This window comes from Amblyomma maculatum, chromosome 2, assembly GCF_055883805.1.
Source record: "Amblyomma maculatum isolate TAMU_Amacu chromosome 2, ASM5588380v1, whole genome shotgun sequence".
NCBI classification, from domain to species: Eukaryota; Metazoa; Arthropoda; class Arachnida; order Ixodida; family Ixodidae; genus Amblyomma; species Amblyomma maculatum.
Window position 1 is genome coordinate 192,085,680 of NC_139345.1, and position 72,089 is coordinate 192,157,768.

The window sequence follows — 72,089 nt, forward strand, 5'->3', positions numbered from 1 at the left end:
CGTCTCTGGGACGATGACCTGCTCCTATCTCTGCTCCCACTGCGTCCACGTAGAGGGGGAAAAGAGTCATCTCTTGGTTCCTGCAGCTGAAGTGGTGGACTTGTGGCGAGGTCAGTTGGGGGACTGCTGCTTTGCAGTGGCGGGAAGGATTCATCCCTTGGAGGTGGTTGTTGGTGGCCGCGTTCTCGGGGACGGGACTGGCGGCCGCTTGGCGAACTGTCTGGGTCAGTGGCAGTGTCCGTGGGGGACTGTGAAGATTTGCGCCTGTGGCTAGACACGAAGCGGTATTTGCAGCTTCTGCTGCCTGTTGGATGTGAGCCTTTGCATACGATGCACATGGCTTGGCAGGTAGGTGGTTGGCCGGCTGGTGGGGAGTCGTGAGCGACGCCGCAGCGGCGGCATGTAGGTATTCGTGGTTGGGGGCACACGTCCGCTCGGTGACCCAGCTTGCGACAGTTGAAGCACGCCTCCGGACGAGGCTTCAAAGGGAAGACTTCGAAAGTAAACCCCAAGTACCGCACGTATCGGGGCAGCTCGGTGTTGGCGAACGTAACGACGAAGTGCTGCGTCTTGCCCATACGACGCGCAGCAACGATGGGGAGATCGGGATTTCGAGCGCGGAGCTCAGCCAGGATCTCGGCATCGTTTTCGTAACTGTAGGCTCGGTACAAAATCCCCCGTACGGAATTGTCCGGGGCTGGGGCGTAGGCGGCAACCGGGACTACTGTCTTGTCGATGGTGATGGTGCCGATCTTGGCGTAAGACACTGCACGGGCATTGTCAGGCGTGCTCACTGTGATGGTGTTGTTAGTGGGGTGTATGCGGACTTGGCCGGCAGTAACCGCTAGGCGGTGGTCGACGTTGGCGGCTGCGTAGATAGCAAGTGCAAGTCGTGCGGGGCCTACGGTGTGAAGGTTCAGCGTGCCCTGTGGACGGAGGACGATCTTGAGGTGTTCCGAGGGCAGGCGGGGCAGAGGACGCTTTTTGGTCAAAGGTGGAGGGCGTCCCCGTGTCCGCGGATTCGGTACAGTCGATGTCGTGGCTGGCGTCTGGGCCTCGGCAGGTTGTTTCTTGGGCGGAGATGGTCTTCGGTACCGGCGTTGCATCTCGAATGCCGTCCATGAGCCATCGGATAACTCCGCGGCGGTAATGTCGGTGCCTTCCACAGTGTAAGGCATAGTCAAGGCTAACGATATCATGGTAAGAACCACTAAAGGGGCCACCGGAGAGAACGAACAAAACTTGCAGGAGGCGGCAGAGTGCATCGTGGATTTCTCAAGAAACAGCGGTATGGAATGACTCACAGGAGAAGTCGGAATTTATCAGTATACACTCAAGAAGATTTAAGCCTGAAAAGATAACGCTATTATTAAACGTACAACCAATAAAGGGAACGGATTAACTCCGGGTCCTAGGTATGTGGCTCCAAAACTACGGGAAAAGAGACCACAAAATCAAAACATTAACGAAAACAACGAACCAAATATGCAGAATGATCCGCACGATAACGAATAAAAGAAACGGGCTAAAGGGGGCCGACGCAATCAGGATAGTCACGGCCTTGGTGATACCACGACTGACGTACAGCTTGCCGTACCACAAACTACACCAAGAGGAAATCAATCAAATTGGCGCCCAAATTAGTAAAGAATATAATACTCTCTCCTCCCTCCAGAGCATCGACGCAAAAGTTCATGGAACTAGGAGTCCTCTATATAAACGCAGCTGCCAGTGGTAAGGATAGAATCCGGGTACTTCGGGACAGTAGTCTGGCATCTTTACCTTTGTATCAGCACGGCAGGGCTTTTAATTTCAGTTTCCGACATTCTTTTATAGCTTCATGAGCCTCGTTCCTTGTGCCCGACTCTGGTGTCCACCAATCATTGAGTTGATTCTTTTTAAGGTGAAAGCCTTTAATGGCTGTCGTCGACAAAGTGTGTCCCGTTTTTGCAGCGGCTGTCACGTGGCATTCCTTAGCGCGCGTTCAAGTGTGGGATTGCAGATGGCAGGAACGCTAGACAAGATGAGACATTTGGAGGAAATGTGCAGTATCTGTCACATTTTCTCGGAGTGAGCGAGTGAACTTTAAACTGCTCGGGGATTTTCGCCTCTTTAACCGAGGCTGACGAGCGGTTGGCGACCCCAGTCCAGGGCACCACTGGCTTTCGCCAGTTTGCTAGCTCTTGTGACCAGGTAGAGCTGAGCCTCCTGGTCAGAGCTGGCCAGCAAAGCCTCCCACTGTCTTTCATTTGGGTTTACAATTTTTGCCGCATCAAATCTATGGCCTCCTCGTTGCTGAGCTTTTTATGCGGCTCCGGATATACTTTCCGCAAGCCTCTGCAGTGTTGTAGCATTGTGGTGTAGCCAGGGTCAAGCGGAATCAGGCCCTCTGTCGCGAGACTGTTGGGCGCACGGTAGGTTGCATGTCCTCGGGCTACCCTGTCAGCGTACAAATTCCCCGTGATCCCTGCATGCCCCGGAATCCACACTAGTGTTTGAGTGTATTGTTTTGTTGGCTCGCTTGTGGAAGTAAAGATTTGGTGCGCTACCTTAGATAATTTACCCCGTTGAAAATTTCTGCACTCTGATTGAGAGTCTGACGTATCGTCAGACTCTCTCCCGTTTCTCTTCCTTGTCTAATGGCCAGTACGATAGCCACTTCCTCTGCCTCCGTGACTGTACAGTTTTGGATCGAGGCGCTAACTACCTCCCGGCCTTCGCAGTCTGTGACCGTGGCTATCGCTGTCTTTGCGTTGGTTTCGTATAAGGCTGTGTCGGTGAACCTTGACGTGTCTTGTTGGCCGAATGTTTTTTCATAATACTCTGCCCTTGCCTGCCTCCTTCCCGGGTGTAGGCGGGGGTCCATGTTTCTTGGTATGGGCCGAACTCGATACCAATTTCTGAATTCCCGCGATACGTCTCTTGTCTTATTATAAACCTATAGGTGTGTGCTATATCCCAGTCTTTCCAACACCCGTCCTCGTTTGTAGAAGTCTGTTTAGCTGTGACTTGATTTGGGCTTCTGCTAATTCTTGTATTGTATTGTGCAGCCCCAGAGCTGCTAGCTTGTGGCTCGGTGTGTTCTTGGGGAGCTTGAGTGCAGTCTTGATAGCCATTTTGATGATGGCGTCCGCTCTGTCTTCCTCTCCTTTGGTCATATTGAAGTAGGGTAGAGCATACGCTACTCTGCTAATAACGAGGCTCCGGGCAAGTTTGAGTGTGTCGGGCTCCTTCATCCCCAACTTTTTGCTGGTCACCCGTGCCACCATTCGGGCGACCTGCTGGGTCGAGGTCTTGAGCAGATTAAGTGTGTGTTGACACCCTTGATTCGATTGGAGCCACATCCCCAGGATCCTCACGGTTGTCTTTTCGGGTACTGTCTCCCCTTGCAGCCGGATCTCGATCTTGTGGCCTTGGTCTGTGGGAGCAGAGCGGTTGCCCTTCCCTCGCCAGAATCTGATCAGTTCTGATTTTCTTGATGAACAAGTGTGCATTTGGATGGTACGCTATCGCTCATGTCACGTGGCATTCCTTGGCGCGAATTCAAGCGGGGGATCGCAGATGGCAGGAATGCTACACAAGATGAGACGTCTCAGGCTTTCACCTTTCATTACTTTAGTCGCTAAAGTGCCTCGTAATTGTTCATTTGCTGAAGCCCCTGTTATAAATACGCCGACCCCTTGTGATGCGTTAGTGGCACTGACACATGCTCAGGGCAATAGCAGCCGCATTGGCAATGCATCTGCATACTGAAAAGCTCTCTGTGGGAAGTACTTCTCCATTTGAGTAGATGAAGCCTAACAGTTGTTTTCATTTAGCAAAAAAATAAAATTACCTTCCTAATCCTTTCCCATGGGTCCAGATATATGCACATTTTTAACCACTACATGGATCTAAAAGTAGATCTATCAAGCGTGTTTCATAGCGTGCCAAAAGAAAGCCGCTGCGCTGTGCTTCGCGTCCTATAACAGTACCTGTTTTCTCGCCGAGGTCTGTTAGTCGAATATTAACCTTATGGTGCGGGAGGCGTTGCCTGGGGTCGCCGTAGGATGATGATGGTCGCAGGTTGATGTCTGTACCCTCACAGGAGGATCGCACCTAGTGCATCCTTCCTTCCATTTAACAAGGCAATCTTGGAGAATATTCATTGCGCGTCACTCATCGCACGAGCGTAGAGTCTGTCGCTCGAAGGTAGTGCCGATCTCGGGCACGCGAGAGCACTAATTCAACGCAGCCACCATCGCTCTCGTATAGAATCTGTCGCTCGTGAGAACGGCTCCACTTCCTCCGATCCTGCCGAGATCATAAGCACTTTCAGCACGTATATTGCACGCCTTTTTACATCCCAAGGTCTTGACCAATGCGAAGACTACGATGAAGCTGTGGGGTCTTTCTGTCGGCCCCTTCTTCAGTTCCCTGCTGACTCTGATAGGGCACTTTGCGCCCCAGCAACTTTGGAGGAGATTCGGAGTGCATTAGGCGAAATGAACAGTTCCAGTTCGCTAGGCCCAGATGGCTAGCTGACGGGTTTCACAAATCGTTTTACAACATCCTACGTCGTCTCTTGCTCCCAGCAGTGAATACCTTTCTGAAAAGCGGGCTAAACCAACCTCATTTAACTCGGGACGCATTGTGTTGTTCCCAAAGGAGGATATGACCGCAGCGAGTCCATCATCGTGGCGACCATTAACCCTCCTTAACACTGACTACAATTTGCTGAACACGATTCTAGTTCGAAGGCTACGGGTCCACTTGCAAGACTTGATAAGCTCGCATCAGTGCTGTTCTGCTCCTGGACGGTCCGTTTTTGCTGCACTAACTCTAACGACAGAAGTATTATTTTACGCTTGCGCTAAAGACTGTGGGCGATTCCTCTGCCCGAGGGAAGCGTACGACAAACACACAGTGGGCCGTATGATAAACATCCTTTATCTCACAGGGATCTTGTCGTCCGGGTGGCTGCGGGTCGTTTCCGTGGAGAGCCGGAAGCGAAGCGGGAGCGACGAGCCAGGGACCAGGAAGCGCCAGGGACCAAGAAGAGCCGCGACGGCGGCGCGTGCCTTCTTTTATAGCCCCCTCGCGCGGGACCGGTTATCCCCGCGCGAGCGGGGATAGGGAAACAGGCACGCGCGCAGGGAGCATTGGGAAGTGGCGCGGCCTTCAAATGCGCGGCGCGCCACGAGCCCTACATCTTCCCCCCCCCTCAGCGTCCGACCCGGGCTCCGCCAACAGCCGGGCCATGTCCATGTCATCTCAGCTGGTCCCTCTCCGGCAGCGGCCACATCCTCGGGGTCACAGCGCAGCTGGGCTCGGCCACGGATACGCCTGGCAACGGCCCTGAGCTGCTGCTCTACATTGGAGACCCCTTTCCACATGGCGCCGTGCTGGATGCACATTGCAGCAGGCGTTTCCGCCCCAGGCACACCTGGCTTCCTGAGGACCGTACTCCAGGCCTGGGCAGCGGGCTCCAACCCAGACTTGTTGAAGACGGCCAGCATGGCCGCGCTGGTCACAATGATGGGCCACAAACCACTACAAACTAGGGGGGTACCCCCTGTTTAAGTGGCCCCTCCTTGAACCATGCGCTGGGTGCGGTTTCCCGCCCCAGCGACGGTGGTTCATCTGGCTGCTGCAAAATCTTATCAGAATGCATTCTGAAAGAAGCAAAGACGTTAGACAAAGTAGTGCACTACCTTGGCCTTAGGTTATAGCGTCGGTTGCGAACCGGGTTGCTACCTGCATCGTTTTGAGCTTCCCCCGCTTCGCAGTTATCGTCCTTGCGAAGGTGGTAAGCTTTCAAGTCTGCGACGTGCACCGGACCAGCGGTTTCACCGCTCGCCAACAACCGCAGTTGGTAGGTGAGTGGCGTAGTCCGTGCCGTAACTTCGAACGGTCCAACCCACTTGTGCGCTAGCGACGCGGCGAAACCACGCGCTGCGTTACTAAGCGGGTGCGTTCTTTTCAGTACCAAGTCGCCCGTGTTGAAAACGACGTGACGACGACCTTTGTTGTACTGATCCGCTTGCTCCATGCGCGCGACATCGAGGTTTTCACGAGCCGCGCGCTGCGCTGCCTCAAGGCGCTCGCGGAGCTTTGCCGCGTACTGTGTAAGCGGAGGGGGCGCGGGCCCCGCCGCGTCAAGTAGGGCGTTCTCTAGCGGAAAAGCGATCTCTTTCCCAAAATTCAAGTAAGCAGGCGTCATACCTACCGACCTGTTCACGGTTGTTCTAGTGGCGAAAGCCAGTTCGGACAGCCGTGCGTCCCAATCTCTGTGCTGCTCGGTCGTCGCGACCAGCATACTCTTAACATTCCGATTCACTCTCTCGGTTATGTTGCTCTGAGCGTGGTAGGGACTCGTTTTCCTGTGGCGGATTTGAAGCGCCCGACAGGAATCAACAAAGACTTTGCTTGTGAAATACGAGGCATTGTCTGTAATCAGGTCGGAAGGGAAACCGAAACGAGTGAATGTCTCCAACAGTTTCTCCCAAATCCGTTCTGACACAAGCTTCCTAAGGGGGAAAACCTCAACCCACTTGGAATAGTGGTCCGTTATTACCAGGATGTATTGGTGTCCGCGCGCGGAGCGAGGGAGGGGTCCCATGATATCGCACGCGACCACTTGCCACGGATAGTTGCTAACTACCGGCTTCATCATGCCAGCGGGTTTCCCCGCCCGAGGCTTGGCTACCTGGCAAACAGGACATGTACGGGCGTAACCCAGCACATCCTTTCTCATACCTGGCCAGGTCGCGACACGGCATAACTTGTCGTAAGTCTTACTGCCGCTGCCATGGCCTGCCAGCGCTGAGTCATGGAAGTACTGGAGGAATCGTTTCCGCAACTTCCTCGGGACCACGACTCGGAAGGGGGATGCAATCGCCTCTTCCTCGTCAAGTTGGGGAATGTAGCGGAGCAGTAAGCCATCCTCGCCCAGCAGATACGCGTCGTACTTGCCCTCAGCGTTCCCGGTGCAAGCTGCACTACTCGCAAGCTCTGTCAGCACCCGCTGGCATAGACCATCTGCTTTCTGGGCCTCAATTAGCTCTTCCCTACTGACCGCTACTCCCCAAGACAGATTTCTCTCTGCCTCACTTCTTGGCAGGCGAGTAGTCGCCGCCACCAGCTGCTGCGTCTTCTCTCTCTCGCAGCACCGCGCGGCAACTCTGTCCGCCTCCTTTCTCTTTTTACCTACGCAGGGCGCGACACTCGCGTCCGCCCTCTCCTCCTCTCCACTAGCGGCGACGCCGCTATCAGCAAAGCTGGTCTGCGCCTCTTCTGCGCTTCTGCCAGCCTTCAACGGTGCGCGCGATAACGCATCGGCCACCTTATTCATGCTGCCCCGGCGGTACTCAATGGTGTACGCGTAACGTTGCAACGTCAGCGCCCATCTCGCGAGTCTGCCTGCGGGGTTTTTCAGCCTCTTTAACCACGAAAGTGCCTGGTGATCTGTCTGCACGGTGAAAACCGCTCCGTCTAGGTACATGTCGAACTTTGACAATGCGAACATTATCGCCAGGCATTCCTTTTCGGTCACGGAGTAATTCCGCTCCGCCGATGTGAGCGTGCGGCTGGCGAACGCGACAGGGCGCAGCTTGCCCTCGTGTTCCTGCAACAAAACAGCTCCTACACCGGCATCACTAGCATCTGTCTGCAAGACAAACGGCTTGTTCAGGTCGGGGAGGCGCAAACTAGCGGTGTTCGCTATCGCGCGAGCCAAGGCAACAAAAGCGTCGTTCTGTTCCTTGCCCCAGACCCACTTCGAGCCTTTCCGCAACAGCTGGTTCAACGGTCTAGCGAGCTCTGAACAACTAGGGATGAATTGTCTGTAGAAGGCAACCATTCCCAAAAACCTCTGCAAGCTTTTCACGTCCGTCGGGCAGGGGTAGTTCAGAATTGCCTGCAGTTTGTCATCGTTCGGTCTCAAAGTGCCATCATCAACCACAAATCCCAAGAGGTTCACTCTCTTTGATGCCAACTGCACTTTCTTTGGGTTGATCGTTATACCCGCACGTCTCATTCTATCAAGAACGGAATTCAGGTGAATGAGATGCTCTTCGAACGACTGTGAGAATATCACGACGTCGTCGAGGTACGCCATCGCGTAGTTGAACCTTGCATCGCCCAGCACGATGTCCATCAATCGCATGAACGTGCTTGGTGCATTAGACAAACCAAACGGGAGTCGAGTAAATTCGAAGAGCCCGCGGTGACAGGTGAATGCGGTTTTCTGAATGTCACCTTCCGCCACCTCAATCTGCAGGTACCCTCTGCTTGCATCCAGGACTGTGAAGAACCTTGCGTTCCCTAACGCGTACATCACAGCCTCGATCGACTGGAAAGGGTACGCAACCGTAGGCGTCAGTGAGTTGAGCTTTCGATAATCAACACACAGCCTGACCGAACCATCTTTCTTTGGCGCTAGAACCACTGGGGACGCCCAGGGACTTTGTGAGGGTCTCACCGCGCCGGTATCTATCATCTCGTCAAGGGCGCTGTCGAGAAGCTGTCTCTTATGCGCGCTTAACGGTCGCGGGTTACATCTGAAAGGGCGCGCATCACCCGTTTCGATCTCGTGCTGAAGCAAGTCGGTCCTGCCTGGTTTCTCTGTGAAACAATCCGAAAACGGGAGTAAAGTTTCTACGAGCCTTCGGCGCTGACTACCGGTTCCCGAGAAGGACGCGATAATTGCTTCTAATGGGCTACCATTCAGTGTCGCGGGGGAGCCCTCTGCGACAAAAGCGTGAACGCTCGCTCGCTCAGCGACGCATTCCTGCTTGGGTGCGCTAACAAAGGGAATGAGGGGGGTGAAGGGGCTGTAGCGATAGCCGTTCTCCCCCATGTCAAGCACAATGCCTTCGCTCGAAAGAAAATCTCTTCCCAGAATAACTGGTATGGTTAAGCCGGGCAGATAGACGAAGCGATGCCTCCGCTTCCTGCCGTCAAAACGCAGGACCAGACGCACCGCTCCTTCCGCTTTTGTCGTCCCTGCTGCTAAGCTCAAAGGGGTTTCTGCTGGCCTGACACGGATGTTACATCTACGGCAGGCCTCGAACACATCATCACCGACCAGTGACAGAGTTGAGCCCGTGTCAATGAGTGCCGAGTAGCTTTGACCAGCTAACCGCACTAGCATAAAAGGGCTCGAGCGCGACAACATTCCTTGCGCTCTACAGGCGAGGGGGACAAAAGCCTCAGCGCCCGGTGACGCGGCGTGGGAGTACATTTCCCATTTTCCGCCGTGGCTACCACGAAATTCTCCCGCCGACGGCGACAGGCTGGTGTTACCAATTATGGCCGCCGGCGGTCCGCGTTTCCCTGCATACGCCTTGCTTGACACTCTCGTGCCACGTGGCCCGGCTGGTTGCAATTCCAGCAAAGCCGATCGTTCACCTGCCGCGCGGTGGGGGATGCCGCGTTCCACGAAGCGGTTGGGGACGTCTTTCCCCTCTCTCCGCGCCTGTGCGTACGTCGCTTGCGAGCCCAGCTCGACGCCGCTGCTCGAACGCGTACGGGTCAAGAGCGCGAGGAATATCGGAGCCTTCCGCTGGCCTTTCCTGCCCTACCGTCATTACGTCTGCGCCTCTGGCGCGCGGCGCGGAGTCTTGGCCTCCGGCCCAGGCGCATCGCGGCTCTAGCGATTCGGCTGGCCTGGGGGGTGGCTGGTAGCGCAATTCAGCGAGTAAATCCGCCTGTACTACCTTCGCTTCCTGTGCTAGGGCCTCGAGGTTTGCAAAACCACGTCCCCGCAAATACGGCTTGAAGCGCGGATGGCATTGCCTCATCACGCGCGTGACCTGTTCTAGATCGGTTGCCGTGGGATCTGCCCTCTTGTAGAGCTCCTGCATTGCGCGTACATACTCGAGGAGGCTCTCCTCTGGGTGCTGTGTGCGCAACGCTAGCTCCTCAAGCATCCGGCGTTCGTAATCGGGCGGCAAGAACTCGGCGCGGAAGCGATCTGTGAAGTCTGCCATCGACTGGAAGGCCGGCTGGCAGCGTCTCCACCGCGCCGCGCTCTCAACAAGTGCCACGGGGATTACCTGCGCTAGCACCACGTCGTCTGGGGAGCCCAGTGCCGTCTGATAATCCTCGAGTTCTTGCAAGAACTCGTGGACTGACTTCACGTCCGTGTAGCCGGAAAAGGAGGGAACCTCTACATTTATCCGCGGACGCGAGACTGCCGCCGCAGCTGTGGCTTGGTTGGCGCTAGCCACCGAACCGAGCTGAAGGGCGAACACCGACAACACCTCGTTCATCTGCCTCATCAAGGCGGCCGCATCGGTAACCTGCACAGACTCTACCGCGTCCTTTACCTCACTTCCGGACGCACTGGCGTCCGAAGCGGCGGCCCTATCTGGCACGTCTTTTCTCGGAGGCATTTCACTCAACAACTAAGGCCGGTCGGGAGCCTAAACGCGCACGACTACCACCTAGCCCGCATCAAGAGGCTAGTCACAAAGGCTAAACACTTCATAAAACGAACATATGCACAAAAAAATTAAAACACAAACCGCCCGACACTAACAAACACGCACATAACCCAAAACAAAATAAAACACTGTACAAACACTACTATACTACACTCCGTGTCATCTGTACACACGATAGCCCTAAACTCAAAATGGCGTCGCGCCTAACATACAAAGGACCGGCCCGTCGTGTTGCCGTGCGCTGCCACGTTGGCAGAAAAATCGTCCACATGGGTGCTAATTCAGCCCCACGTTGGGTGCCAGTTGTGGGCGATTCCTCTGCCCGAGGGAAGCGTACGACAAACACACAGTGGGCCGTATGATAAACATCCTTTATCTCACAGGGATCTTGTCGTCCGGGTGGCTGCGGGTCGTTTCCGTGGAGAGCCGGAAGCGAAGCGGGAGCGACGAGCCAGGGACCAGGAAGCGCCAGGGACCAAGAAGAGCCGCGACGGCGGCGCGTGCCTTCTTTTATAGCCCCCTCGCGCGGGACCGGTTATCCCCGCGCGAGCGGGGAGAGGGAAACAGGCACGCGCGCAGGGAGCATTGGGAAGTGGCGCGGCCTTCAAATGCGCGGCGCGCCACGAGCCCTACAAGACCTAGCGGGAGCCTTTGTCGCGCTAGATCAGGCCAAAGCCTTTGATAGCATGAGCACAGCTATTCGTTCGCTGTGCGGTGCTCTTTTGGCACATGAGAGAATAATTTATTCGCAGTGTCCGTTCGCTCTATGCTGATTTTACAAGCGAGCTCCTTCTAAATGGTTGCATTGCAGGTAGATTTCCTGATTCATGGGGAGTTCGCCAGGGGTGTCCTCTATCGCCGGCCCTGTTCATTCTTGCACTCGATCCGCTTCTACGTTGAGTTGCAGCTGACAGGCGCATTCGCGGTTTTCCAATTGTTAGACATATGTGACAGTGGCCATCTCTGCGTGCGCGAATGACATTTCCCTTTTCTTGCGGGATGCTCATAGCTTCCGCAATTTCTAGGTTATGTTTCCCGAGTACGCGGCCGTGTCCGGGGTTCAGCTCAACACAAGGAAAGGTCACGCGCTTTGATTTAGATCATTTCAAGGTTCATTGCCAGTCGAGGTCCCCTTTGTGGACGCGGTCCGCGTACTTGGAGTAATATTTGAACCAAGCGGAGTATCGGCTCGCACATGGGACAAACCAGTTTCACGTACGACCCGCATGCTCGCTGACGCCGCGCGCTTCGAGCTGTCGCTCAACTCCAGGTTCACGTTAGTAAAATCTCGGGCATGTGCATTCACATTTTATGTGGGCGCGAGTGACCGTTTTGTCGCGCCGCACGGCTGGCCGTTTGATAGGCGCGTTGGTGTAGGATGGTGGGACGGCTCGCATTGCGCGCCACGTCCTGCACCTACCGACTGGCAGAGGAGGACTAGGGCTGCCTTGCATAAACACAGTGGCTCGAGAGGCTAAGTTAGTTACGACACTGCTAGATAGTGATCGCTCTTACTGTACCGGAGGACCAAAGCTCGCCGAGCTCATTTGTACTGTAGATCGACATAGCGGCCCACAGACCGAAAGGCTACACCCGTTCTATCGCGTCGCAGCAGGTTTCAGACAGACCCTAAACGCCGACCTACCCGAAGTGGACATAGATGCGGTTCCACCGGCGGTTGTTAGTGAGATAGTCGTCAGTCTCGAGGATCACTCATTGACTCAGCCTGGAGGACCAGCGGCGCACCTCAAATAATAGATGGAGGCCTTGGGCAGTAAGCCGCCTGCCCCCCGAGGTCAGAGACTTTGAGTGGCGGCGGCGCTGGGGTGTTCTGCCCACGCGTCAGCGCCTAGCTGCATGGGGCGTCGTGTCTAACGGCAACTGTCCCAACTGCGGCGCGACGGAAATAATCTACCATGTAGTATTTGACTGTTCAGTGCCGCGAGTCATGTGGCGCCTCGTGAGACGTAACTTTTCCATACACTACGGGCCAGGTTTTCGTCGCCTGCGCGAAGTGTTTGCGCGGCTGGTTGTGTGTTGTGTCATGTTTCTTTTGTGTCGTCGCCGCTGCCTGGCGGAAGCACCCATGCAATCTGCACGCGCAATGTATCCAGCGGTGCGAAGTCTCCGTCTCCTCCTCTGGAAGTACCTGTTCGAGCGTCTGGAAACAGATGGGGAGGCGCGGTTACTGCAGCGTTGGCATATACGTTTCTTTGTTGGTCGTCCGGATGGTTTCGCTATGCACGCTCCCTGCTCCTGGAAGCGTAATGAGACACTGCCCTGATGGGGCTCGGACCGGTAGGTCACCGCCGCTTGCGGCAGCGGCTCGCCTGCCACCGAATATTTTTCTGTTGTAGGCCGTCATTGCACCCGCCACCGCTTGGATTCGCCGCTAGAGGGTCATCGTGAGCGGATGCCCGCAACGACTGCTCCTGCTAACGGTGCGTACTGTTCCTACCTTTTATCCCCTACGGCCACTTATCTGCTCGGAAAGAGACATCAGCGCCCAAGGAAAACAAGGAAGCCGCCCACTCTGGGCGACATTCGGCCCTCTAAGTGATTATGGGACTGAAACGCTCAGCCGCCGAGCTAAGCCTGACCCAGCTTCCCAGCTTCGATACCTCGCCGACATCGACGGCGACATCGGCCCGTTACCATGGGAGTAACGGTTGAAGGTCGCACCATAATCGCAGAAGAGCTCGAGTCTGGCGACTGGACGCCAGTTATATACAAAGTATACGCCTCAAGACCAGCCATGTCAACGAGCCTACCTCACCACTCCGGCAACGCTACCAGCGAGGCACATACACTGAACGCTCGGCAAGCGTTCCATGGAGGTGCGACCACAACCGGCAGCAGCAAGACGGGGGCCCGCCTTCCGCCTGCGACCAAGGAGGCCCGTATCACTGTGCAGCGCAGAAAACAGCTGCCACCCCTCCCGCCCAATGCTGTTTGCGTAGTTGTTCGACCGCGCGGTGAACTGTTACTTCGTGAAATTCCAGCACCTCGACTCTGGAAAGCAGTCCAGACCGAGCTCAAAATCATACTACTAGAGGACTTCTGCCTGCGCATTCACCCGACCAACAATACGTTCACCGTGGCAACGACACACATCCCAACAGTCGAGACACTCAAGACACTGACCTCCCTCAACATTGCGGAGCGAGCCTACCCATGCGTGGCCTCCGTGGCACCACCACCGGGTACTACCAGAGATGTCATCACAAACGCCTACGACGACGAGAGCCCAACTGAGCTATATGAAGATCTGGTCAGACGAAATCCAGAGCACACCATACTAGCCGCCCGGCGCATGGGCAAGACGCATCCAATTCTAATCACCTTTGACGCAACCACAGTGCCACGTTCCTTCAAATACATGGGAGCCATCCACCGCTGCACCCCATACCGCGGCAACCCGGACGCCTTCACTAACTGCAGACAGCCGGGTCACCGTCATGTTGTATGCCCAAGCCCCAAGAACAATCTATGTCCCCGCTGTGGAACGCAGCATCCGCAAGACCATCCTTGTACACCCAAGTCCATTCTGTGCGACGGTCCTCACCTTACCGGCACGGGATCGTGTAAAGGACGCAGCCTTCACCAGCCACGCAAGCAATCAAGCCAGCAACGAACGCAGCTACAAGGATCGGACGCACCCAAGGACCAGTTTACCCAGTTGTCCGAATTCAACCAGCCCAACCGGCATAAGCAGATCTGGGCAGTGCCGCTAAAACAAACCTTGAACTCCTCTGCCTCTTCACCCAGTCAAACATCCTCGACGCCGACTACCAGTCTACAACACGCTCTTGCGAAATCTCAGGAAGCGGCAGCGGCGGCGAAAGCGGAAGCTGCAGCAGCGCGAGCAGAAGCCGCCGGCCTTCATCAACACATCGCCAGACTTGAAGCCCAGATAAGAGCCATCGCCACTGCATCTCCAGTTCCTCCTTCCCCCACTACTACTGTATCAAAGGCTTCCTCACCTAACTTATTCCCTCTCGATACCTTGTCCAAAATCTCAAGCGCTAATTCCCCTCCTGATTCAATACCAATGGAAGCTGACACGGAACACCATACAAACACTACTCCGTGTATAACGACCCTCCCTCCACCCCCATCTCACTAGATGGCTTGCCAGCCATATTTGAGTCATTGGCTGCTCGATTTGAGGCAAAGTTGCAGGAAGCTGTAACACACATCAATCAGGAATGTGCTGCACTCAAAGATGCGGTAATCCGCATAACGCAAGACGACGCTATTCTTAATCACAGATCAGATTCCCTAATGCAAGAACTCTCTAACCAATATATAGATATTGAAACTCGGCTCAATACTAGCGCAACGCGTCTTCCAAAGTGCAAGAAACCCAAAGCAGCAGGAGGACAGGAAACTCCTCTCCCTGCTATAGCTCAGGAACCCCTCCACACCGTTTCGATGACTCCTGGGATATGTTCTCATGATGGCATATCGAAATCGTAATCTTACTGTTTGGCAGTGGAACTGTCGGGGCGCTGGCCAGAAGCGTCATGTAGTCCAACAACTGCCGTCCTGCGCTACGGGACCCGACATCCTTGCTCTGCAGGACCCTCCAACCCATTCACCCTCCCCGGCTATACACCCATTCTGCCTAACCCCTACCACGAAATATGGACCCCGAACACCACAATGGCCGTCGCGCAGCCTGCGCCTCATGTTTTTCCAGGCAGTACTCTACACGCCAGGACATCATCTACACGGAGTTCACACAATCCGGACATTCCTCACATCTGCACTGGTGTGTTCACGGACATTCGCCGCTCAACATTCAATTCCGCTTCCATTCAATGCACTAGCATCACCGAGGCCGAATGCTTGGCCATTACACTCGCTACTGCACACATCAGTCAGCTGCAGACACAGCCCACCGCGATATGCACAGACTCCCATACAGCATACAGATATCTCCTGCGAGGAACCCTCCCACGCTCATCTGCTAAAATATTATCTACTCTACCTACCCCTCCCGATCTCATCACCATCACATGGGTACGTCGGCACAAGTACACGCTCGGAAATGAGCGCACTTATGCGCTTGCCCGAGAACTAAACCTCCGGGTGCCGGTGGATGGCCTCCGCAAACCTTCATTATACACCCCCATCGATCCTCTTAACTACACTACAATTGTTCACTACTATCGTCGTTGCCGTGCCACGTACCCACCACCACATCACACGCTTTCTCACATAGACAGCACGTACTGGCGACAACTCCAGACACATTCGTTCCCATCTCCTCAATTTGCCCCCATCTCCACCCCCCTGACTTCCCACCATACTGCACCACATGCAACGTCACCCTACTCACCCTCTACCATTACCTATGGGAATGCCCGCATACCATCCGCGTTCCGCCCGTCAAACATCCCACCCCCTTCCCCTGGTAGGCTGTCCTTCTAGCCATGCAACCTGCAGATCAGTTGCAGCTGGTCGAGTGGGCTAAGCTAGAAGGAACAACCAGAGTACTCCTGGACTAAGAGGCCCTCCTGGGAGTGTTTACATTTTTTTTATTTAAATAAAGTTTTTTCCTCGTCCTCCTCCATAGATATGCATCACTAGGCTTATTATAAAATAAGACATGGTGTACCTCAAATAAGTATTCTAGGCTTCTTATTAAGCGATAGCTTATACAGCTCGTTCACGAAAAGCCTATAATCCGGAATTAATAGTATAGGAATCTGCGGTGAAACACTATTGCTTTACGCAGCGTACCCCTATTTTTTGTTCATTGTATATATTATTAATGCAGTACAGATTCATTCATAAGCAGAATATCTAACGAAAGATATAGTCGAAAAGGCTAACATTGTGTTGCGTAAACTTAACTGCTTGTCTGAAAACAATTACTAACAAGTAAACTAAGCGCTAACGAAGGCGATATTTTTAAATCCAGTAATGTGATACTGGCTTGAGACACAGATTGGTTTTGGCTGGTTATACAACAGTAGTAACTATTGTTACAAAATCATTTGGCATTCACTTTAAATAATTTATTTTATAGGATGGCCCACACAGACCAGGCCAACTGGAGAGCAGATTGGCTCGTGTTGGCAGACTTAGAACTTTAAAGTTCATGTTACCTACTGTGACATAGCTTGTAATTTACAATGCTCTGTTGGAATCTCGTGCTAAATATTCTAATTTAGTCTAGAGTACGACGACGCAAACTAGTATTCAGAACGTTTAATGTTGTAAAAAATACAATGAGTGCTTATACAGATTTAGCACATAGAAGTTCTTTATTTTTAAAATACCACCTTATGAACTTGAGGGTCAGCCATCAGTACCCTTCGATTAAGCTTTGTTAATCTCAATCACAGAGTGAAACATCATTTTTAATGGACATTGCTAATCTACGGGAGAATACCATTCTACACAATAAAAAGAAAAGGTACTGAATAGTGGTATGTATTTTGCCTATGCACAAATCACGGACTTCAAGCTTAATACACATATTACCATCATACCGTAAGTGACACACTTTCACTAATATATACATTCTCTTCGTTTCATATAAGAGTATCAGAAACATGTTTCTATACACAGAGCAATGAATAGAACTCAACCATACATAAATATAAAATATCCATGCGGCACGATCAATCTGTTTTTCTTCACCTGTGTGTAACACTAAGTAGGAATATATTGCCTATAATCGTTATCCCATGCATTCCTTTTTGTTTTTACCGTTATCTTCTGTTAATGCGTTCAGCCGCTACGGGGGATGGGACCTTTGTCAGACCGCATGCGCGGATTTTTTCATCTCTAATCAGAAATTGTCTAAAACGGGGCCGAACCCAACTGAAGAAAAGTTAGCCCAATTGGAGGCATTGGTAACAGTAATAAGATCACATGGGACCCCATATGTTTCGAGGTCAACGCAATATACGCATGCGAAGCAGTGTGAAAACTGCGCCTGATGAGAGAAAACGATGGACTGCAGTTCTTTGTCGCAGGCCTTGATTGAGAAATATTTTTGATTATGTTTTGGTGATTTTGTTGCTGCGTGTGCCGAATCACTTGTTTCTCCTCGATGTGGGCGCTTTTCATCGCAGTGTTCTGGCGCTGTCGTAAAAACCGTGCGCTCAATGTCACGTTCAGTATCAACAAATGTAACAACGCTGGGTTGCCTTCTAATACCATCTTCCTGCCACGTGCTGCCGCGAGTTTGTGTCATGGAGGCCACTTTTGTGGCAAGGGCAGCTGCAGTTGTGTATCAACAGGGTTGCACCGGTAGCACTTGCTTCAGCAGGAAGTGGTGCTATCGCGTTTCACGAGCCCTCGTCTAAAAACAATGACACAAAAGTTTCAGCATGTGGTAGCAATGCTTGTCCTACAGAACATGCAAGGAAAGCAGAAAGCCGTACTGGTTTGTTACGCGCAGTAGATGAGAAATTCTAGGCGTTTATCGAAATACCTTCCATCTAAGGCCGGGAGCCTACAGCGCATTTGAATAAGACAAAATATCAACCAAAACTCATTTTGCAGCTGAGCTCGGCACGTGTCTAACAGTACACTATGCAGCCTGCTTCCAAAAATGTGGGGCCTGGAGTAGCGCAGAAAGATCATGTACATAAAACAGTGGCACCACGTATCCCTTAAAAAGGAAAACCTGCTGTCTTTTTTTCTTGGTAATTGGCTGCACCATTACCCACATCTGCGTACGCAGCGGGCACTCTGATTGGATGGATGTTTATTTATACGCATGCTACAGTCGCTTTATAAAGCACGGCAACAAAGCAGCTAGTATTGGGGAGAAACTGCCCTCCTGTTCAAAACTCAGAGGTGGCAGAATGGTCGCTAACTTTATTTTCGCGTGTTTACTTTCCCTTGTCTTCGTATCTAATGCCAAAGGCCAAGTATGCGGCACTGCGGAGAACCAGCGTTGCAACGCCACACAGGTAAGATGAATCAGGCTTAGGCGTACGATGGGCGAGCGTTAGCCAAGATACTGCTCAAGCTATATATCTTTTTTCCTTTAGAAAGCTGACTGAAGGGTATGCCCGAAATCGTTTCACTCGGACTGGACACATCAACATCAATGCTGTAATCATTTTTATGTGCACTTGAAATCAATATTTTTTCGCGCACAGCTTATCAACTAGAATGCCACAGATCTGATGAAGATGAAGGAGTAAAAGCTGGACTAATCGGATTTTCGTTGCTAGCACTGCTCACTAAAAAAAGTGCCCGGAGAGGTTTTAAATATGCAGTAGTAATGAGCACTCTCTTGAGAAGTTTCACTGAACAGAGGGTTATTTCCGGATCACATTCTCTAAACGACCCACAGTAATCACAAAGTGCGCGTTTTCCGTCTTCCTAGTTTCGATTGGTCGGTTACTTCGTATATTTGAGTGGCTGCGATAGGAAAAGGTGTGCATTGTGTGGAAAACTTTATGTACATTCTATATACTATGTACTCTTCAATGCTTAGCTGGAAAAGCTATTTTACAATGCGCAGAAACGTGCAGGAAGGCGTGGGCATTGATATCAGATCGCCGAGACACATCTTAAAGCCTCAGCATTGAACTCGCGATCTGCTAGCTGATGCATTATGCGGGCGTTGTCGCTAATATTATTTTGTTTTTCCCACTTCGTTTATGGTAACATCACGCACATATCAGAGTGCCCGAAACTCACTATTTATAATTTTTTCACGATCTGGCGAGTGTTAAGATGACTTTGTTTTTCAGCGATAATTTCGAGAGAGAAAGCGAGGCACAGTTTTGCAGTCCATCAAACGATCAAAATTACTTCAAGGTAGACGTTTAAACACAAACGTGTCCGCGCAAGATCGTGATTTCTTTCATAATTTTCTAAGCTTAATTGCTGTACTACGTGTGAGTGCAAAAAGGTGGCCCTAAAGCAAATGACGTGACGCCAATGCAGCGAAGAAAATCCAACGTTAGTTCACTGAAAACTATCTTTGACGACACTCACACCTTATTTCACGGCAGCATAACCTCGCCGTTGTGGCTCAGGGGTTAAGGTGCCCGATTAATGTACCGCTGTACCTGTGTCCGAACCCGACCGGCGGCAGCGGCGCTTCGATGGAGGTGTTGTGCGATGTCAGTGCACGATAAAGATCCGCAGGTAGTCGAAGTCATTCCGTAGGCCTCCACTGCGACACCTCTTTCTCCCTTTCCGCTGTCACTACCACCTTCCTCCTTTTCCCTGTGACGCGTGTCAGGTGTCCACGTGTGGTACTCGTTATTGCTATGTTATGTATTCCCCAAGGTCAAATGCAGAATAACGCGGTCTTTGATGAGTGCTAGGAATAGCCCTCACGCACTAAAGCAGCGTTCTTTATGGACGTCTTAATGAATGGCTGTCCGGACATTTTTCTCTTTTTAATGCGGCATTACCACCACCCCTATTTTTTGTAAAAAAAAAAAAAAAAAAAAACGTCTTGCAGCCTCGGAAGCCCTAAGAATCACGGATCCGCCTCGCACTTAGTAAGTGACATGGCCGGAGTTAGATAGATATAGATATGTTCATTTGAGTGTGCCTGAACAGCCAAGTAGCCTAAAAGAGCCCACACTAGGTCAGATGCATCAGACTTACCACTTAAAATATTTAAAACCAGGCATAAAAGCAAGAATTAGGCAAATATATCTTTGTCAATCAATGTTTTGTTATATTGGTGGATGGGTACTTCGACGAAGCTACCAACTCGTGCAACTTCATTCACACGGAACGCTGAGATGAATCTAACGGTCCTGGACCTTTGGATCCCGAGTCACACGCTATATCCTGTACATGCTGTCATGTTCATATCGCTTGGGCTTTAGTTGGATAACTGGTTAATGTGGCTGGAGGCGCAGGGTGCTGTGGCCATGTTGGTCACACACGGAGCGATTGTATTAAAGCGCAATAAATGACTTCACTTAGCTTCACTTCAGAGCTTAATGGGAAAAGCATTTCCTCATTTTCGTCTCTTCCTACATTGTGTGTACTTGTTATAATTTCATTTCTTTCTTTTCTTTGGTTTAGTGGTCGGCGATACCGTCATCTCAGGAGTACTGTACACGACATACGAGAGTGAAGTGACTTACCCGTGGTCTGATATGATAGAAAAACAGCGCAACAGACGTGTCATATACCAACTCGCTCAGATGTCTCTTCTATTACCCGTGGTCCTACGGAGCTTTGTATAGGGACTAGGCCTAACTAGCCGAACGCGGCATTTATGTCGACATCAGAAGCTTTTGCGACGTCCTGGTTGGAGAAATACGTCGTAAGAACATATTGCGACGTCTGCGACAAATCTCGTCTGCGATGTCTGCGACAGAACATATTGCGACAAAACCCAACTCAGTCCGGGAGATTCCGCGAGACAGTGGGAGGCGAGATTTTCACAATAAGCCTAAATGATCTTTCACCTTATCAATTGTTTAGAAACAAGCACAGTAATAAATAACTTTTAGCACATAGAATAATATAATCACAGAGCCTGCTGCAGAAAACTAATTATCCCGTGTACCGGACGAATCTCATTGAGCATCTTTAGCTTTTAATTGCGGGAATATAAACATCGCATCTCGTCGAATGAAAAGCACAAAATGTGAGAGTTATTCGAGTGATGATCAGCTGTTCAATGACCTCATTTTAGATCTGCTGAACAGGTATTAGTTTCCTTTCTAATCAGCTCATTAAAACACCAGTTGCTAAGTATGTTTCTTCAGGTTTCAGTACTGCTCAGTCATTCAGTCGTCTTTGGTCGTCTTCGACTCTTCGTGACCCTATAGACCATATCATGCCAAGCTGCTCGGTAGCCCACTACCTTTCGATTATCACACAGATTCAGGTGCAATGCCTCGAGGATGCCATCTGATCATCGCTTTCGCTGCCTGCCCCTTCTCCTGAGTCCTTAAATCACTCACAGCATCATGATTTTCTCCAATGACTCCTTTCTTCTCATGTGATGACCAAAATAGCTGAGTTTTAACTTTACAATTCTGCCTTTCAAATAAAAAATCAGGGTCTATGTTTGCCAGTATCGGGTTTCATCTTCTGGTAATTCATTAATTCTAAAAGGTCTCCGCCAGCACCACAATTCAAAAGCGTCAAGTCTTCGTCGATCAGCCTTCTTTACAGTCCAAGTCTGGCATCCATACGTCACAACCAGAAAAACAATAGCACGAATTATCCGCATTTTGGTTGGCAGTGTGATTGATGTCTCTGCTCTTTACTAGGCGGTCGATGCCAGCCATGACTCTCTTTTCAAGAGCAGGCGTCATCTAATTTCATGACTGCAGACACCTTCCGAGGTAATGTTCGAGCCCAAAAAAAGAAAATCCGTTACTATTTCCACTTCTTGTTCTTGTATGCACGCTTACAAAACTGCAAAGTGCCCCTTAGAAATAGGTTGATGGTTATTGCCAGTTCAATTTGGCGCATCTATCTAGCTCTTTCGTCGTTCGACTGCCTTCCACTATGCGTCCACTTAAACAGCAACTTATTTTTTCAGTCCCACATCTGCCGGAAGATGCACTTGCCCTGTTGACAGACGCTGTCGCGCAGGCTGCAATGTTTGTGACAGCTTTTTTATTACACGATGCTTCTTTTGTATACTTGTGTATTAACGAAGTTATGGGGAGGGGGGCACAACAGAGCTTCCGACATCACTAACAGCTTACAGCCACAACAGAAGCAAAGGTCTGTTGAAAAATGTTTATTTTGCTCTGTGCGTCTAGATTTTTTCAAGCTTCGAGATGAGCTATATGGCGGAGTCTACATCAGAGACGAGCCAGGGCGTCTGCTCCTACCTGGTCCGCCTGAGTGAAGAGATTGTCGACGGCCAGGCTAATTTATCCCTCATCACACGACCCGAGAACGGAACAGAAGAGTAAGCAGAGCACCGCATTTACTATTTGCTGATGTTTCCTGGGCGGCACAAACTACAAGAACGGGCAGTAGAGTAAAATTACAGAGCTTACTGTACATGAACACGTGTGAAATCTGGGACCTCAAAGTACTTTGGCACCATATCAACGTATGTGTTGTGTGCAACGATGTACAAAAAAGGCGCATTCGGCGCCATAATATTGCTGTTACTTTGTAGAAAAAGTCCCAGATTATCATTTTCCCTAGATTTTAATTCAGTCCGTGAAGCAGTGCATGCCGCAGAGTGAGGATGTCTGTAGAATCTATCTTGGTGAGACCATGCATGTATGCGGATCGTATTCCGTCTGAGGCACAGTTGGGATGACAGCTGAACAATAAGATGGCAGCGCTTGCTCCTTTACAGATTACATGTGGATCTGGAGACTAACTCTGCAAGGTGACGTGCAGTACGCGTTATTGCGCTGAGGTTCGAGTAGAGTTCACCGTTTATAATAACAATTGAAATGTCGGAGTGCTGTTGTGGCGTTGTGCAGCGATATCTCAATTTGATAGGTAATAAAAGAGAAAACTACATTCTGAGATCTCTTCGCTGAGAATCTGCTATTTCCAAAGTTAAGGAAGGCGGTGAATTGCGGAAAGGCTTTATTATTTCATGTCTAGACATTGCGAGTCACAAAGTTACAGGTTGGTTCATTTTTATAGATGTTTAATTATTCGCGGCATTCAGCTTTCCCGGTCGGTTCACTGCAATGCTGGTTAAAGAAGGATTGCTGATTATCGCTTGCGAAAGGAAATGACAAAGTACGTTTTGTTGCTCCCAGAACTCGACATCCGATCGATATCTCACGGTGTGCGCGTAGCTTCAAAACAGTTTTGGATATTCTTAAAGAGCATAAGTTCTCTTCATATATATGTCTTCACCAGAACTATGAGGCAAATGTTGAAATGCTCCTTCACGTAACAATTTTAACATCAATATAAAATGACTGAGCTACAGAGTGGCTGCAAACGATGTTGGGACTGAGAAATGCATTTTAGTACTATTGTAATCTTGACTGCAAAACCTTTACCAGGAGCCGAGAAATCCTCTCTTAGCTGCAAAAGCGTTCATCAGAACGTGAGCGCGCACCACATCATGCTAAGGGACACGATACCTCGTGATTACTCGCTTGAAGAGTGAACGAATGATACAAGCAGAGACTTTCTATTATTGAACATTTCGCCGCAGGCATCCCTATGAATGAACTGTGACAAATTAGTTTGCAGCCGTTTGGATCCCTCCAGCCTATCTCTTTCTGTGTGTACAGAACCGGGAGAGTTAAATGTGTGTGATAGTAGATCATACCCGAGCGGCATTCACATTATAGAGTTTCCCTAATTTTTCTTTACTATGTTTTTTTGTTCTCTGGGCTGAATTGAAGCATCGCGTTTATGCAGTACAGCCTACTGAAGTTAATGCTAAGAAGAGCGAATATCCACAAGCTCTTGGATTACCAGGCGACACGTACACTGTAATGTTGTAAACAGAATTTGCAAAATCCCTTTTTTACTCCTGCTGTAACATGAAAGACCTTCAGACATTTTCAAATTATTGGTCTCTTGACACACTTTACATGTGAATCTAAAGGAGTCGCTTCTGGGCTCCTCAATGAGAATATAGTGTAACTGTATCATTTCTTGCGTGCCTCGTTTAAGTCCTGCGCGCGCGTTTACATAGGTTAGAAACAGATTGCTATTAACAACATTAGCACATTCTTTCATGCTTTGCTGGCGATGAGTATGCTTGGTGTTCAGGTCTTCACTCCGCAAATGCATTGCTCACCGCAGAAATTCTTGGTTTCAGAAAGATCTAACATGGCATTTCCCGTAGATGTTTCACGCTGCGCGGTTCCATGCTCGTCTACAATTGTAAGGCGCTGAACAAGCCCACAATGCATGAGAACAAAAGGCACGAAACGGTGAATTAAGTAGCGCCCGATTACATACTGGAAAAAAAACTCTGCTTACTCCAAAGACATTTTTTTTTGTCCTCATAGTGAAGAACAGGTAAGACCCAGCTGCCTCACATCTGCCGGTAACTTGGTAAAGTGTGAAATTACCGGTGCAGGAAGTCGAATTAGCCACCAGAACTGCATTGAGTACTGATGATGAGCTTACATGGTTACCTTTTCGCCGGTAATCTAGGCGGTTAAATTAAGGTTACCTCATTCCAGGACTACGGACATTGAGACTGCAACATTAACGGAGAACCCGGATATCGTCAACCTCGTGTTCGCTAGTGGTAAGTATAACGGTATTTAATTCAGCCTCTCTAACAACAAAACTGTGAGTCGATAATATTTTCAAGGACGTTCTATGACTGTACGAAACCAGGGGCTATCATCTTGAGGTTATGCTTTTGCCCACAGATCCGAACACCACTTACGAGGTGGAGCTGCCCTACGCCAACTACTCGGCATGCTTCGTAACTCGATTTGACGCCCCTATCGGTAAGATGCGTTTGTAATTTTTGTGCTTCACATAGGGAACAGCTTTCTTTTGGGTTTTGGTGGCAATATGTGCTTTGATAGACGCTAGCAGAGGTGAATTGAAGTATTAGGGTACCCTAACTCGAATGCAATATAGATTACGGCATGCTCCCGCATCGCGTAATTCTGTCTCCTTAACTTCTTTTTCTTTAGTGCCCAATTTATTATCTTATTTTACATCATAAAGAACATTACTTCACACACACACACACACACACACACACACACACACACACACACACACACACACACACACACACACACACACACACACACACACACACACACACACACACACACACACACACACACACACACACACACACACACACACACACACACACACACACACACACACACACACACACACACACACACACACACACACACGCGCGCGCGCGCGCGCGCGCACACACACGCACACACACGCGCACACACACACACACACACACACACAACATATCACGCGACAAATACACAACATGGGTTGAAACCACACGTTTTGGGCTGCGTGATCCATTACAAATCAGTCATTTTCAGCAACACTTCCATTCTCGGAAGCCACTTAGGCACTTCGTCTTCTGTCTTGAGAATTTCAGTAACACTCGCAACGGCTTCGCGAAAATACTGCCGTATTTTCCTTGCATCAACGTCTGCTTAACGGTAGGGTGCCGCGACTTCTTTCTCCTCACTGGTTGCCTCTGAGCGGGTTAAATGGCGATTGTTACCAAGAGGTCTCTCTGAACGCAACCTAAAGGTAACATGCACTCACGGAAGGCAGAAACTCATTACGGTGAAGATAATTAAAGAGTGTTACCGTTGTCGTGTCATTATTGCACGGCTTTGTTCACGGCTAGATTTGCGGCTATTAAGAATTAAAAACATCACATAATGTAACCTAAACGGGAACACACCCCTGGCGAGATCTTCGTAGCTTAATTTAACGTTGCGATTTATGGAAAAAAATTCCACTTACATGATTCGAACAGATGTTTTATTTGCTCAGTGCTACGGTAAGTAGTGTCAATCCATTGCACCACTGAAGCAGCGAGTACGGCAGATTTTAAATGCGCTATTACTTTTTTTTTCCAATATTTCCGCTCTCTGTCGCCAGGTGACGCTGCTCAGAGTACCCTATACCGTTGATACAACGGAATCACGCTTCTGCATTATAACATCAGGGTAACCGAGTTTGCACGCATGTTCTGCACCTGATTGCGCAACGCCATGGTTTGAAACCAGGTTTCGAAATAGACCTCGCGCCGTGGCCATTAGCTGCCGTCAAATATGGCGCATGAAATAGAACTTGTGAAGACCTTTTTAAAACATTTGTTGTGTTCCGGATTATGGTAGAAAAGCCGCAAAAAGTCGGGATTTATTTCGCACTATGCTAGCGAATACCTTTCGTTACGAGATGGGTCGGTGCGGCGCCGTATATCGCGTGGTTCTAATTACTTGTTCATCTATAGCGATGGCCTAAGCATTTCATGCTTAAAGCTCTGGCGTGCCCTCCCAATCTGGTTCGTGACGGCTGACGTCCTGTTGTGTATACATCTACTTTACTTTCTTTTCCCATTATTAGGGAGTAATAATGGTAGATCATAAAATTGGAGAAAGTACAATGCACAGTTATAACTCCTTTTATCTCCTTCGAAAACTACCAGCCATTTGAAAGCTTAGGAATTTACATTTAACTGTCTTTAAAATCGAATTTTCGTAGTCCTGATGTTGATTGCTATAGAGCGTTGTAGTATAGCGGCACAAAAGTGCGTCGCAAATATCTCGCCACGTGGACATTCCGGGAAGCTAAAACGCAATTAACTTATCTGTTCTGCTGAAAGCAATGTGCTGTCTATAAAGATATCTAAGTAGCTCTAGAAATGTGAGGAGGGGATAAATGACAGCTTGTCGTTCGCAGGCTGCCGCCTCTGGGTGTACGAAGGCACTGCGGCGGACACGGTCGAGGCCTGCAAGCAAGGCCACGTCCAGGTGTGTGGCGAAACTGTCTACAGCACCTACAATGAAACTCTGTGTGGCACTGGACCAGCGGGTTCCGCGTAGGGATCGCCGAGGGCCGTTTGCTGTAGCGCATGCACACCGCTTGTGATTTACGTCGCTGAACCTGCGCAAATAAATTGCTTTGATATCTCAATGGGAAAGATGTCTTATTTAACAGTGGATGCAGGCACGCTTGCGCTGCACCCTCCCCCCTCCCGCTCCTCTCAAAGTAAACCTTTGTAAACCGCACTGAAGAAGTCGCTGTTCTACTAGGAACACCCAGTAACGCTACTTATGGCAATAAAGGTTTCTCTCTCTCTCCCCCACCCTCCTAAAACGCACGCTCACCTAGCCCTTATATTTGAGGTGTCGCCAAAAAGATAACTGGAATTGTAATCTATTTGCTGGTAACCCCTTAGGTGGTACCGGGGAATTCTTACAGCTGAGGTTTGGAAAGTGACCACCTGTCTGCTCACCAGCGTACCCACAGCAGGCATCAATACCACAGGCTTCCCAAAAATAATGGTGTGGAGCACTGAAAGAAAAGGGACATACCGAAAGCAATTATTGAAGGGAACGGACAACGTGCTAAGACGATGTGAGAAACACCCACACTATTTCAGCTAGGGAAAATTCTAAGAAATTTCTCCTTATTTCGATGGCTCACTTTGGATATTTGTTTTCAAAATCTCTAGCTCTCAGTAAGAAGCCCTCTGAGGTCTTACTAATGATCTCTCAGGTGATCATTGGTCATCTGAGATCGATCGCCGATGATGACGATGATCTGTGGCCCCCAAATATACATTATAACTGGTGATCATCTTTTTTAGTACGTCATCATAGCGGAAATGTCGTGTGTTCGCTGCATTGCGTCTCTCGCAGTCTGAGTCGCCTTCGAACGTTAAATCCTCCGAACCAACCTTTGCAGTTGCTCCTGATATTGCTAGATCACAAAATGCTTGCACTCTATCCCCTTTATTAAATTACAATGATTCGAAGTATTTTGGTCAACAACACTACACCTAAGTTGATCAAGGTCATTGCTCATAAAGTGAAGTGAGGCTGCTTGGGTGGCACTACCCTTTCTGATGTTGGAAGCAGCAGGTCACTAAGACGCAAAACCACGCAAAGAAGCGTCATCCGACATTCGACAAAGTAGTATGTACATGGCAAGTAGATGCAAGGCGCATCGTGTGACTTCTTCCGTTGTGCCGCTGCCTATGTGTTAGCGCGTTCTTATTCTTAATTGATGTTTTTATTATAGCGTCTCTGCTCGAGGACAGGTCTCCAGGATTTCAGGTTGTGGGCAGGTTATTTACTTCGTTTGTGACGTTCTTGGTATAGGCTTTTTGTCGTGGTCGTGCATGACAGCCAGTCTCGTGCATGTGGAGCGCATAGCGGGATGCAATGCGACTGATGTGGGCCGCTCTGCATCAAAAACATCAACAAGGACCCTACCGCGAGATATCGCAAGCTTCATCTCTTGCGATCGCGTCGCTGAAGAATACCTCTTGCCAATGACTATCAGGAAAAATAAGCATGTGGGAGCCAGAAGAGGGACCACTTTCATGTTCTTCATTTTTGCATCGTAGAGAAAAAAGGCTGCGCTAAAAAGTTTTTGAAATGTGTTTTATTTATTTTAGAATAATTTTGTATTGTTTTGTCCCTATAGTTAAAATGCATAAAATATGTTATAAATATGCAAGGAGTAAAAAACTGATTATGTTAAGAAATATGTTAAAGTACAACTTTTGCCAGCTTAATGCATTTCTTACATATTAAAAACACACTTCATTCAGTTAGGCATTTTATGCACGCATCAAAAATGTTCCATCAATAGACTGACAGTGTACCTTCAAAGCATTACTAGTGTGAATATTTTTACGCGGCGTTCCCGAGCGGTAAGAGTCTTAGTTCAACGTGAGAAGCATCTCTGGAGCACCAAAGCACAGCAGCAAAATAGCTTCTGCTTCAGCGTCAGTGTCGTCGTCGTTCGTCCCAGCGCCCCCCAAAGCATCCGCGTCGTCACCTGACTTCTCGGATACCGACCGTACCCTCACGCGGGGCAAGCATAGTGCCAGTGCTTGCTAAACCGAGGAGTGGGAATAGTAGGGTTTAATACGAGCAACGTGAACAGTTTTCGTAGGTGGTGAAGTGGAGTCTGGCGTGAGGGACAGGGGCGTGACCTTGTAGTTCACGTCACTAAGGTGCTGAAAGGCGCGGTAGGCACCCGCGTAACTGGGCATGAGTTTCTCGCACTGGCCCACACGGTGGACCGGGAGCGAAAGGAGGACAAGGGAGCCAGACGGATAGCGTACATCTCGATGGGGATTATCGTAGCGTTGTTTTTGGTCCGTCTGAGAAGCTCTGAGGCGATCCAGAGTAATGTTTCTGGCGGCGCCGGCGCGTGCTATAGCAACAGAAACAAAACTGCATGCATGGCCTTCAGCAGGCAGCAAACTGTCGAAAGGGAGCAGAGGGTCGTGGCCAAAAAGGAGATAAAAATATTAGTAGTCGATTGTACCTTGAAGGGACGAATTGGATGCAAATGTGACGGATGGCAAATTGACGTCCCAGTCTTGATGGTTGTCAGAAACGTACATGCACAGCATGTCCATAATCGTCCGGGTAAGGCACTTTGTTTCTTAAGCCATTTGTTAAGGCCATTTCTTTTGGGGATAATAGATCATCGATAAATTTTTGCGAATAGAGCATGACCGGTGCAAATCGTCAACAACTTTAGAAATGAAGCGCAGGCCTCAATCCGTTAGAAGTTGACGGGAAGCACCATGGAGCAGGACGATGTCATGAAGAAGGGAATCAGCGAATTTGGAGGTATAGCTCGCCGGGATAGCTCACGTGATAACGTACCGCGCTGTGTAATCTGTGGCGACCGATGTCGGGAAAAGTTCAGGGAGGTCAAGACCGACGCGCGAAAATAGGTCAGGAGAAATTTCTATTGGTTGAAGGTGACAACTAGGCTGAAGCTGTGGCTTCTTCCTACGCTGGCGCAGGTCACAAGCTGCAACGTAGCGGTGACCAGAACGATAAAGGCCTGGTCAGAAAACCCCCCGGCGTACGCTGTCATACACGCAAGACACTATCAGGTGCCCTGCTATGGGTGTCATGAATTTGGGCTAAAACAGTAGAGCGGAGATGAGTAAGGAAAACAAGGAAAAGTTCCGCACCACGAGAGAGCATGTTGCGTCGGAACAATGTATCGTCACGCAGGACGAACGTTCTGACGTAATGATCGGAGTCGTCGGTGCGCAGCTGGTCTATAGGGACCGAGCGCCCGTTGTATGGCGCCACCGTCGCCTCGGTGGAACAGCGCCGCCCGCGGCGGAGTGCCGAAACAGCGGAATGGCGAGGTAGCTGAGCGGCGCAGTCGTTTCCGTTCTGCGAGGCGTTTTTGAGCCTGTCCCAACCCGTCATTTTGCGGTGTGGCTTTGAGAGCTTTGAGCTGTTTTGAGTAATCGCAAGGAGTATTTTTTGACGGGGAAATCTTTAAAAAGAAAAGGGCCGTTCCCGGCAGGGCGTGCGTGTTTTTTTTTTGTTTTTGTTTTTTTAACCGCCCGGCGCATGGTATTTCTGTTATATACTCGAAAATGCCGCGCGCGTGATTTCACCATGCGCTAGGAACACCTTCGTTAGGCACTTGTTAAGGCGACTTCGAAGACGGGAATTGCGCCTGCACTGCGCGTCTATCTTATATTAGGTCTAGTCGGAATCTGCCTGAAGATCAAATACCGCCGATCCGTGTAGCCGTGTTGTAGGGGTAGTTGTAATGGTCAGCGTTCATGCAAAATGAAAAAGATGCTGCACCTGTCTTTTTTAGTAATAGCTAGGCTCAAACGATTCAGAGCAGAATAATAGCAAATGACATTCCAGTTTCAACCTTGCTACGAGAGCTGTAAAAGGAGAAAAATAAACAAGCAAGACAAAAGCAGGATCCTATTTATGGTTGGAATAGCAAACACACATATACTTCCAGGACTTCCTGCACAATTACGCTACAACAGCTCGCTGAACCCGGCCTTGAGACCATCAAACTTAATCATAATATAAGCCAAATGACTAATACCACCTCAGCATCATTTTTACATATACGGCAATGCTCTTGTTGAACACGTCGGAGCTGCTACATATAATTGACTTAGAAAATATTATACTATGCACGCGGAGGTTGTGAAAAGAAAAAAAAATAAATTTCCTGCTAGCGTTCTCTCAGCGCAGGAAGTTCAATGCGATTGATCGCACCTGCCTTGAACATCTGAAGGCAATATTCCAATAATGTCAAACTGTTAAATACAATAAAAAAAACACAGTGCGACGTGTTGTAAGATAAGCCACCGACAACCAAGGGAGCGTTCTATTGGTTAATGAATCCCTCTGATGGCTCGTTCGCTAAGGTGGTCTACTTTCTCAGCGTACCACGAACTTGCGGGGCCGATACCTAGCTGACCTCGATACCTGATGAGTGTGAGGGGACACGACCATGTATGTAGTTTTCTATTTGCACGTAAAGGAATCCGGATAACTGAAAGCCATTCCTTTTACAACTTTCTCACTGCAGCTTGCCGGACTGCTGCTAAATCTGTTTACATTGGCCATACCTAGAAGCAATTTCTGAGAGAGGTAGAACGGTCTTATACTACGCCACAATCAGGAAATCTCACGTTCACTAAAACGCCGATGAGAAACACATGTATTTAGGCGGGCCATGAAATGGACACTGCTGAGAAAATGCGTAAAGCCATGTCAGGTGCAACGTGAATGCGAAAAAAAAAACTGCTACACGGCCTTCGAAATTCAAAAAAAATGCTACGTTTATGCTCGTTTCCACAAATTAAATTGTATTTTTTTTTTCTTGTTCGACTTTTATATGAAGCCGATAGCAGATTTTGTGACCATGCGGTATTGACTGAGCTGTGAAATGAGTGATTTTATTAGGCGAAATGGACATGCCACAAACAAATGTTAACAAATTCTAAGAGTATCAACGCAGAGCTCTCAGCGCATTTTCATTGGTTGACAAACGAAAAGAGGAAAAATGACAAGATCATGGCAATAGGAATTGTTCATGTCTCCTATCTGCTCTTTCTGTTAAGAGAAAAAAGTAAATTATATTTGACTATGTCAGCGAAAGTATCCGCACAAACATTGTCTCTGCCCATCACTGAAGATCGTAACGCAGCCCGAACGACGATGGTGGAGCTGCCTTTTCTTTTTCCGTGCTGGGGTTTTCTTGTACACAGGCGGGGAAATGCTAGCGTTGTAACTTACGCTGTTGGGTTACTTCGATTTCCAATTGTCAATAAAGTGACTACAGATGAAGGAGTGCGGCTTCGGCTCCGAAACTCCCGTGCCGTCACTCCTGGGGAACAGAAGGCACAGAGCATCCGGTAGCAAACGGAATTTTAAAAATTCGGCGCTTTCCATGACCTCACAGTAACCAAATACGTAGATTCGTGCCTTTGCCTTTCAAAGAACCATGCTTAGGTCACCCGCCACTCATGCTTCTGTGGAAATCCGTAGAAATGAATCTACTTAAAAACTTCCGACGAGTTTGCGTCGCTGCCAGTGCAGCCAACAACGCACCACGTTTCGCCAGCCTTGTTCGACCAGACTTCATTTCACTGGACATATTCACACAATTAGCTAGCCCAACTTTCTGTTCTCTTGAGGATATATCCAGGCACAACGTCATCTAAACCTTAGGATTTCCAATTTCCACACAAACCAACGACAAACAGTACCCTCCAATGCGCTGGCAATGCGCCGGCCTGGGCCGGCGCATTCCGGCGATTGAGCGATGCGCCGAGAGGCGGCGCCACCCGTTCAGCTGTCCGGTCCCTATATTCGGTCGTAGGGAAGGGTCAAGACACTGTTCGGCACCGATGTACAGAAAGTCTGTGATGGACAAAACATGGTCGTCAGCAGTACAGTCAAGTAATTCAAGAGGATCGACGGGATGGCGGGACAAACAGTCAGCGTCTTGATGCAATCGGCCTGACTCGGAGACAATATGAAATGTATATTCCTGCGAGCACAAGGCCCAACAACCTGAGCGCCTTAAGTGACAACAACCAACGCAAGGAATGGTGGTCTATCACTACGCAAAAATGCCTCCCAAACAAATAAAGGCCGGATTTAGTCAATGCCCTAACAAGTGCGAGGCATTCCCGTTCGGTAATTGAATACCTGTGATCGAATCTAGATAGCAGGTGGGAGACGCCATAGAATAGCGCAAATGCCAGTGTCGCTGCGTCGGTTCAAAGTTTCGTAGGTGCCGAAGGGTTGAAATGGGCCAGGACAGGTGGAGCGGTGAGGGCCAAAATCACGGCTTGAAAGGCGCTTTCTTCTTGAGGAGGGCGATGAGCGGACAGGCAACGTTGGCGAAGTTCTGGATAACCCGCCGGAAATAGGAACACAAGCCAAGGGAACTGCGCACATCAGTTGTGGAACGCAGAGTTGGGATGTCAAGGACGGCAACGACTTTACAAGGGTCCGGCTTGACTTATATGGCGTGATCCAAATGTTCAAGAACCTTTATCTGGGTTTGGCTGAAGCTGCACGTCTTTGAATTCAAATAGATACCAGCATTGCGGAAGACAGAAAGGATCGTAGAAAGAGGACCAAAATAGGGTTCGAATGCCGGAGAGAATACCACAACGTCATTGAGGTAGCACAAGCATGTGGTCCATTTAAAGCCACGCAGGGGAGAGTCCATCATCGCTCGCAGGCCGTGGGAGCGTTGAACAGCCCAAAAGGCATAACTTAAGTTGAGGATAGCCCAGAGGGCTGTGGAGCGAAAAATGGTAGGGGTAACATTAAGAGATAGGAAGCGTGCAGAGTGGGTCAGAGAAATAACTCGTTACCGACATTCTAGTGGAAATTAAGAAGAAATGGACATGGGCAGGACATGTAGTGCGAAGAGAGGATAACCGATGGTCGCTTAGGGTAACAAACTGGATTCCAAGGGAAGGAAAGCGTAGCAGGGGGCGGCAGAAAGTTAGTGGGCGGGAGGTTAAGAAGTTCACAGGGGTCAAGTGGATGCAGCTAGCACAGAACCGGGTTAAGTGGAGAAATATGGAAGAGGCGTTCGCCCTGCAGTGGGTATAGTCAGGCTGATGTTGATGATGATGATTATCAGGGGTAACAAAGGTGTTTTTTTTTTCAGATCATGTTCGTCTACCGCTGTTTACCAGTATCCTGGACGCAAATCAATTGATGAGAAATAGCTGGCTCCATGCAGGCAGTCCAGTGCGTCCTCTACTCGGGGCAGAGGGTAAACGTCTTTCTTGATGATCGCATCCACGTGGCTGTAATCAACACAGAATATCTAACTGCCGCCTTTTGTTTTCACTAAGATGACAGGTGATGCCCACGGACTGCTGGAGGGCTCTAAATTGTTGTTCGCTAGCATCTTGTCGACTTCTGTCTGGATGGTTTGACGCTCAGAAAGAGATACACGGTACGGCTGGCGGTGGACAGTGCTAGCATTTCCGGCGTTATTGCGGTGTATCACAACGGAAGTTTGGCAAAGAGGACAGTTGCCGAAATCGAAGATGTCCTTAAATGGGTGTTTTGCTGCTACTTCTAATCAGCAAAATTATAATAACTATAATTATAAATTATAATAGCTTTTGTGCCGACGTTGCCTAGCGCAATTGCTAATTCTTTAACGATGACCGCATTTCTTGTTTTATTGCGTTAGCAATACTGCGCCAGGTTTCAGCCCTTTACGTAGTCCCGGGAAGGGCCACATTTGACCTTGAGCTGTAGTCGAGCTGAATAAGGCTTGACCCAAGCCCTATGAAGGTGCCTTAGGGGCCTATAGGGGTAAAGTGAATACCAGGGTCCTAGCAGGCTGATTCTGACATAACCGTCCCATGTGAAACGAGAGGCCCAAGTTGGCAGCTCCTGCCAGCCCACATATAAAGCCTCGCTTTACCCTAGCCCTATGAACGTGCCTTAGTGGCCTATAGGGGTAACTCGATTGCCAGGCTCCTGGCAGGCTGATTCTGCCATAACCGTCCCATGTTACACAAGAGGGAAAAGAAGACTAGTCGATCTTTTGTGTGCCATGTCTTTACTCAGAGCTAAACATCTCATGTTACAACATGAGGTACAATTCAGTGCAGACTATCAAGGGAGGTGAAGTGCATTTGTCACTTCGAAGGCCTAGATGGTTACTTCGATGTAAATTATGATGGAATTTTTGTGGCAAGCGGGCGTCTCGTTCCATAATTTGGCCGCGAATTGACGACGCCTATTCCTGTGTTCTCGGTTGTCGCAAATCCGTTAGCTTTTTATGATTTAGCTGTACAAAATGCCTAGGAGGAAGAACTGGCAGTGGCGGCAGTGGAATTAAATGCGAAGAAGCATATGCCCTAATAGCGTGCGTGGCGTGGGAGAGGTTGGTATTAAGCATACGAGTTTCATGCCATTGCTGCACCAGTTCATCTGTTGTGTTCAGCTGCGCGTTTTCTTCGAGAGCCACGATTGGGGTCGTGCGAGGAAGGCAGGTGATGACCCTCATTTTGTCTCGATTTATAGTGTTAAGGTGATCGTACTGTGTCTTTGTCAAATATTGAAATTTGGTTTGATAAACAAGGCGCAGTTTCACAACTGCCTGCCCAAACTGTCGTGCAACATTTAAGCGGATGCCACCCGTATTTAGAGCAATGCGTCTGATCAGACCCAGAGTCTGGATCGCCTGTTCTATTAGCGCGAGGCAGCCATGCAGTTCTAGTTCCTAACTCACGACTCGTTATTATTTTACTTTTGTACTTTACTGAAGTGGGGTTCCAGACAGATGTAGACGAATTCGTGTTGCAGCTGGTTTAGCGCGTCCTTAGCAGTTGGCGACTGAGATGGACGTAGTTTTACTGGCAGAAAGTTCAAGCCTAATGTAACAAGCATATGTGAACGCAATATCTAAAGCTGATTGCAGGGCAGCGGATTGAGTTAGTAGGTAGTTATCTGTGCTCCACACCATGATATCATCAGCACATAATAAGAATTTAACATCAGGAACATCCTGTACCTGCCATGAAGGTAAGGTAAATGCAATATTAAATAATGTTGGTCAGAACACTGATCCCTGAGGTACACCGCGATGAGGGACGATTGATCCGATGTCATCGCCACTGAGGTGTATTGCAAATTGACTGCTTTCAAGGAAAGATTTTACAAAATTGCGTACTCTAAGTGGTAAATGGAGCATGGCAATTTGTCCAGAATGGCAGCATGACTCATATTATACTCCTTTTCGACGTCGATGACGATGACGGTGCCCAATTCTGACTTGTTATATTGTTACGGGAAAATATTCACAGTACGGCAGTTGTCCACACTACTGAGGATGCTGGCGTTGTCAGAGCGTCGTTTGTATGCGCGGCGTTCGAGAGACCACAGGTGATGCGGTGGCGTGAAAAATGTGTGCGTGCTTGGCGTGCTCTGAATCTCCCGTAACCACGCGGCTACAACAAAGGAGCCGTGGGCACCCGATTGGGCATCATTTCATCAGATAATCCACACTTTACTGAACACATTCCTTATTCTCTTGATCAGAGAACCTCAACAACGCATTTACTCCAAGGCAGAGCGCGGTCTCCAATAATCAGGCCGATCGAGCCGTAGCGGCGTGGCCGAGTGGGTGTGTCAGCGCTAAGTAAAAGGCGCCGCAGAGCCGCCACGCAAAGACCCGATATTTCGGCGCCCTATGCTTCATGCGCTCTGCCGACACGGACCTACCTTCTAATCTACTTCACTATAACTACTACTACGGAACCGACACTTTTTCGATCAAATGAGCTGCATAAGCTATCGTTCAAGAATCTAGACGAACACTTTAGCTGCGCCGCTAACTGTAGGACGAATACCGAATCATACTGCTATGCGTGTTGTTTGATTGATAAACTTTATTGGGAAAAATTGGGGTTAGGGGTATGGGGTTAGGAAAGAGCAGTAGCCGGCAGTCCTCTGCCCAGGAGTTCGTTGGCGTCAGCAGCGGCTCTGGCCCGCTGCAACAGCATAAGCTGATGCTGTGCTTCCGAGTCGGCTAGAAGGTCCTCCCACTGCTCAGGACTAGGACTATCTATTTTAGGCATTATGGGGCTTGCCCTACATCCCCATGTTGTGTGGTATAGTGTAGCAGTGTCACCGCAGCAGACACGTTCGCTTTTGTATTGGGCTGGCCATATCTTATGGTGCAGGGCTCTGTTTGGATATGTGTTTGTTTGCAGGCGCCCAAGTTTAGTGGCTTGTTCTCAGCGTAGCGTGTCATGTGGAAGTGCGTACTTTCTACGCCTCTTCATACACGCTCGTATTGTTTCCCCGTACGTTCCTGGTGTTGTGAAAGGCTCTACCGTTCTCTCTGCCGCCCGGCTAGTGAAACCTCGGACAACGGCATCTACACTAATATTACCCTCCACCCCAGCGTCGGGGACCTAAACAATCGTGTGTTGCAACTTGCGTCTGTTCCTCCTGGCTGGCCGGCTAGGAACCTGTTTGCTATGCGATGAATGCTGTTGTTTTGGAAGACTCGACTGGCGGCTTGCGATTCCGAGACTATTCAGTTACTGTGTTGTCCTCGATTTACTTCTGAGATTGCAATGGCTACTGCCACCTCTTCCACTGTGCGGATACATTTGGTTCGTATACTTGTTCCGTATATGAGCTTGCCTCGTGAGTCAGTGACGGCGGCTGCAGTCGCCTCTTTGCCTTTGTACCTGGCTGCGTGGACGTACATCAGAAAATGTTTTGTGTTCAGGTGTTTGTCAATGGTTTTGGCTCTGGCGTTCCTTCTGCAGTTGTGATTGACAGGGTCTACATTTCTGGGCAGTGGTCTGGAAGGTGTCCCTGATGTCTGGTGCGATATTTGTGGTTTCTGCGCTATTGTCGTCTTAAGGGTATATCCGAGTTTCGTAAGGAGAGCGCGGCCCGTCTTTGTTTGTCTTCTGATCTGGGAGTCGAGCATAGCTTCTATGTTCTTCGAAGGTACATGCGCATGCCCAGATCGTCAAACTTGCTGTTAGAGGCATATGGTGGCAATCTCAGATCCAGTTTGTATTCCTTTCTAATTAGCACGTTCATTTTGTTCCTTTCCGTCTTGGTTGTTTTAAGATATGGGAGACTGTAGGGGTGGCGTGGGATGACGAGGGTTGTCACTATCCGTATTGCGTCTTATGCCTTGATCCCCCTTATTTTGTTTGTTATCCTGCTTATCATTCTAGAGATTTAATTGGTCGCAGTGGTAACATATTTTTATCGTGTGATCACGCTTGTCTCCTTCTTGTAACGACTGCCCTACTACTCTCACTTTATCCCTCTAACGAATTGGGTGCCCGTTCATGATTATGTCTATGTCCGGTGGTTTGTACCTGCTAGAGTGTAATATTATGTATTGTGATTTCTCCGGTGAGCACTGCATTTCGCTAGAACGAGCGAAATCCTCAAGTTCTTTCGCAGCGAGTTGTAATAGTTCTTTATTCCCCGGTGGACTCCTTCTGGGTCCATACTGTTACATCGTCTGCGTAGTTTGCACGTTCTTTGTGTTGTATGTTCCTGAGTCTTCTGGCTGTTCCTATCATGGCAATGTGAAACAGTAGTGGAGATATAACTGATTCTTGTGGTGTGCCCTTGTTGGGAATTTCTCGTTTATGACTGTATGTTATTAATCCCAATGATGGCTTTCCTGACCGTTAGGAACGCCTTGACATACTCGAAGGTCTTTCGTCCACAATTTGTTGTCGAGAGTTCCCTGAGTATCGCTTCGTCGCTAATGTTGTCAAATGCGCCCTTCAGACCTATAGACAGTATGATGGTCTCATTTCTTGCCGTTATTCTGTTATGACAGTCTCCTTTAGCTGCAGTAGGACGTCCTGTGTAGAGAGCCTGAGCCTGAAGACGAACATCGTGTCCGGAAGCAGGTCATTGTCTTCCAGATAGTTACTCAGTCTTGTCTTAATAACTTTTGCATAAAGCTTCCCCACACAACAGGTCAGCGAAATCGGTCGGAGATTATACAGACTAGGTGGTTTGCCTGGTTTGGGGATCATTAGGATCTCCGCGTGTCTCAATTCCTCTGGAACTGTACCTTGGTCCCAGTGTTGGTTAATAAAATCCGTTAGTATCTGGATTTGCTTGTCATTTAGGTTTCTAATAATCGCTTTGGTAATCGGATCTTTGCCTGGGGCTTTATTCTTGCTAGTGGCCCAGTGCACACAGCAGGGGCCAGCCATAAAAGCGCAAACAATGTCAGAGAGCACTTGATGGAAGCGCACAAAAACAAAGGCGTTTAAGCAGGCCAGCTTTACACGTAAACGGCTTGTCTCTTAATAGCTCAAAATGGTGTATTGAGGAAACATTTATTTGCGTATGTATTAGGGATCAGTTACATAATGCATGAAAGTTTGCACTTGGTATGTGAAGCGAGGCAGGGCGCACATGAGCACATCGGGCAGATAAGTTCAAAATTCTGTCAGTTCAAAAGATGCCGCCTCACACAAATAGAAGTTTATTGAACACAACGCATATATTAAATATATGTATACATATGATGAATATATATACACACGCACTCACATATATACAATAATATTCATGCAGCATGGCGTCACCGGCATATCCATGTTCAGTTTAGTCGTTCAGTCGTGTCCGACTCTTCGTGACCCTATAGACCACGTCACGCCACGCTTTCCGGTCTCTCACTATCTTCCTAACATCACATAACTTCATTCATCTGCAGCGCCTCGAGGATGCCATCTAACCATCGCGTTCGCTGCCTACCCCTTCTCCGGCGACCCTCAACCTTTCCCAACATCAAATCTTTCTCCAGCGACGCCTCTCTTCTCATCAGATGAGCAATGTAGCTGAGCTTTAACTTTAGAATTTGACCCTCCAATGAGCAGTCAGGGTTTATGGTCGACAATATCGACTGATTTGATCTTCTGGCAGTCCAAGGAACTCTCAACTCTCTCCGCTTCCTGTACTGCTTTAGTGGAGCTCGCTGGCTCCCAGTTGTGCCGCGTGTGCTTCGCCCACGTATACTGGCGGCTGTCCACGATGGCGCTACTGCAGGTCACCTTGGTGTTCACAAAACCTACGACCGCGTGAAAAAACGATTCTTTTGGCCCGGCCTATCTTCCAGCGTTGCAAAATACGTCGCATCCTCAAGAGTCTTCGCCAGCACCACAGTTCAAACGCGTCAATTCTTCGGCGGTCAGCCTTTTTCACAGTACAACTCTCGCATCCATACATCACAACTGGAAAGACCATAGCACGAGTTATACGGATCTTGGTTGGCAGACTTATGTCTCTGCTCTTTACTAGGCGGTCAAGGCTAACCATTGCTCTCTTTCCCAGAAGCAGGCGTCTCCTAATTTCATGGCTGCAGTCTCCTTCCGAGGTAGTCTTGGAGCCCAAGAAGAGAAAATCTGTCACAGCTTCCACTTCTTGTCCATTGATGCTCCAGGACTTGATAGGGCGAGACGCCATGATCTTTGTCTTTTTAATGTTCAGCTTAAGCCCAAACTTCTCCCTCTCTTATTGTACGCGCATCAGAAGTCTCTTGAGTTCCACTTCACTTTCTGCCATTAAAGTGGTATCATCCGCATACCTAAGGTCGTTGATACGTTTTCCAGCAATCTTCACTCCAGCTGAAGACTCGTCCAGACCGGCCTTCCTCATGATGCACTCTGCATATAGGTTAAATAGGCAGGGCGACAGTATGCAGCCTTGTCTCACTCCTTTCTCGATCGGAAACCAATCAGTAAGACCATGCCCAGTTCTGACTGTGGCCTCTTGCCCTTCTTACAGGTTACTGAGGAGACAGATGAGGTGAATTGGAATTCCCATCTCTTGGAGAGCTTGCCGCAATCTATTGTGATCTACGCAGTCAAACGCTTTCGCATAATCAATAAAGCAGAAGTAGATGGGTTTCTGGTACTCTCTTGGTTTTTCCATGCTCTAGCGAAGGTTGGCAATTTGGTCTCTAGTTCCCCTGCCCTTGCGAAACCCAGCTTGCACGTCTGGAAGCTCCCGATCAATCAATCAATCAATCAATCAATCAATCTTTATTTAATGTGCGCAGGAACAACCATGTGGTCTTCGTGCCGCAGCACAAATTATAATATTACAAAAAGAAACAAAAATGAAAATGCACAAACATGTTTACACACACACAGAGAACCCAAAAGAAGAAATAAATAATACATGAAATGAAACTGAGACGAAAAGTATCACGGAAAGTAAGCAATCAATGAGTAGCATCACTTATATACATAGTGAGAGAATTTTTGAGCCCATCAGGAAAGAGAAAAAAAAAATGACGGTAGATAGAAGTGAAAAAAAAACAACCACAACAAATAACTGACATTGATTATAGTAATATAGAATTATACATAAAATAAACAACCATTCCAGGCGCAACAAGTGCATGGTGCTTAAAACACAGGCTAGAAATACAGAATAATACAATAAAGAAGTAGAATTGAACAAGGGACAGTAAGATTCGAATATAAAGTTTAAAGTTGAAATATAAGTAAGAAACGGATAAAAAGTAGTTCAAGATACAGACACCATTGAACAGGAGAAAAAGCAAAAAGTGAAGTAAATAAAATATTAAAGCTAGAAAGTGGGAGTTATATGTGATAAAGTACAATTTAGAATACAACGCTGCGAACATCCAAAGTAAATGAACAGAGCGAGTTTTGGAAGATTCAAGGTGAGGACAAAAAGAGTTAAATAACCACTGCATCCTGTCCAGAGGGGAGTGGGAATGAAGAGGAGAAACCTGAAATGGTCTGAATTCCCTCATGCTCTTTCGCGGAACGCGCAGTAGGATGTACTCTAAGAGCTTAGGGCACATAATGTGGCCATGAAGGAGTTTGTACAGAAATATGATATCAAGTCTGATACGACGGCAGTGAAGAGAAGGAAGATTCAGTTGGACGCTCCTGGTGGAGCGAAAGGGGGAAGTTGTGCAAGGAAATCGATAATCAAATATCCGTAAAAAGTTTTTTTTTGTACTCTGTCAACCTTGTCTAAGTTCGATTTGCAAGTGCCATTCTAAACAACCGACGCATACTCTAAGAGCGGCAAGCATATGGACAGGTACACTTTTAGGAACGGAAGTGGAGTATGGAACTCTCTCGAAAGTCTGCAAACGAATCCGAGTGTGCGCATAGCCCGCGGAGCAATGCGTTTAGTGTGAGAGGAGAAGCTGAGGGTGCGGTCAAAAAGTACACCAAGGTCATTAATTTCATCAACCCTGTCCAACAGCACAGAATTCACAGAATAATGGTAGAGAAAGCTATGTGTTTTACGAGTAAATGACACAACCCTAGTTTTGGAAGAATTGCGGGTAAGTCGATTCTTCGCACACCAATCAGAAAAAGCAGATATGTCCGATTGCAACAACACGCAATCTTGAAAAGAATATATTACCTTGAATATTTTTATATCATCAGCATAAAGAAGAAACGAGGAGTTCTTTATCGCCGAGGAAACATCATTAATAAAAACGGAGAAGAGAAGCGGGCCTAGTACTGAACCTTGAGGAACTCCACTCGTTGCAGGGTAAACGAAAGAAGTCTGTCCATTGACACTGACAAAGCAGAAGCGATCAAGGGCTACGAGTGTGACTTCAACACTTGTGGAAAACACGAATGCAAGTAAGGCATGAAGATATTAACATTCGCAGTGTACGTGAAAATTTTGTTGAAAGTGCTGTTTATCTACGGGAATGTATCTGCGCGCTCCCTGACCCACCACAGTGGGCAGAAGTTCTGGATGACCTGGTAAAATTGAAGAAATTTTAACCTCACACGCGTCAGCTCAAGGGCAGCTGAAGTGTTTTATTAAGTGTGACCATTTGTTGTTCATGTATACTTCGGAAATAAAGAAAAAAATAAGAGACTTCAACGCCAGAGAGTAGAAGTTTTTCAAGATGTCGTGAGTGAGTAACAACGTCGAAAGCTTTGCTCATATCACAGTACACAGTGTCAACCTGACCCCTCTGAAGGACTGCTGCAGAGGCATACGTCATAAACGTGACTAGGTTGGTAGAAGTAGAGCGACCCGACATGAAGCCATGTTGATTCGGTACTATGATATGTTTGAGATGGAAGGAAAGTACGTTGTGCAAAGCTAATTCGAAAAGCTTAGAGGATGCACATAGAAGAGAAATCGGACGATAATTGGAAACATCAGATTTGTTTCCAGACTTGAAGACAGGAAACACGCGTGCCATTTTCCACACGCGAGGAAAGGCAGCATTTCTTAAACAGTTATTAAGTATGGCAGTCAGCACTGGTACAAAGATATAACTGAAGCCTTTTATTATGGCAGCTGGAATGCCATCAGGCACAAGAGACAAAAATGGTCTCAGACGCTTAAGACTCTCAGTTATCAACTCCTCGTCAAAGAGAATGGAATTAGATAGTGCACCAGATGGGAGGCGAATGGAATCACAATGTGGATGCTTGTAATAATAATAATAATAATAATAATAATAATAATAATAATAATAATAATAATAATAATAATAATAATAATAATAATAATAATAATAATAATAATAATAATAATAATAATAATCAATCAATCAATCTTTATTTAATGTGCGCAGGAACAACCATGTGGGCTTTGTGCTGCAGCACAAATAAAAAAAAAGAAACAAATATGAAAGAGCATAAACATGTTTACACACACAGAGAGAACACAAAAAAAGAAATAAATAATACATGAAATGAAACTGAGACGAAAAGTATCACGGAAAGTAAGCAATCAATGAGTAGCATCACTTATATACACAGTGAGAGAATTTTTGAGAATACCAGATAGAAGAGAGAAAAAAACAACAACAACAAATAACTGACATTGATTATAGTAATATAGAAATATACATAAAATAAACAACCATTCCAGGCGCAACAAGTGCATGGCACTTAAAACACAGGCTAGAAATACAGAATAATACAATAAAGAAGTAAAATTGAACAAGGGACAGTAAGATTCGAATATAAAGTTTAAAGTTTATATATAAGTAAGAAACGGATAAAAAGTAGTTCAAGATACAGACAGCATTGAACAGGAGAAAAAGCAAAAAGTGCAGTAAATATAATATTAAGGCTAGAAAGTGGGAGTTATATGTGATAAAGTACTATTTAGAATACAACGCTACGAACATCCAATGTAAATGAACAGAGCGAGTTTTGGAAGATGTCAAGGTGAGGACAAAAAGAGTTAAATAACCACTGCATCCTGTCCAGAGGGGAGTGGGGATGAAGAGGAGAAACCTGAAATGGTCTGAATTCCCTCATGCTCTTTCGCGGAACGCGCAGTAGGATGTACTCTAAGAACTGAGGGCACATAATGTGGCCATGAAGGAGTTTGTACAGAAATATGATATCAAGTCTGATGCGACGGCAGTGAAGAGAAGGAAGATTCAGTTGGGCGCTCCTGGTGGAGCGAGAGGGGGAAGTTGCGCAAGAAAAGCGATAATAAAATATCCGTAAAAATTTTTTTGTACTCTGTCAACCTTGTCCAAGTTCGATTTGCAAGTGCCATTTCAAACAAACGACGCATACTCCAAGACCGGCAAGCATATGGACAGGTACAGTTTTAGGAACAAAAGTGGAGTATGGAACTCTCTCGAAAGTCTGCAAACGAATCCAAGTGTGCGCATAGCCCGCTGAGCAATGCGTTTAGTGTGAGAGGAGAAGCTGAGGGTGCGGTCAAAAAGTACACCAAGGTCATTAATTTCATCAACCCTGTCCAACAACACAGAATTCACAGAATAATGGTAGAGAAAGCTATGTGTTTTACGAGTAAAGGACACAACCCTAGTTTTGGAAGAATTGAGGGTAAGTCGATCCTTCGCACACCAATCAGAAAAAGCAGATATGTCCGATTGCAACAACAAGCAATCTTGAAAAGAATGTATTACCTTGAATATTTTTATATCATCAGCATAAAGAAGAAACGAGGAGTTCTTTATCGTCTAGGAAACATCATCAATAAAAACGGAGAAGAGAAGTGGGCCTATACTGAACCTTGAGGAACTCCACTCGTTGCAGGGTAAACGAAAGAAGTCTGTCCATTGACACTGACAAAGCAGAAGCGATCAAGGAGATAGTTGCGTAGGAGGGCTACGAGTGAGACTTCAACGCCAGAGAGTAGAAGTTTTTCAAGAAGTAGTGAGTGAGTAACAACGTCGAAAGCGTTGCTCATATCACAGTACACAGTGTCAACCTGACCCCTCTGAAGGACTGCTGCAGAGGCATACGTCATAAACGTGACTAGGTTGGTAGAAGTAGAGCGAGCCGACATGAAGCCATGTTGATTCGGTACTATGATGTGTTTGGATGGAAGGAAAGTACGCTGTGCAAAGCTAATTCGAAAAGCTTAGAGGTTGCACATAGAAGAGAAATCGGACGATAATTGGAAACATCAGATTTGTTTCCAGACTTGAAGACAGGAAACACGCGTGCCATTTCCACACGCGAGGAAAGGCAGCATTTTTTAAACAGTTATTAAATATGGCAGTCAGTACTGGTACAAAGATATAACTGAAGGCTTTTATTATGGCAGCTGGAATGCCATCAGGTCCAGGAGACAAAGATGGTCTCAGACGCTTAAGACTCTCAGTTATCAACTCCTCGTCAAAGAGAATGGAATTAGTGCACCAGATGGGAGGCAAACGGAATCACAATGTGGATGTTTGTAAACGGAGGAAAAATGTTGGGCAAAACTGTCGGCAACATCCCGAATTTCCGAACCCTGAGAGTCAACTAAGCTGATACTTCAATCTGATTTAATGGATCGCTTGCGAACGTAACGCCAGAACTGACTAGGACAATTTGAGGCACTCCTCTCTAAAGACTCAAGATAGAAGTCATAGTCCCGCTTGTATAAGCGTTTGCAAAGAGAACGCACACGGCGAAACTCATCTGCCCAATTGCGAAACCCAGGGCGTTTCGCTTTACGATGGGTCCGTTCCTAGAGTTTTAACGCCGTTATTAGTTCCCTTGAAAACCAGGAAGGGAACTTCCTACGCGTAGGAGTATGCAAAGGTATGTACCGACGCATACCATCTAGAACTATTTCTGTAAAGCGACTGACTTGTCCATCTGAATCATTAATGTCATTTAAAAGGGACCAGTCGACGGAAGAGAAGAAATTGAAAAGACCGACATAATCGCCACGTGCATACGCGAAACGGGGCGAATTCCTCACCCGATCTGAATTAGCAGAAGGTGAGGCAGAGACAGCAGGAGTAACTAGAAGTGGAGGGTGAAATTTGTCACAGCGAGTAAGCGGTATGTCTGAACTCGAGACTCGAACACTTTCAAAATTCGATAGACAGATGTCAAGAATATTGCCACAGCAGTTTTCAGTGAAATTGTGTTGCTGTAAAGAGTTAAAGGCTACAAAATCAAGTAGAGCGTTACACTTACTTAATATGTAATGATTGTTGTGAGAAGAAATAAATGAGTTCCAGTTGATACCAGGAGTATTAAAATCGCCTAAAATAAGAAGTTTGTGTTTGCTATGACGGGTTATAACATGTTCGATTGAGAGCAGAACATCATCATAGGCTGGAGGAGGAAGATTCGGAGGAATGTAGAAAGCTGCAAGTAAATGTTTTTCATGTCGATTTAAAGTGAGCTAAAGCCACACACATTCTTCAACAGTTTCCAGATCGGAACGTCGAAAACACTTCACAAAACTGTCAATAGCAATGAGCACCCCACCTCCTCTTGATTTGGGACCTGTTTCAGGGCGGTCGCTACAAAAGACAGAGTAATTATTTGGAAAGAAATCATTGGAAGGAATATCACTTGACAGCCAGGTTTCGGTAACCACAACAGCGGTATAAGAAGAGGACAAGACGCTAGAAAAAAATTCAGATCCATTAGTCCGAAGACCTCGGGCGTTTTGATAATAGATATCCAAATTAGGGGCCACTGAAATTTTGCGTCAGTTCAGAGGGATGAAGCATATCGTCGTAAAGCTTCCCACGAAAGTCCTTATATATGCAACCCATCGGCCACATCGAAGGCTCAACAAGCTTACTGTAGGATTCTTCATCAACTTCAATGTGGAAGGACGAGTAGGAGTCGTACCTTGTTTTAAGCTGCCGGCAGGAAATGGGGGTAATATTCACTGATTTTAGATGGTTGGTAAGGTCTACCGATGTAGTATCGGGACTGAGTTTAGAGACTAAAATAGTCTTCGGACGCTTTTTTTTGGTAAATGGCAACGTTCAGGACAGATGAGCTCGATGCGCCAGTAATGGCTCGACTTCGGTGCTTCTTCATCGCACTGGGTGAGTTAACCGCACGGGGAGGAGCAGATGCAGAAGATGAGCAGGTAATATCGACAGGAGTCATCCCTCGATGAAGAGCGGTGGAGTAGTCCACAGATGGCTGCTCCTCACGGGTAGGATTGCCCACGGAGACAACGAGAGGACGCTCGACGAGAGGACGCTCACACTGCGAAGCAGCGCACCGCACAAGCTCCTGGCGTAGGCCGCGAACATCGGCACGTAGAGAGGCAATGACCTCGGCTTGTTGTACGAAAGCCCGCGAATTCTCTCCACGAAGGCGCTCGTTCTCTTCCCTTAGCTGGGCAACCTCGTCGCTCAGAAAAGAGATTCCCTCAAGCGCGTCGAGGAGGAGAGCCCGTAGCGAGGCAAACTCACCGCCATGTTCGCCGGTCGCGGTTGAAGGGGGGAATAATAATATTCATAATAATAATAATAATAATAATAATAATAATAATAATAATAATAATAATAATAATAATAATAATAATAATAATAATAATAATAATAATAATAATAATAATAATAATATATTATTATTATTATTATTATTATTATTATTATTATTATTATTATTATTATTATTATTATTATTATTATTATTATTATTATTATTGTAAGGCAGCACTTGAATGAACGTCTGTTCTCTTTCAGAACCAGCTGGCACCCAGCGCGTGACGCTCCAAGCAGCGGTGAGCGATGATGATGATGATGAATCTATACAGATAAAAGAGGTGAAATTTTGCGCAATGCGCTCACACAAATCCTCCCGGTAAGAGAGCGGCCACCCTGGTCGCTGATTACAGGTCTGAGGAACGACGTGCATAAGGCTTCATGCGTGAGACGTGGACGATCTTTTCGGTGCGGCGACGTCGATCTGCGACGGTCTGCGAAGGAATAACGCGATAGTTTACCGGAGACGTTTGTTGGAGTACTGTAAAAGGGCCAATGTAACGATGGAGGAACTTCTCACATAGGCCAGGAATGCGTATTGGTGTCCACAGGAGAACTTCGTCACCGGGGTAAAAGGAGGGAGTTCGATGGCGTTGATCATACAGGGCTTTGCGTTCTTGTTGGGCGTCTTCCGTGTTCAAACGGGCAAGTTGGCGACAGTGGGCCATATGAGCGGAAACTCTTCGCCCAGACATTCAGACGTGGAGGGAGCAGAGAAGAAATTAGTGTCGAATACAGTGGATGGTTCGAGGCCATAAACTAAAAAGAAAGGGCTATACCCAGTGGTGCGCTGAACAGCGGAATTGTAGGCGTAGTTGATGAAAGGTAAAACGTTGTCCCAGTTCTTGTGATCAGGAGCGATGAACATGGATATCATGTCGGACAAATTACGGTGAAAAGGCTCGATGCATCCTTTGATTAGAGGGTGGTAACTATAAAAACTTTTACTGAGGGTGTTAGCGGCGTGTAATACTTCCTCAAGAAGGTGAGAAAGAAATGTCTTTCCACGGTCACTAATGAGAATACGGGGAGCTCTATAACGCAAAACGATCGCACACAGGAAAAAATCGGCGACTTCAGAGGCAGTACCGGAGCGAAGAGGGGCGGTTTCAGCGTACCGCGTCAGATGGTCGATGGCAGTGACAACCCAACGGTTGCCGTCTGACGTCAAATGAAGAGGACCAAACAAGTCAATGGCGACCGTGTTAAAAGGCACAGATGGGCAAGGTAGAGGTTGCAGTAGGCCAGCAGGAAGAGATGTTGAACGCTTGCGACGCTGGCAAGACGGACATGATGAAATGTATTTGGCGACGCTGGCAGAAAGTCCAGGCCAGAAGTAGCGGCTCTTGATACGGTTATAAGTTTTAAAGGGGGCTAAATGTCCAGCCGTGGGGTCGTCGTGATAAGCCTCCATAATTTTAAAACGAAGGGAGCAATGTACAACGGGCACCCAGCGTTGACCTGTAGGGTGATAAACGTACCGCGGCCACTGGCGTCTGTGTGAAGTATGGTGGGTGCGTCCGCTTCAAAATGGCGAAGCACAGGAGTGGAAGTGAGTGCCTGCTTGAGAGCTTTGAAGGCATCTTCACATTCAGTGGACCAGGTGTAAAGTACTCTGAAAGACACGAGCTTGTGTAACGGGGCCGCAATGGTGGCAAAGTTCCGAATAAAACGGCGGAAGTAGGAGGCTAAGCCAATGAAGCTGCGAAGATCTTTCTGACGTTGGGGCCGAGAAAAATTAATGACAGCCGCAATTTTTTCGGGATCAGGCTGGATTCCTGCCTTACTGACGACGTGGCCGAGTACTTTGATTTGATGCTCTTACTGGCAAAGTATCATTTCTTTGTATTCAGCTGAAGCCCCGCATGGGCAAGGGACGTGAGGACCTCAGTGAGACGCTGTAAGTGCTGAGCGAAATTCGACGAGAAGACAATGATGTCGTAGCGATAACATAGGCATGTTTTTAATTTCATGCCGCGAAGCACGGTATCAATCACGCACTCAAAGGTGGCCGGCGTATTGCAGAGTCCGAAAGGCATCACGTTAAATTCATAGAAACCGTCGGGGTAGAAAAGGTAGTCTTGTTCTTGTCTGCGTCGTGCCTAGGAATTTGCCAGTACCCACAGCAAAGGTCGAGACTGGAGAAATACTCAGCGCCTTGGAGACAGTGTAATGCGTCATCAATACGAGCCAAAGGGTAAACATCCTTGCGCGTGATCTTGTTAAGTGCCCGATAATCCATGCAGAAACGGACTGAGCCATCGTTTTTCGAACTAGAACCACAGGCGAGGACCAAGAGCTCGTGGATGGCCGGATGACATTTCGAGCAAGCATGCCGGCAACTTGCTCCTCAATGACTTTGCGTTCTGCTGCCGAAACGCGATACGGCCGTCGTGGAACAATAGGAAAGCCGCCCGTCTCTATACGATGAGAGGTGACGGAGGTCTTTTCTAATGCTGAGGTTCACACCTCAAAAGAGACTCGGTGCCGTAAGAGAACGTCTAGCAGAGCTGTTGACTGCTCGGATAGGAGGTCAGGGCTGATGGCAGCTGCGAGCGCAGAGGATGTCGGAAATGGAGGCTTGGCAGCAGGCGGTGGTGCTCAGGAAAGTGTGTTGAGGGGAACAGGATTGCCGTAAAAAATAAACCTAAAAGTGGCGCCTCTGGCAGTAGGAATAGCTGGAAAGTTGTATTTAGGGCCGCAACCACCGCGCAACCGCGGGTGAAGGAGGTGAGGCACGAGGTTAGAGCTAGGCCGTCGGAGGTACACCGAGGAGCGGGCATAACGAAAGCCTCGCCATCGAGAACGTAGTCCAATGCCACGATGATCAGCTGCTCGCGTTCCAGGGGCAGAGCAAAATCAACCGCTGCGAACACGTGCGTTGGTGAACAATAAGAAGTCGGTAATATATCGGGGTCTGCAAGCTGAATGAGGTGCACACGGCAAGAGAGGAGGGCGGACGCCGACGATAAGAAATCTCACCCCAAGATCATGAGATGAACGCACGTGGGGAGCACAATAAATTCGATATGATGCCGCTGGTTATCGATGAGGACACGTGCTGATCATTGGCCGGTGGGTTTCATGAGAGTGCCATTAGCTCCACGAAGTGGCGGACCAATGTATGGCATTATAAATTTGCGCAGGTGAGAACATAGAGGGAAATGCATGACGGAATACGCGGTGCCGGTGTCGATGAAGGCCTCAATATACAGTCCTTCAACATTTACTGTTAACATATTGGACGGGCGTACGGGACGAATTGTAGAGTTTAAACTCGAAGCAGCTTTCCCTCCAAAACTGCTTTGGTTAGTTTTACGCTCTAGGTGCGAAGGTTTGCGAGGCAGGGCGAAGCGGTGACGTGCGGCGAAAAGGCGAAGGGAATCGGCGTCAGGAAGGACCCGATGGCCGGGAACTATCGGTGAAATCTGGAGGAGAGGAAGAACGCCGGGAAATGTCTGATTAGGGCAGAGTACAAACATCAGGCTGGCGCACGCGGGCACATTCAAAGGGAGCATAACCTCGTTGCTCGTCTTGCCGGCCGCGGCGACAGACACGGGCAATGTGGCCATGTATCCCACAATAGTAGGACGCAGGGCGGGAGGGGCGCCAGGCTGGAATAGGGCGGGGCACTGCAGAACATGGTGCCATGGCAGCGACGTTCCCGCACACGGGTGCCGAACAAGTCGGAGAAAGCAGGGCGGGTGGGCGTGAAGTAATCTCGGCATAGGTTGGCGAGGGAGGTTGGAAGGCGATGGGAGGCGGAAAGAGAGGTTGGCAGGCAATGGGAGGCGGAGAAGGTGCCACAGTGCAGTTAAAATTGGTTAGTTCATCTTTGATGATGCTGCGAAAATTCACGGTTGCTGGCGGAAGAACTGGAGATACATTAGTTGGATTGGTGAGGCCGTAGAGCTCCTCTCGGATTAGCGTATTTGCGTATTAGGGAATGCAAATTTCCATCTATGGGGGAGCCGCCACCATTGGGATCTTGCATGAGGTGGCACGACTGTAGCTGGTCCAGACGTTGACAGGTAGATATGATGTCAGACACGGACGATGTCTGCTGAACCACGAAAGCGTTGAAAGCGACTGTGTTGATGTCCTTAATTTTGTAGTGAACACGCTCAGACTCAGGCACAGCAGCGTTGACACGACGGCAAAGGGCCAGAATATCCTCAACATACGACGTATAGGACTCGCCGGGCTGCTGGAGACGAGCTTCGAGTTTTTCTTGGCCTGCTCTGAGCGACCAGCCGCAGTGCTGAAAATTTTCTTTAGCTGGTTCGTGAACGTGTGAACGTAGGCCAGTCAGCTATGTCGTCCTCATGATTGAGGAACCAGGATTTGGTTACGTAGGCCAAGTAACAGACGATGTTGAGCAGTTTGCGAGCTTCATTCCACCGGTTAAATGCACTGACCCTGTTATAGTTGTCGAGTCAGTCATCGACTTCTTCATCGCAAAGGCCGGCAAAGATCTGGGGATCGCGCTGGCGGCTGGTGACTTGTCCAAGAAGGGGCAGCCGCAGTAGAAGCAGGAAACACCGGGGATGAGCGAGCACTGTTGCCTTCATCCATAGCACAGGGCCGTTGACGCAAGCGAAGGCCTGAACGGAGCTTCAGGGAGAATGATAGGTGGGTCTAAAGCGAGAGGTGGGAATACGAATCGCACGTCTGCCACCTAAAGGCAGCACTTGAACGAACGTGTGTTCTCTTTAAGAACCAGCTGGCACACAGAGCGTGACACTCCGAGCAGCGCTGAGCGCTGATGATGATGATGGATATATACAGATGAAAGAGGTGAAAGTTCGTGCAAGGCGCTCACAATATGATTGGTTCATAGGAGGGTAAAGACATAGAATCTGCCACACACATTTCTATGGTGGCGAAACGTAGTGGCGTCCGTGTGCTGTGCGATGTCAGTGCATGTTAAAGGTCGAGAGGTGGTCGAAATTACTCCGTAGTCCTCCACTATGACACCTCTTTGTCTCTTTCCGCTTTCATTCCTGCCGTCCTCCCCTATGGCGCGGTCAGGTGTCCACAGAACTATTGTGAAAGATACTGTGCTTGTCCTGTGAACCAATTATTAAGGCGAAAGCCTTTAATGGCTTGTATTGTCGTCCGTTCGCAGAGGGTGATGGGGCTGGTAAAGGCGGGTCACCGCCACTGGCCGCGGGGGCTAGCCTGACACCGAATTTTTATCTGTTGTAGACCGTCATTGCACACACCACCGCTGGTGGTTGACGACGGCTGTTGTTGCGGCGCGCGTCTTACTTTCCCTCTTCCTTTTATTTCTTCTCTATATTCTCTTCTATCGGCGTGAGGCAACGGAGGTGGCTCAGCTACAGAGCCAGCAGCAGGCCCGTGCCTTTTCTTTTTCTTCTTCCTACAGCCACAACAACAACATAGGGTGTCACACCTTTGGCAGTGACCCAAAAAATGGCCATAAACTCTTACTAGCTATCAGTTACTAATTACTAGACTAACACTTCTAGGAAATTAACATTAATTAGTTAGCATTAATAGAGTACCTATTTAAAGTAACTAGTTGGCACTAACTATTCAGTGCTAATTGGGCACTAATGAACACTAATTAGTTTGCACTAATCAAGTCATACATAAACTAATCCCTTACCACTAATCGGGTACTGATTAGTCTTGCACTGGCTAGTTAGCACTAGTAGGGTACTAATCAACACTAATTAGCAGTGATTAGCACCAAAAATGTACAGTAGCAATTTATAGTACGACGTCGTCGTTTCTAGAGCTGCATAGACAAGCAGTGAAACTTTGTTTGTGATTGACTGCAGGAAAACAATGGCAAAGACCGTCTACGGTCATTATGCGTCATACTATCAAATCCGTCAGCAGTCACTCTTGGGCAGACGATGTGTCAAAATGCCCCTTCGCCGCGCTCTTGTATGCTCAAACGCTAAGCGCGCCAGAGCTGCTGAGCGCAAACGCAAGTCAAGAGAAGCTCAACAAGAACACGGGCAACAGCCAGACATCCTCCTCCTGTTAAATCTCTCACTATCACGCAAATACGCATTCTTAGACACATACAACAAATTACACTGCTTACTCCTGCCAGATTGTTTCTATATCGAATCAGACATTCCCCCGCGTGCCCAAATTGTTCCGAACACTATGCAAACTTAGAACATTGCTTGTTTTCATGCCCTGCCGCAATTGAATAACCCCACTTTCCACACCCTCCTCCCTTAATGTGGGAGGAGGGTCTCTGTCCTTTTGCGCTGTTGCTAGGGCATGGTTGTAAGCATGTCAAGTTTAGCTAGGACAGTTTCGAAAGTAGTTAGAGACTTTGCCATTGCATCCGTTACTTTGTTAAGCTGTGGTATTAATTTCTAAATAGTTTCCTCCACCTTGGTGAGTCGTTGGTCTTTTTGAAAAACTCTTTTCGTAAATATTCTCTAAGTTATCTGCATCTGGCCGAGGTACCTTTGCCTTTCGTTTGTTACGGCGGTTTTGATCTACTTCCATGTCCTCGTTGCGGGTGATCTCAACGCAAGCGCAAGACACAGACAACTTGTCATTTTTTGATTGCACATTTGAAGTTTCAAGCTGTTTGATATTTGCGTTAAACAAAGCTAACTGTTGCAGTTGTCTCACTAACTCTGCCAGCTCCCTTACCTGTGGGCCTGGTGCTCGGCATTGCTTGTCGTCAGTAAGTGGCGTCTTCCATGCCAAGTGTTTGGCAGGTCTTCCTTCTCTGGAATTGGAGTTGGTCCGCGAGCAGTGTCTCTGTGTAGACGACCTGCTCCTATCTCTGCTCCCAATGCGTCCACGTAGAGGGGGAAAAAGGCATCCCTTGATTCCTTCGGATTAAGTGGTTGGCTTGTGGCTGGACAGTTGGGGGACTCCTGCTTTGCAGTGGCGGGAAGGATTCATCCCTTGGGGGTGGTTGTTGGTGGCCGCGGTTTCGGGGTAGGACTGGCGGCTGCTTGGCGAACTGCCTGGGTCAGTGTCAGTGTCTGTGGGGAATTGTGACGATTTGGGCCTGTGGCTAGGCAGGAAGCGATATTTGCAGCAGACAGCGGAAGAGTCTGCCGTAGCACTGGCTCTTGCTCAGACCGAGGCAAAATACATAGTGACAGCAAAAAAAAAGAGTAATCAAGACCTACCCCGCAGGAGTCATAGCGACGACCGCGGTTAGAATCCTCAATCAAAACCCAATTGAAATAGACATCACCCTTCTTTGGAAGCCAGCCCACGCAGCCGTGCCCGGAAATGAGGCGGCACACAAACTAGCTCCAGATCTCACACACCGGGCTGGAGGAGTACCACCGGAGGAATGCAAACAAGAGGACCTGACTAACTATAGCGAAATAACAACGCACTCCAGACTGAATATGAGGGTCCTACCACCACCAGACCTCACGCTAACTAAACAAGAAACACTAACACGAAGAAAGCTACGGACAAATACATACCCGAACCCAGTTCTAGTCAACACGATCAGACCTCAATTCATTATGTAAGGAAACGGAATCACTAGATCACCTAATAGGAGAATGCGGGAAGTCACCGAGTGGGACTAAAATATAACTAAATACACCTGCGACACCCTTCTGCGAAGCTCAGACTCAAGAGCCCAAAGAGAAATTGTTCGACTGGCCGAAAATGCCGCGGCGTCCAAGAACTACCGGCCTGTAACTAAAGCGACTGCCCCACCTTCCGGATCTAATCCCCGAAGAGCGAGATAGTCACTCTGTTGGACAAATAACAACCCTCTTTCTTCACATTTAGGTGGCCTTGACAGATACTGTGTTTTTCCTTTCCTATTAACAAATACACAATTTAACTTAAATGTTCACTATGCTGGGTAGAGCACGTGTTCACGTGGCACTAAATCTGACCTTCTAGTGACCTCGACCTAACGAAGTGTGGGTGTCCACGATTCTGCGGTGTGCACACGAGGTATACTGCGCCTTCCTTTCCCCAATATAACCGCCCCGCTGTGGTGGTGTACCTTGGGGAAATCACTGATATGCCGCAAACAGGAAACTATCGAACTTGTTTTAGAGCGCAGCTCTTTGGCGTCCGTTCCTGGGTTTCGCGTCGGCGTCGGCGTCGGCCTCGTAACCAGCTCCGCCCCCCTTTCATCCCCCCAGCGCTAGCAGCGACCGACTGATACCGCTGGATGCCGCTGATGCCGCTAGAGAGTCAAGATAACGTGACTGCATAGAACACCGTCGCCGCCATGCAGAAAGAGGAGGGGAGGGTCCCCCCCCCCCGTTCCTGTGTGGCTGATAGGGTGCTCCTCAGTTGCCGACGCGCCGGTTATTTCACGTAGGCCCCGGCACGTCGACGAATACGTGACCACCTTCCCACGGCTAGACCTGGTTCTTGGCGCTGCGGAAGCGAGGGTATCATATTGCTTGCGTCGGATTCGGCGGCGTTGTCCCTGAAACCAACTCCGCAGCTGGGGTTGACTCACTATCGGCGTCAGCAGCATCAGTCAGTCGCTGCTATCTCTTCCCTCCTCCCTTTATCGCGTTGTCCGCTGGCTGCGCGCGCTTCTGCCCCCATCGTTTGCCGCTGGGTGTACACGCCGCCCCCCTCCCCCCTCTTCCTGCGAGTCTCCCGTTGTCAAAGCGCCGGCTCGAACTTAATTCCTTTCTTCGCTCCTCCTCCAATGCAACTCCTGTGCGGTGGCAATCAGAGAGCCAGATCGGTGGCGGCGGATCTGTATATGTGCACCGCCCGAGCCGAAATTGCCCCATTCGCCACTGCGAAATTATCTGCCAGTTCTTTCTGAGCCATGAGCGAGACGACCGGTGGAAGTCCTCCGGCTGCTGCTGCTGCTGCTGCTGCCGCCGCCGCCGCCGCCGCTGCTGCTGCTGCTGCTGCTGCTAGCAGCACCTGGCTAACCTTTGGCGTCGCGCAAACCAACATTTATATGGTCCATTATACAAAGTAGAATTTCATAGGCAACACAGTCGAACGCCTTTTCAGGGTCGAGCTGCAGGATGGCCACATGGTCATTTATGACCCCCCCCCATCACAACATTCTAATACACTTCTTGCTTTGTGTATATTTGTAACAATGGACCGTCCCTTTATCCCACACGTTTGACGACAATTCAAGCTTATCCGGGCATACCAGCTTCACCTGCAAAGTGAGGCTTGGCACTCTACATGCGACCGTCTTGGACAAGTACCGGGTCTATCACAACTTTGGCGCATCTTTCGTGGCCTAAATGGCAAGGCACGCGGGGCACCACCTCTCGCCGATCTCCTTCTCAATGGCAACCCGGCTGATGTTGAAGATTAAGTTATACGCACCTTTTTCCCACACGCCAGCCTAACGCCTCCACCAGCAGTTTCCATTTTCCCAGTCGGAAACCCTGATCCAGACCTGGATCGCCCATTCTCAAAGGGAGAACTGCAAGCAGCCCTCGGAAGAGGCCGAGCTCGCGCCACACCCGGGAATGACCGAGTCAGTTGGCAGGAGCTTCGCAATCTCGACTCGGCAGCCCAGGATGCCCTTCTCGACATCATAATTCTTACTGGGAGACCGAAACAGTACCGGATAACCTCAAGCTTTCTCTTATTTTTCCTATCCCTAAACCTGGCAAAAACCCTCGACTTCCTAGTAATTTGCGTCTAATCGCCCTGACTTCACATCTCTGTAAACTCATCGAGCGCCTGCTGCATACCCGAATTAGTCACTACATTGAATACGTCAGTCCTGGATTTCATCCAGCTCAAGCCGGCTTCCGCCCTAACCTCGGAACACATGACTTCCTTTAGCTTTTGCGAAGAGTTCTGAATAGAGCTCACCGTCAAGCGCTACCTGACTATCTCCTGGCTGTCGATATACACAAAGCCTTTGACAATGTTCCCCATGAGGTTATCCTGGAGGAACTCGGCAAACGCTCTCCTAGTACTCGTGCTCGAATCTAGATCCGCAATTTTTTTGACATCTAGACCCATTCAGCTACATGAAAAAGCTCCGGGATGGGTGCCCAAAACCTATTACTTGGATAGAGGTGTACCTTAGGGCTCCATTCTCGGACCCATATTGTTCATCTTGGCCATGACACGCGTCGCCGAGAATCTGGAAATCAGCACAAACTCAAGGTTCGCTATATATGCCGATATTACCGTCTGGATTGAGGCAGCGGATTACATAGACAAATATTCTATGGAGACTGAGCTTCAGGCGGCCCTTCTTTGTCTTGAAGATACACTAACCAAAATTGGCCTCGAACTCGCACCACATAAAACAGAATTGATTAGTATCGACGGAAAACATAAAACCAACCCCAGTATGCAGATCCATCTTCACATCGGAGGCAACACCATCACCTCTTCAAATGGGCAAATCCGCATTCTTGGCCTGCCCATATCAAGCTGCAACAGCCCCCAGAAATGGGTTCATCAGTTACAACGCCTTTGGCCAGCACTGCTACATACTATTCGTCGCCTGTCCAACCGGCACGGCGGTGCGCGGCAGCATGCCTGCCGTGCGATGGCCAGAGCAGCGGCGGTCGAAAAAATCCTCTATGGCACACCCGTCCTCCAAATGTCGAAAACTGACTTCGCTAAGGTCGAACGCCTTCATCGCACAACACTATGCACTATTACCGGTCTACCTAAGCACACTCCTATAGCCGAACTTGAGCGTTTGGCCGCTCTTCCACCACTCACTACCATCGTTACCGAGTCACAGACGCGTCATCGAATACGTCTAGAGAACACTGTCCAGGGGCGTCGTCTGCTGGCCTGGGATGAACAGCGTAATGACAAAACACCAGCCCTATATGCATCACTTCCCCCTTGGGAGATGCCAGTAGTCACACGCGTCCATCGCCGACCTATAAACCGCGATTTTGTCGTTCCCCGGGAGCTCCTAGCTGCCCATCACCGGCAAGAGCGAATCCCTGATACGACTGACATATACACCGACGCATCGATTACAAGCGAATTCGCATCTAATGCCTGGGTATGCGATGACAACCCTTCCCTTTCAGGCGCTTATGCCTGCCATCTACCTCAAGGTACCCCTCTTCACGCTGAACTCCTCGCGATTTGGGGAGCCTTGTCAGGAGTGCCTTGCACCGGAACTGGGTCAATACGTATTCTTTCTGATTCCTTTGAAGCTTACAAGGAAATCGCTACTCCGGGTTCACAAAATGCAACAGCTACGGCTATACAGCGCCTCCTTAAACGCCACCAACTCGCGACCAGAACTGTCGCTATTCACTGGACCCCAGGTCACTCGGACGAATCAGGGGGCAATGCGGCGGCAAACGCCGCGGCTGCCTTGGCAGGTGGGATGTCCACATTTACTTCCCCACCCCCCTTGCTTCATCCTTATTCGACCTTGGGCGGGCAACTCACCCCTTCTCTTGCCCTTATGCACTATACTCGGACCAGTCTTCGTAGCCTCAGTCAGCATCGCATGCAGGTGGCCACACCAGACCCACCTTTTACGAGAAGAACCCACCTCACCCGAAGTCAAGAAGTATTTTTGAATAAGCTCATCGCCCATGCGGCTTACACGCCACGTATTATGGCCCGCTGGCGTCAGTATACGGAGAAAATGATTACGTTCCCCCACTGTACGACTCTAACCTGCGGCGGCATATCTCATTTATTTCATTTCATTTATTTCATCCTTAAGGGCCCGAGGGCATTACATAAGGAGGGGCTACAGTTGGGGTAAATACAATCTTGATGAATGCAGGCGCAGTTAACACAAACACTACAAATTGTAAAAGGCAGGAAAAGTAAAATAAATATAGTGCATCAAGGTATCCGTGGGATCATGCAGAAAAGCAACAAATGTACGTGCGGTGGCAAGTAAAGTTGAAAGCCAATGAATGATTGATGGTAACACAGATGAAATCCTTACACATCTTCGAAATGACTAGCGAGTTTTGTGCGAAATGATTTGCGATCGTCGCATGTAACTATGTCGTTAGGTAGGGCATTCCAGAGAGTAATCGCGTTGGGGAAAAAAGAACTGTTCATAGCTGAAGTGCCGCTCCTGATACCTGCTATGCGGAGGCTGTGGCTTAGGCGATTGGATGTTCTGAGCGGTGGTTGCAGCAAAGGGTGTCTGGAAGCAGGGTGGTAAAAGAAGCTGTGCAGTAGGCAAAGACGGGAGATGATGCGGCGCGACTTTAGAGTGGGCAGGGAGATAGAGCGTTTAAGTGCAGTAATGCTGATTTCTTTGGAGTATTCAGAAGTGATGAAGCGGGTTGCACGATTTTGGATGGCTTCGAGTTCGGCGGTGAGGTAGGCTTGAGATGGGTGCCAGATTGATGATGCAAATTCTAGTTTGGGACGGACGAAAGTTTGATAAGCCAGTTTTTTCACATCCGGGGATGCTGATTTGAGGTTTCGCCGTAAATAACCTAGAACACGTGAGGCATCAGAGCATATTGTTTGGACGTGACTGATCCAAGATAACGAAGATGAAAGATGTAATTCAAGGTACTTGTAGGATGATGTTTCGGCAACCAGGGTAGCGTTGATGGTGTATGAATGCTGAATTACTGTTCGTTTACGAGAGAACGACAAGAGTTGGCATTTGTCCAGGTTCAAAGGCATGAGCCAAGTGTCACACCATGTGGCTATTGCATCAATGTCTTTTTGTAGTAGGTGACTATCGGTGAGGTGACGAATGGGACTAAAGATGACACAGTCGTCCGCAAATAGTCTTAGTTTATTATCTATACTAGCTGGGAGATCATTGATGTAAATGAGGAAGAGTAGCGGGGATAAGCCGGCGCCCTGGGGGACACCTGATGTAACGTCAGAAAGGGATGAGCGGTAGCCATTGCTTGATGTGAATTGTCTGCGTCCAAGAAGAAACTGATTGATCCAGGTTATTATGTTGTCAGGGATACCTAGAGAGGAAAGTTTTGCGAGCAAGTATGAGTGCGGAACACGGTCGAAGGCCTTGGAGAAATCTAAAAATATGGCGTCAATTTGAAAGTTTTCGTCCATAAGGTGAAGGATGTCATGAGTGAATTCAGCCAGTTGAGTTTCGCAGGAGTAGTGTTTTCGAAATCCGTGTTGATGGGGATAAAAGAAGTTTATGGAATCAAGGTGGCTCATTAGGCTGGATGATATAACATGTTCAAGTAATTTGGAAGGGATGCTAGTTAAAGAAATAGGGCGGTAGTTGGAAGGATTTGTGCGGTCACCTTTTTTGAAGATCGGGACAATTTCTGCTATTTTCCAGTCGTCAGGGACGTCTCCGGATTCTAATGATTGGGTAAATATTAGATGCAGTATCTGGCATGATACTGCACAGGTGTTTTTTAGTAGTTTGCTGTTGATCTGGTCGCAACCAGCCGATGAAGAAGTCTTGAGTGAACTGATTAGATTAGCTATGCCTGCCGGAGTGACTGTAATTTGGGGCATGGCTACTGTTGAGATGGCTGGAAAAGGATTTGGACTGCCAGCTGCTGGGGAGAACACTGAACAGAAATAGTCATTTAAGATTGTCGCGCTCTTATCACTGTCTATTGGTTCACGGTTAACGTTTAGAAGCTCAATTCTATTGGATCGTGTTTTAGGGGAGAGAATGCGCCAAAATTTATTGGGGTTTGTTAAGAGGATTGAATGTAAATCGGAGGAAAAAAACTTTTCCTTGGCGGAGGTCAATTTTTCGTTATATATTTTTGCGCACTGATGGTACCGTTCCCATGCTTCGGGATGCTTATGCAAGTTAGCTGTTCGATACAGTCGTTTTTTCCTATTAAGTAGTCTTTTAAGTTCTTTATTGAACCATTCGTTGTTAGAATCGGATTTTACAATGAAGGACGGAATGTGCATGTTTTTCAGGGTTAGCATAGTGGTCTTAAAATATTCCCAGTTGGCATTAACGGTGTGAGAATGAAAAAAATTCTGGAAAGAGCTGTAGAATTCTAATAGTGCACGGTTGATAGCGTCAAAATTGGCCCTTTTGAAGTCGGTTATTACCTTTTGCGTTGGGGATCGTTTTTTAATGGGCAATGAGAGGCGGATGTGAAGTAAGTTATGGTCGCTAATGCCGGGTAACGTGGTTATACCTTTTACGTCGTCGGGGGAGGTAGTAAGGAGTAGGTCGAGAATGTTGTTTCCTCTTGTTGGGCTTGTGATGACTTGTCGTAGGTTAAAGTCCAGTGTTAGGTGGAGGAAATGTTTTGCGTCGGTGGAAGGTGTTCTATTAAGCACTGAGAGTAGGGGCCAGCTAATGTTCGGGAAGTTGAAATCGCCAAATAAATATATGGGGGAGTTTGAAAAGTTATTTCTGATATTGGTTAAAGAGCAATACAGAGCATCACAGAATGTTGAATCACTATCCGGTGGCCTGTAGCAAATGCCAAGAACAATTTTTCTAGCCCTGTCGTTCAAGCATGCCCACGTGAGTTCAAGAGTGTCGTCGCTATTAATGTGAGATGATGATAGGGTGTTCTTGATAGCTATGAGGACGCCCCCACCTTTTTTGTTTTTCCTGTCATGCCGGTATATAGTGTAGTTTAGATTAGGGGAAAAAATTTCGGAATCTCTGATATCTGCGTTCAGCCAAGTTTCCGTTAATAGCACAGCATCAGCATCAACATCCGTTATGAAACTTTCAAGATGATCACGTTTTGGGATTACGCTTCGGATGTTCGTGAACGCTATATTTAGGTCAAGGCATGGCGAAGCGCGCCGGATTGTGAGAGAAGATAGTACCTGCTTTTTGGAGCGTCATGCTTTGCTTTCAGAAATGCTTGCGGATGAAGGTTCTGCGCTTCTTCGCGTGCTAGTTGCCGAGTTGGTGTTTTCTATTACGCTTTCACTGGTCGGGTCGTAAATATAGCATTTATTGCCTACGTAAAGCTTATCAAAAGCCAGTTTAAAGGCACATTTCCGTGGGCGAATGAACTGAAGCAGTTTGGAACGTGCCTGCCGGGTTGGAAATTCAAAATCTTCTCTTATTGCGTAGTTGGTCCCTTTAAGTTTCCGCCCACAGGACAGAATGCTCTCTTTGGTCTTGAACTGCATGAATTTTACAATTATGGGGCGCTTCTTGTCGTTGCAGTAATTTCCAATGCGGTGGGCACGTTCAATGCTGTTTTGGTCAAGATGAAAGTCGAGGTGATCGGCACAAAGTGCCACAATTTTGTTTTCTGATTCGGACCATGATTCTGTGCTTGTGTCATCGAGGCCTAAAAAAGCAAGTTATTACGGCGCATTCGATTTTTTGTATCAATGCTGGCAGCTTTTAGGACTGCTATTTCTCGTTGGATGTTGTCTGCTTCGTTGGAAGGTGTATCGATGTCAGGTATTGACTCTGATGACTCTAATTTGGCTATACGATTACTTAAGGACTGTATTTCTTTTTCCTGTGAAGCTTGAGTGACGGTGAGGTGATCTGTTTCAGCCCGCAGTGCTTCAAGACTTTCTTCTAGCCGCTGCACGCGCGTTTCAACGGGGCCAGGGTTGAGTTCAACATCACCTGATATCAACAGCAGCAGTTGCGACAAGTAGTTGAATGCTAGCAGATCAATTATTACGCGAAAAGCACTACGCCACTCAAAGTCGTAGGGGCACGACACCTCTAACAAGAAAGGGTTGCTACTTCGTAATGTTTTACAATGGTTTAGGTAACTGACCTGAAACATCAGGAGTGCGGTGAGCATAGTGCGTTGACCGGTGTCGTGCCCCGTGTGGACCGAGCGGCTTTGGTGGTTAAATAGGGTAGCGTTACGTCCCGTGATTGGTGACGTTACGGACAGCTGTGGTTGCCAGATCGGGTCGGTGATTATCGCTGAGGCCGGCATCCCGAGCGTGGCGTGAGTTGCATCTTCGGGTCCAAAGTCCCAGGCGGGTGCAGTCGAAATTTCGGATGGCAGGTAGTCCAGGAAAGAGCACGTACAAGCAGGTGGCCAATACATCAGTACCTGAAACATCAGGAGTGCGGTGAGCATAGTGCGTTGACCGGTGTCGTGCCCCGTGTGGACCGAGCGGCTTTGGTGGTTAAATAGGGTAGCGTTACGTCCCGTGATTGGTGACGTTACGGACAGCGGTGGTTGCCAGATCGGGTCGGTGATTATCGCTGAGGCCGGCATCCCGAGCGTGGCGTGAGTTGCATCTTCGGGTCCAAAGTTCCAGGCGGGTGCAGTCAAAATTTCGGATGGCAGGTAGTCCAGGAAAGAGCACGTACAAGCAGGTGGCCAATACATCAGTACCTGAAACATCAGGAGTGCGGTGAGCATAGTGCGTTGACCGGTGTCGTGCCCCGTGTGGACCGAGCGGCTTTGGTGGTTAAATAGGGTAGCGTTACGTCCCGTGATTGGTGACGTTACGGAAAGCGGTAGTTGCCAGATCGGGTCGGTGATTATCGCTGAGGCCGGCATCCCGAGCGTGGTGTGAGTTGCATCTTCGGGTCCAAAGTTCCAGGCGGGTGCAGTCGAAATTTCGGATGGCAGGTAGTCCAGGAAAGAGCACGTACAAGCTGGTGGCCAATACATCAGTACCTGAAACATCAGGAGTGCGGTGAGCATAGTGCGTTGACCGGTGTCGTGCCCCCTCACTCACCTTTGGGATTGCCCTGCTTTTTCTACTGGACGCCCCGAGATCGAATCCTACCGCCTGAACTACCGTTCCCTTCTAGAAACTGATGCTAACACACAAATGATATTTGCCAAGTATGGCTCGCTTAGTGGCCTGGTTAGAGCAATGTCATTCGAGTGACGACCTAAACAATGAAGATTATGTCTACTCCCCTTTATCCCAATCCATGGCCATGAGCCTTCCCATTCAATTGAGGACATTCAATCAATCAAATGTTGGTTTTGTTATTCGTGAGGGTGTGGCCCTGGCGTACCGAAATTGCACGACAAGATTAGTCGTAAATAAAAATATCGGGGCCCCCATTAGCGTGCAGCGTTCTGTGTGGTAGCGCTGTCCCCTCGGTTCAGTTCAGTTCAGTCGTTCAGTCGTGTCCGACTCTTCGTGACCCTATGGACCATGTCACGCCCCGCTTTCCGGTCTCTATCTTCCTAACATCACATAACTTCATCTGCAGTGCCTCGAGGATGCCATCTAACCATCGCGTTCGCTGCCTACCCCTTCTCCGGCTACCCTCAACCTTTCCCAACATCAAATCTTTCTCCAGCGACTCCTCTCTTCTGATCAGATGACTAAAGTAACTGAGCTTTAACTTTAGAATTTGACCCTCCAATGAGCAGTCAGGGTTTATGGTCGACAATATCGATTGATTTGATCTTCTGGCCGTCCAAGGAACTCTCATGAGTCTTCGCCAGCACCGCAATTCAAACACGTCAATTCTTTGGCGGTCAGCCTTTTTCACAGTCCAACTCTCGCATCCATACATCACAACTGGAAAGACCATAGCACGAGTTATACGGATCTTGGTTGGCAGACTAATGTCTCTGCTCTTTACTAGGCCGTCAAGGCTAACCATTGCTCTCTTTCCCAGAAGCAGGCGTCTCCTAATTTCATGGCTGCAGTCTCCTTCCGGGATAATCTTGGAGCCCAAGAAGAGAAAATCTGTCACAGCTTCCACTTCTTGTCCCTTGATGCTCCAGGACTTTATAGGCAAGACGCCATGATCTTTGTCTTTTTAATGTTCAGTTTAGGCCCAAACGTCTCACTCTATTCTTGTACGCGCATCAGAAGTCTCTTGAGTTCCCCTTCACTTTCTGCCATTAAAGTGGTATCATCCGCATATCTAAGGTTGTTGACACGTCTTCCAGCAATCTTTACTCCAGCTCAAGACTCGTCCAGACCGGCCTTCCTCATGATGCACTCTGCATATAGGTTAAATAGGCAGGGCGACAGTATGCAGCCTTGCCTCACTCCTTTCTCAATCGGAAACCAATCAGTAAGACCATACCCAGTTCTCACTGTGGCCTTTTGCCCTTCATACAGATTCCTGAGGAGACAGATAAGGTGAATTGGAACTCCCATCTCTTGGAGAGCTTGCACAATCTGCTGTGATCTACGCAGTCAAATTCTTTCGCATTGCCTTTTGTTCATCCCCAGTAACACGTGGGACGCTCTCCAACCTGGGGGGCTCATCTTCCGGCGCCATATCATTAATGGTATTGTGACTGGCCATAGGTTTTTCTTGGAAGAAAATACTGGAGTGGGTTGCCATTACCCTCTCCAGTGAATCACATTTTGTCAGAACTCTCTGCCGTGACCTGTCTATCTTGGGTGGCCCTACACAGCAGAGCTCACGACTTCATCGAGTTTGGCAAGCCCCTCCGCCACGACAAAGCAGTGATCCCTCAGCCCTCTTTTATTCAGCATTTACATTAAAACCCTTTGCTTAAATATCTTGGACAATAAGAATATTACTGGTTTTCGCTTGTAAGCCGTGGAAGTGAAGCTGCTGGTGTACGCCGATGATGTTGCAGTTTTTACGGTTAACAAGGAGGGTATAACCGAAGTTGTTGATTCTGTAAAAACCTTTAGCGAAGTTACAGGCAGTAGGGTAAACTGGTCCAATGGCACTCTGGCATGGTAGATGGCAAAGTGATCCTGATAATTTTGCAAACGTTTCCTGGGTGACGACACCGTCAAAGTACCTTGGGGTGCCACTAGAATGCCATCGTGATAGCAAGACATATTGGAAAGCATGCACAGATGACATGCGGGAAAGGGCAGATAAGTGGAAAGGAACTGGTTTAGCAATTTTTGCAAGAGCCACAATGTGCAACCTCCTCTTCATTTCTAGGCTGTGGTATGTAATGGAAGTTTTACACTGTGCAAGATTGAGTGTGCAGAAGCTGCATAGGATATTCGCGGCTTTTGTGTGGGCTTGAAAATGGGAAAGATGCAGCCGCACGAATTTATTCAGAAGTGTCAAGGATGGCGGCGTGGGCTTAGGGCATCTCTTTTTGCGGCAGATTGTCAGCAGATTTCTGTTCCTGCGTGACTTTCATGATCCATTTTTGTTCACTGTCTGCCTAATTAGGCTTGGACGTGAACTGTAAGATTTGTTGTGCCAACCGAATGTTACACGGGATGTATTTTGGGTTACTTTAGAGAAGTTGTTCAAAGTATGCGATTTCTTTCTGCAAGATTTTCAAAAGAATATTTATCCACTGTGAAAAAGAAAAAGTTGTACAACGATTTATGCGACGGTGTTCTTCCGGAGCCCATCTATAAGGCCATATACAGGGGAGTCCCTGGCAGGAATGTACTGAAGAGGGTAAAGAGAATGAAAGTTCCGGTAGCGGCTAAAACTTTCTTTTTTAAGTTGCACACTGGAACTTTGCCAGTAAAATTGTTTTTACAAGAAAAAGGGTTATTTCTTCCGTGGGGTGCACATTGCTTAATTTGTAAACAACCAGAAACGATAGATCCTGTATTTCTTCCCTGTTGGGAAGGGGTTTATTTTTGGGACGTACTTCAAAAATCCATAAAGAAAGATTCACCTGTTAATCCTTACGGAATACGGTACTTACCCACGCAAAATGAGGAGGGGATTCCATATGATTCAATCATGCTAATGGGCCTCCACAGTATATGGCGTTCACGCATGGCAGGATATCACTGTGATCCCGATGCGCGTCCTGCACGAATTTTTTTCCGCGAGGCTCTCCATTGGTTTATCGAGATTGTGAAGTTTGCTGATGATAATCCTGATTGGTTGCCAAAAGGTAGAACCTTTGATGTATCTTAAAAATTTTTAGAAAAGCCAGCCCCTGGCAGGCTTATTATATAAATGTCTTGTGTGTGTTTCTGTTGTCTTGAAAAAGTCAGGCAATAAAGAAAAAAAAAAGCTTTGGTGGTGCAATGAAAAGACGCCCGAGTACTGTGCCGGAGTACCCGGGTTCGATTCCTGATTTTCGATAGAGGCGAAACGAGGAGGCGTCCGTGTGCTCTTTTTTTTCTTTATTGCCTGGTATTGACGCATTGCAGTGCAGCGGTGGCGTAGCGGTAGAACATCCGCCTCGCATGCAAGAGGACCGGGGTTCAAATTCCGATGCCGCGCAATTCTCCACCGGATAAAAAAAAACATCCACGTGTCGATGGAATTGCATAAACAGGTTTGGGGCGCGACCTGATGCCGGTGAACACCTCCGGCAACTGACTCCCTAACCAGAACAGGAGTTGGTATCCCTGGTGCAGTAATTGGCCGCAACCTCTCATGATTTGTTCCATAAAACCCCGGCCTTCAGTCACCAGCGGCTGCGGAACAACTGACCACGGCGGCGGTCAGACCTGTGACGCAGCAGGGGGTGCTAAGAACTTCTGACTCCGCTGAATAGGCCGCCATTGGAAACTGACCCTGGAAACGTATAACGCTATAACCCTAGCTAGTGAAGCTAGTTTAGCAGTGCTGTTAGAGGAAGTAGAGGGTATGAAAAGGGATGTCATAGGGCTTAGTGAGGTTAGGAGGCGGAATGAGGCATATACTGTACTGAAGGATGGGCATGTACCGTGTTACAAAGTTTACCGGAGAGGCGAGAACTAGTAGTAGGTTTCCTTGTCAATAAGTGTATAGCGGGCAATATAGATGAATTCTTTAGTATTATAGAGAGGGTGGCAGGCATCGTGATTAGGCTTAATAAGCGGTATAACCTGAAGGTTGTACAGGCCTATGCACCTACATGTAGTTATGATAACCAGGCAGTTGAAAGCTGCTACGAAGATGTAGAATCGGCAATGCGAAAAGTAAAGACGCAGTATACTGTACTAATGGGCGGCTTCAATGCCAAGGTAGACAAAAAGCAGGCAGGAGACCAGGCGGTAGGTGACTATGGCATTGGCTCTAGGAATAGCAGGTGGGAGAGTTTGCAGAGCGTAATAAGTTAAGAATCATGAATACCTTCTTCAGCAAACGGAAAAACCGGAAATGGACATCGAAAAGACCTAACGGGGAGAATAAAAATGTAATTGACTTCATACTGTGTTGAACCCCCGCCATTTTGCAAGATGTAGAGGTAATCGGGAAAGTGCGATGCAGTGACCACAGGATGATGCGGTCCCGAATTAGCCTAAATCTGAAGAAGGAACGTTACAGAGTAGTAAGAAATAAACCCATCAACGAATTAGCGGTGAGGGTGAGGACAGAAGAGTTCAGGAAATCGCTACAGAATAGATATTCAGCTCTAACCGAGGATGGCGACATTACCCTAGCAGCAATGAACAATAATTTCAGAGATACTATCACTACTGAGTGCACTGGCGAAGTAGGCGTTAGGATAGTTAGAAAAGATACCGGTAAGCTGTCTAAGGAGACGAAAGATTTGATTAAGAAACGCCAGTGTATGAAAGCTTCATATCGAACACACCAGACAGAATTGGCCGAGATATCAAAGCTAATCAATAAGCGCAAGGTGACCGATATAAAGGAGTATAACATGGAGAAAATTGAGCATGCTGTACAGAACGGGGGAAGCCTTAAAGCGGCAAAGGAGAAATTGGGCATAGGCAAAAACCAGATGTATGCGCTAAGGGACAAGGCGGACAACGTCATCATTAACATGGACAACTTAGTCAAAGTAGCCGAAGAGTTCTATACAGATCTCTACAGTAGCCAAAGTAGTTAGGACCGTATTGAGATTGGCGGTGCAGAAAAACAGTCAGACGTTCCACCAGTGACGAAGGACGAGGTCAAGAAAGCATTAAAAACTATGAAAAGGGGGAAAGCAGATGGATAGGGCCAGTTAACCATAGATTTGTTGAAGGACGGGGGGATATAGTGCCACAAAAACTGTCCATCCTACGCTGTGCCTGGTGTCATCGACGGTACCGGAACCATGGAAGAATGCAAACATCCTCATTCATAACAAAGGGGACTCTAAGGACCCTAAACATTACAGACCAATCAGCTTACTGTTTGTTACGTATAAGGTATTTACTAAGGTAATCGCTAATAGAATCAGGACAGCCTTAGGCTGCAATCAAGCAAAGGGTCAAGCAGGTTTTCGGAAACGGTACTCTACTATCGATCATATCCATACTATCAACCAGCTGATAGAAAAATGCTCGGGATATAACCAGCCCTTATGCATAGCATTTATTGATTACGAAAAAGTATTTGACTCAGTAGAAACCTGGGCGGTGATGCATAGTTCTGCATAAAGAAAGTATCAAAATTCTCATAATCAAAGGTGTTAGGCAAGGAGACAGATCCCCCCAGTACTATTCACAGCTTGTTTAAAGGAAGTATTCAGAGACTTGGAATGGGAGCAGTTAAGAATAACGGTAGATGGAGAATACCTCAGTAATCTGCGATTTGCTGATGACATTGCCTTGCTAAGTAACTCGGGAGATGAACTGCAAATAATGATTGATGACACAGACAGGAAAAGTAGAAAGGTAGGCTTGACAATCAATATGCAGAAGACTAAGGTAATATTCAACAGCATCGGGAAGGAACAGCAGTTTACGTTAGGTAGCGAAGCACTGGAAGTAGTAGGCGAATATGTCTACTTAGGACAGGTATAGTAACCGCAGATCCTGACAATGAAAAGGAAGTAACAAGAAGAATAAGATTCGTATGGAGCACATTTCACAAGCACTCACAGATTATGACCAGCAGCTTACCGGTATCGCTGACGAGGAAAGTATACAACAGTTGCATCTTACCTGTACAAACCTATGGGGCTGAAACGTGGAGGCTAACCAAGAGGGTTCTACTTAAGTTGAGGACAACGCAGAGGGCTATGGAAGGAAAAATGGTAAGGGTAACATTAAGAGATAGGAAGCGTGCAGATTGGGTCAGAGAAATAACTCAAGTTACTGACATTCTAGTGGAAATCAAGAAGAAGAAATGGGCATGGGGGGACACGTAGTGCGAAGAGAGGATAACCGATGGTCGCTTAGGGTAACAAACCGGATTCCAAGGGAAAGAAACCGTAGTAGGGGCGGCAGAAAGTTAGGTGGGCGGATGAGGTTAAGAAGTTCGCTGGGGTCAACTGGACGCAGCTAGCACAGAACCGGGTTAATTGGATAAAATATGAGAGAGGCCTTCTACATGCAGCGGGTATTGGCAGGCTGATGATGATGATGATTGAAATATTGCTTTTCATGAGAACAAAATCAACAAAAATCACTCAAATCACATATGCTATTTACATATGAGTATACTAAAATTCGGGAAGGAACAGCAGTTTACATTATAGGTAGCGAAATGCTGGAAGTAGAAGGCGAATATGTCTACTTAGGACAGGTAGTAACCGCAGATCCGGACCATGAAAAGGAAATAACAAGAAGAATAAGATTGGGATGGAGCGCATTTGGCAAGCACTCGCAAATTATGACTAGCAGCTTACCGGTATCGCTCAAGAGGAAAGAATACAACAGTTGCATCTTGCCTGAACTCACCTATGGGGCTGAAACGTGGAGGCTAACCAAGAGAGTTCTACTTAAGTTGAGGACAACCCAGAGGGCTATGGAACGAAAAATGGTAGGGGTAACATTAAGAGATAGAAAGCGTGCGGAGTGGGTCAGAGAAATAACTGAAGTCACCGACATTCTAGTGGAAATTAAGAAGAAGAAATGGACATGGGCAGGACATGTAGTGCGAAGAGAGGATAACCGATGGTCGCTGAGGGTAACAAACTGGATTCCAAGGGAAGGAAAGCGTAGCAGGGGGCGGCAGAAAGTTAGGTGGGCGGATGAGATTAAGAAGTTCGCAGGGGTCAAGTGGATGCAGCTAGCACAGAACCGGGTTAAGTGGAGAAATATGGGTGAGGCCTTCGCCCTGCAGTGGGTATAATCAGCATGATGATGATACTAAAATTCACGCATACACAACAAAGCCTTGACAGTCACTCGGGAGGTTCTGTCAGCTTTCTGGATTGCCATAAACCTGTCCACACTTTCCCGAAAATAAATGCTGGCAGGCCGTGCCTCTTTAGCGCAATGGTAACCCGTATAGAATGGAAGCCCATGAGCATAATTAAATAAATTAGATAGTACCCTATCCTCACTTTCTACGCATAAGTACCGAATGCCATGCGGTTCTAGCGGAAAATCTTTCATTAGCGTTCTTTGCATTACATCCCCAAAAAATACCTCTTCCCAACGGTGTATAATAACATGTTATGGTTGCTGGCTTCTTGCATATTAAACAGTGTGATCCCCAGGGTATGAATAATCCATTTTCTCTGCGATGTCAGTGCACGTTAAATAAATCCGGGTGGTCACAATTAATCCGCAGCCCTCCACTACGTTTCCTCTTTCACTATTTCCACTTTCACTACCATCCTCTTTCCTTACGGCGCGGTTCAGAGGTCCAGAGAAACAAGTGTGAGAGATACTGCGCCTTTCCCTTCCTGCGAACCAATTATTACTAATAATATTTCGTTCACTGGAAAAGAGAAGTGCAGTATCTGTCACACTTTTTCCATGGACGCCTGACCCGTGCCGTAAGGAAAAGGTAGCAGGTGGGAATGAATGCGGAGAGAGAGAAAGGGTGCCGTAGTGGAGGCTCCGGAGTAATTTTGACCACCTGAGATCTTTGATGTG

The 72,089-nt window shown here is 48.0% G+C and overlaps 1 pseudogene; it reads left to right on the forward strand.

The window, feature by feature from the left end:
- Nucleotides 1-13,083: 13,083 nt before the first annotated feature.
- LOC146200787 (uncharacterized) lies at nucleotides 13,084-52,156 on the forward strand (annotated as a pseudogene).
- The last annotated feature ends 19,933 nt before the right edge of the window (nucleotides 52,157-72,089 follow it).